The 70,444-nt window shown below is 50.4% G+C and overlaps 4 protein-coding genes across 7 annotated transcripts; 2 read left to right on the forward strand and 2 right to left on the reverse strand.

Annotated features, from left to right (window-relative positions):
* Positions 1-5,316: 5,316 nt before the first annotated feature.
* NDUFS6 (NADH:ubiquinone oxidoreductase subunit S6) lies at positions 5,317-13,335 on the reverse strand. Its single transcript, XM_078617663.1, has 4 exons — positions 12,886-13,335; positions 10,126-10,179; positions 7,829-7,951; positions 5,317-6,362 (listed from the first exon to the last, which is right to left on the reverse strand). Exons 1-4 carry the CDS (start codon positions 13,057-13,059, stop codon positions 6,288-6,290), a joined length of 426 nt encoding a protein of 141 aa, XP_078473789.1. The 5' UTR covers positions 13,060-13,335; the 3' UTR covers positions 5,317-6,287.
* A 115-nt stretch (positions 13,336-13,450) lies between these two features.
* On the forward strand, positions 13,451-17,511 carry MRPL36 (mitochondrial ribosomal protein L36). 2 transcript variants are annotated; one of them, XM_078617666.1, is made up of 2 exons: positions 13,451-13,833; positions 17,068-17,511. In XM_078617666.1, the coding sequence occupies exons 1-2, from the start codon at positions 13,788-13,790 to the stop codon at positions 17,367-17,369; spliced, it is 348 nt and encodes a 115-aa protein (XP_078473792.1). In that variant the 5' UTR covers positions 13,451-13,787; the 3' UTR covers positions 17,370-17,511. The 2 variants fall into 2 exon arrangements, with proteins under 2 accessions (XP_078473792.1, XP_078473790.1); XM_078617664.1 differs by having other exon boundaries at positions 13,512-13,854.
* A 2,436-nt stretch (positions 17,512-19,947) lies between these two features.
* TRIP13 (thyroid hormone receptor interactor 13) lies at positions 19,948-34,033 on the reverse strand. 3 transcript variants are annotated; one of them, XM_078617544.1, is made up of 14 exons: positions 33,909-34,033; positions 31,236-31,380; positions 30,709-30,874; positions 29,751-29,880; positions 28,749-28,804; positions 28,552-28,642; positions 27,180-27,252; positions 26,520-26,583; positions 26,034-26,120; positions 23,784-23,890; positions 23,212-23,365; positions 22,131-22,240; positions 21,129-21,198; positions 19,948-20,290 (listed from the first exon to the last, which is right to left on the reverse strand). In XM_078617544.1, exons 2-14 carry the CDS (start codon positions 31,319-31,321, stop codon positions 20,204-20,206), a joined length of 1,281 nt encoding a protein of 426 aa, XP_078473670.1. In that variant the 5' UTR covers positions 31,322-31,380; positions 33,909-34,033; the 3' UTR covers positions 19,948-20,203. The 3 variants fall into 3 exon arrangements, with proteins under 3 accessions (XP_078473670.1, XP_078473669.1, XP_078473671.1); XM_078617543.1 differs by having other exon boundaries at positions 33,867-34,013; XM_078617545.1 differs by lacking the exon at positions 33,909-34,033 and adding an exon at positions 33,229-33,344.
* Positions 34,034-42,357: 8,324 nt separating this feature from the next.
* LOC144735125 (bromodomain-containing protein 9-like) lies at positions 42,358-59,562 on the forward strand. Its single transcript, XM_078617542.1, has 11 exons — positions 42,358-42,843; positions 44,002-44,140; positions 44,961-45,018; positions 48,718-48,862; positions 49,488-49,598; positions 52,483-52,700; positions 53,471-53,588; positions 54,161-54,247; positions 55,500-55,785; positions 58,197-58,368; positions 59,095-59,562. The coding sequence occupies exons 1-11, from the start codon at positions 42,358-42,360 to the stop codon at positions 59,264-59,266; spliced, it is 1,992 nt and encodes a 663-aa protein (XP_078473668.1). The 3' UTR covers positions 59,267-59,562.
* Positions 59,563-70,444: the final 10,882 nt, after the last annotated feature.

The raw sequence follows: 70,444 nt of genomic DNA on the forward strand, positions 1-70,444 counted from the left end.
AATTGGTGGATGTTCGAGATGGGGATGGTGGTGGGAGCAGTGGTGGAACTTGTGGTGGTGGGGGCTGGTGGAATTCGTGACAGCGGGAGCGAGTCTGGTGATGGTGGTTATGTGTCTTACTGATGGCTGTGGATCTGATGATGGCAGTGGGGCAGGTGGTGGTCTGATGATGATGATGGTGGTGGTGGGGCAGTTGGTGGTGGGTCTGATGATGGTGGCAGTGGAGCAGGTAGTGGTGGTTCTGATGATGGTGGTGGTGGGTCAGTGGGTGGTGGTCTGATGATGGTGGTGGTGGGGTAGGTGGTGGTGGGACTGATGATGATGGTGGTGGTGTTGGTGGGACTGATGATGATGATGGTGGTGGTGTTGGTGGGACTGATGGTGGTGGTGGTGGGGCAGGTGGTGGTGGATCTGACGATCGTGGTGGTGGTGTTAGTGGGACTGATGATGGTGGTGGGGCAGTGGGTGGTCTGATGATGGTGGTGGGGCAGATGGTGGTTGATCTGACGATCGTGGTGGTAGTGGTGGTGTTAGTGGGACTGATAATGATGATGGTGGTGGTGGTGGTGGATCTGACGATCGTGGTGGTAGTGGTGGTGTTGGTGGGACTGATAATGATGATGGTGGTGGTAGGACTCCGGTTTTGTGGTGTATCTGTGATCAGTGCCGTCGGCCTTGTCCGGTGACACCGAATCCGTTATCGGTGTCGCCCACGCGGCTGACAGCGGCCGGTGGATGTGATGATGTCGTTAGGGTCTGGTTAGTGAGCTCCGGTGGTTGTTGGGATTTGACGTTGGGGGGGGAGGGGAGGGGGGGGTGTTGGTGTTTGGAACGGTGCGCTTGTGTGCATCATCCATCATTGTGTGACGGGGAGGCGGGCGCCCCCGTGGTATTAGACTATTCGCGCGTATTCATAAGAGCGAAATGTCAGCGCCTGCATAATGACGCATAATCGCCGTGTCTCCCTCCTTCCCAGCGACGCCTCCCACCCTCCATCCCCTCCCCTACCTCCCTATATCCCTTCCTCCACACGCGCGCGACCCTAATGTGGGGGGGGGGGGGGTAACCGCCACCTCCCCTCCCCCCGCCCGCCGCCACCTCAACATCTCCCTATCTCCCTGCATCCGTAACACCCCCCCGACGTCGGCATCTCCATATGCGGTGCGATTCTATCTCGCCTGAGCCGACACGCGTCCTCCCTCCGACATGCGAGCGGGCCACGCGGTGGCTGCCGTCTGTCCGCCGCGTCTGGGTGTGCATCTGTAACGATGATCTCCTGTTTGCCTGTACGGGGGGGGGGGGGCGTGTCAATGGGTAGAACACCTCTTGTGCCGCGACCCTGTTCGGCTTGGCCTGCACGCATGCACGCCGACTTCTCTTTCGCGCCGTACGTCGCCGAACAACGCTAATCGGGAGGTGCGGGTTTTGATTTCTTACCCGTACCCGGCCGCACCAGGGTCGCAAACGGGTACCCGTACCCGGCCGTACCCGTACCCTACCTGTACCCGGCCGGGTACGGGTAGGGTACGGGTATCGGGTACCTGATTGTGACCTCTGGGATGAAGCCACGTTGCGGGCGCGGGTGGGTTGATTCTAGGAACTTGAAGTGTGAGAAGAGACAAGACGTTGGGAAATGAGTGACAGTTACTCACCAGTGACTCACGGTCTAACCGTACCTGGCCGCACCAGTCGCAAACGGGTACCCGTACCCGTACCCGGCCGGGTATGGGTAGCCGGGTATCGGGTAGGGTACGGGTATCGGGTACCCGGTTGCGACCTCTGGCGGGTGGGAAGGACAGCAAACGGAACACAAGCAGCGCATTTTAAAGAAATGAATTATCTATCCAGATTGTTTAAATGCACAGCTTCCTAATGTCGGAAGAGCGTTCCAGACGGCCGCAGGAGCGCATCCGAAAGCGCGCGATGCAGCAGTGAACCGTCTTTGTTCGATGGCCGCTGCGAGGATGTTGGGAGTTCGCGCGATGCTTTCCGCTCCTTGACGAGGTCAGCGAGGTCCTGTGGTTCATTTGTGGCGAGCACTTTTGTGCGTGACGAGGGCGACCTCGTAACGATGTGTTCGTTCCGCAACCGGGAGCCAATGCAGCTCAGCGAGCACGGGATGGGCACGGTCAGATCTTGTGCGCTGAACTTCTTTCGCGCCGTACGTAGCCAAACCGTGCTCATCGGAGGTGCGGGGTGGGGGGGGAAGGACAACAAACTAACACCCGCAAACATCAGTTCTAGAGAAATTCGTTTTCAGTCTCGATTTAAAAGGCTTGGCATGAAGTGTGGGGGGCCATACAAAACCCGGGGGGAGGGGGAATGACATCGTCAACTTTAAACAAACTTAAAAAGCTAAACTACAGCGCGCTTGCCTATTGTTGCAGAGGTTCACAGTTCAAATCTAGCAGGCCGCCCTGGTTAATACTGCGGTGTGAGTATTAACCGTACCAGCGATAGCGCACTTGCCGCTTGTTACTGAGGTTCGCAGTTCGATTCTATCAGGCCGCCCTGGTTAATACTGCGGTGTATGAACCGTAAAAATACCACCCAACAATAGCGCGTTTGCCGTTTGTTACCTAGGTTCGCGGTTCGAATCTGGCCTCTTGTTGCAGAGGTGTGCAGTGCGGTTCTAGCAGGCCGCCCTGGTGAATACTGCAGTGCGAGTACGAACTGTATCAACACCACCGGGGCGCCGTCGGCGTCACTCACAGCGGGACGTCATTCACAAGATGAGCCCTGCTACTCTCACGATACCTCAAAATTGCTCAATTGGGATCACACATCGCAATGACCGCCCCATCCACCCCCTAACGGCCAAAAAAAAAACACGCGGCAGGACCCTCCTGAATAAGTCACGAGACTCAGTGACCTGGATAAACAAGCGGAATCATAACAATGACCAATTACCCGCAATTGCCAATCGTGCATTCTGCCCTGCCTTGGAGGAATTGCCAGACTGCCGACTCTCCGCAGAGTGGTACCTATTTTATTGACCCAAGAGGATGATGGCACCCGAGGTGACTGCCAACCACAGTTGAAACTCACGCCCCTCTCTCGACTTGTGTCGGGCACCCACTCGAAAACGCAGCGCCCACGCACGGCTGGAGGTTGGCGAGACAAAGATCGCCCTATAGCGGTTCGGACCGTTGGAGCAAGTGCTGTTAGCGAGCGCCTATTAAGGCCAACTGCATGGCCGAAGGTGGGTGGTGGTGTGAGCAGAACCACGCCCGGCCGCCTCTGCCTCCACAGCACCGACGGTTGCACACCGCACCAGGTGCTCGTTTCAGAGCTTAGCCGACCGAGCGGAGAACGAGCAACCGGTTCGGACAACAGTCACCAATGTTAGCCGAGAGCGAGAATTGAACTCGGCTCGCCGGGTTGGCACCAAAGCGCGCCAACCACCGCACCGCAGCTCCCCACGCTCACTCATACGCACGCACACGCACACACACGCACACACACGCACGCACGCACACACGCACGCACACACACACGCACACACGCAGCCGTTGTGTGCGGAGTGTAAAATATAATTCACGAACAACTCGAGCCCTTTGTGCTCGAGCCGCGGAGGTGAGCGAGGCACCAGGGGGGCGGGCGCCGACAATCGCACCCGGAGCGTGTCCGGGTTACAGGTGCGCGCGCGCGTCCACCTCGTGATTGACCCGTGATTGCTTCAAATTCCTCTTCTCATCTCTCATCGCCATTTCTCCCCCGTCCCGCACCCCCCCCCCCCACCCACCCCAGCTTGCCCCCCCCCCCCCACACGCCGCCCCACGTCTAAAGGCATTTGGCCAGGACGATATAATTTCTGGAGAGAGCGAGCCAGAGGATGGGGATGGGTCGGGGGTGGCGGGGTTGGCGGGTGACTTCACCGCGCATTTGTGTAATGTAATGAGTTGGCGGGGAGTGAATGCGCGCTCGGGAGGGGCGAGGGAAGCGGCTGCGAGGCGGGGGTGGTGGGGGGGGGGTGGGGTGGTGGGGTGGGAGTGGTGGGGGGGGTCGGTGGTGGGGGGGGTGGTGGGGGGGGTGGTGGGGGTGGTGGTGGGGTGGGTGGTGGTGGGGTGGTGGGGTGGTGGGGGGGGTGGTAAGGTGGGTGGTGGTGGGGTGGGTGGTGGTGGGGGGTGGTGGGGTGATGGTGGTGGTGGGGGGGGGGTGGTGGTGGGGTGGTGGTGGGGGTGGTGGGGGTGGGTGGTGGGGGGGGTGGTGGGGGGTGTGGGGGGGTGGGTGGTGGTGGGGGGTGGTAGTGGGGGGGTGGTGGTGGGGGGGGTGGTGGGGTGGGTGGTGGTGGGGGGTGTGGGGGGGTGGGTGGTGGTGGGGGGTGGTAGTGGGGGGGGGTGGTGGGGTGGGTGGGGTGGTGTGGGTGGTGGTGGGGGGTGGTGGGGGGGGGGTGGTGGGGTGGGTGGTGGTGGGGTGGGTGGTGGTGGGGGGTGGTGGGGGTGATGGTGGGGGTGGTGGTGGGGGGGTGGTGGTGGGGAAGTGGTGGGGTGGGTGGTGGTGGGGGTGGTGGGGTGGGTGGTGGGGGGGGGGTGGTGGTGGGGGGGGGGGTGGTGGGGGGGGTGGTGGGGGTGGGTGGTGGGGGGGGGGGTGGTGGTGGGGGGGGGGTGGTGGGGGGGGGGGTGGTGGGGGGGGGGGTGGTGAGGTGGTGGGGGGGGTGGTGGGGGGGGGTGGTGGGGGGGGTGGTGGAGTGGTGGGGGGGGTGGTGGGGGGTGGTGGTGGTGGTGGGGGGGGGGTGGTGGTGGGGGTGGGTGGTGGGGGGGGGTGGTGGGGTGGTGTGGGTGGTGGTGGGGGGGTGGTGGGGGGGGTGGTGGTGGGGGGGGGGGTGGTGGGGGGGTGGTGGGGAAGTGGTGGGGTGGGTGGTGGTGGGGGTGGTGGGGTGGGTGGTGGGGGGGGGGGTGGTGGTGGGGGGGGGGTGGGGGGGGTGGTGGGGTGGTGGGGGGGGGGGTGGTGGTGGGGGGGGGTGGTGGGGTGGGTGGTGGGGGGGGTGGGGGGGGGGAGTGGTGGGGGGGGGGGTGGTGGGGGAGTGGTGGGGGGGGTGGTGGGGGGTGGGGAAGACTGATTACTCCGGGAAGCCCATCGCAGTCGCTTTTGCAAAACAATGGCGCGCCAATCTCGGCGAGGGCTGACAGCTGCCATTACACTTGACAGCTCAAAATCACATTTTCACGCTCGCTTGAGCAACGGCGGCGTAAATAAAAAGAGAAGCCGGGGGAAGCGGGGCGCGCTCACGCGCACATTACCCCGCGCGCGCTTTCCGTCGCAAATACGATTAAAACCGCGGAATTAAAAAAACGGAGATCCCCCGAGGAGCAGTTCTGTTTTGTTTCCATCCGTCCGGGGGAAACGCGGAAATATTTATTGGGAATTGTACAGACCGCGGCGGTTCGTATTCCATGCGATAAAGGAGGCGCGTTCTAACGACGCGTGTTTCCCACCACCCGTCCCTGGCGGAGCTCCGTCCACGTTTGGCGATGTCTACGGAGGTTCGACAGCGCGGACCCGGGTAACGGGACTGCTGACGTCACCGCCACGAGCGACAAAAAAAATCCCACCGGCGAGTTCGTGATACAGGAGCGGCCTTGTCGAATGGGGCCAATGAGACTGTGAAGTCACATCCTGTCCGACAATACGCCCCCCCACACTTCTTAAGAAAATTGTGAAACAAGGAAGTGACGTCACAGGAAGTCGCATCACGCTGCGCGGCACGCTCAAGAATTGTCAGGATCGCGATTCGGTTTTAGGATGTATTGTTTGTGTTCGGATTTGTCTCGTCTGTACTGTTGTTGTCTGTACTGCCCGTCACATTTGTACTGCCCGCACTCCCCTGTTCCGTTTTGCCCGTTCCAACCATTCGGGTAAAAGTCAAGAGGCGCTCACGGCTGACACAACCGACACCATCTCCGACCACGAGCCATCTCCAATGTGTTTACGCATGTCTGTTGAACTTCTTTCGCACCGTATGCAGCCAACAGCGCCAATCGGAGGTGCGGAGTTAATTAGCCGTGTTGGGTGGTGGCGGGTTTAACGACACATTTATATCCCAACAAAAAACCTCTTTCGTGGACGACACTCTGTCGCGGAAGCCTGCCACTACATCCTCAACTCGTGCTGGGACGACAACTCAAGGGTGATGGCCGTGCCGCGCCCAGCCGGGCGACACTTTTGGCGAAACTCGCTCCGCCGAAAAATCGCCAACGAGGCCGAGCTGCTTCAGGGGACGGGGGAGGGGGACGCCGGCGGACACCACGGAGGCTCGCGAGCGCCGCCGGGAGGAGGGGGGGGGGTCAGTGGTGGTGGTGGTGAGCCTGCCGGAAACGGAGGCCGCAGTATCCGCAGACGCCCTCCTCGTCGTCGTTGTCCTGCGGGCGGGGCGGGCGGGGAGATGGCGCCAAAACCACGAGCGTCAAAGGACAAAACGATGCAACAACAGCAACGTCAGAGAGAGCACGGAACCAGATAGAGACACGGTTCAAGACGTGTCACAATGGCAGCTGCCATTCTGACGGCGCAAGGCTATTCCCGAAGGCGCGACGTTTTAGCGACGTTTGTCTGCAGTAGTGGGGGGGGGGGTGGTGACGATTGCTGTGCGTTTTCCCAATTCAGGAACGTGTGGGTAAGAATTGAGACATACACGGACTGTTCATTTTTCCCCAACAACGTCACGGGAACTTTCACGTCGGCTGTTCAGCAGGCGCCGCGTCGTATTTACGGTCAACGCATCCGCGGTATTAAACCTGGGCCGCCGTGGGGATCCATCCACTGACCTCCTGCAACGGAAGCACTCAAGGCACTACCGCTTGGCCATGTCATTCCACAGCTGGTGTGCGGAGACTCCCGGATAAACAAAGTGCATTATTCCTTTGGAACCTCATTTGCCAGTAAAAAATATGATAATTGTTTTTTTACCCTTCTATCTGGCAACAAAAGCGACACCTTTTTTTACAAGGAGTCATGTTTGCATAGACCACAATACCTGCAGCCATAATGCAAACAAAAAACATAACTCTGATAATGTATGCACTGTCCTTGAAGTTGATTGGTCCACACCCGAGACAGCTTTCCTTAAGAGCCTAGTCTCACATACTCTGATGGTGCATTGTCTTTGAGTTGTGCGCCTTTTGGCGTCATCTGGTCCAACCCATGTGTTCCTGGAGCTTTGTTCGTATATTGAAACTTCGTACATTGAACAACTTATAACATCGGTTCTATGAGGATGCGTTCCCAGCCTGCGTAACTTACCATTTCATACTACAAACACCTTATAACTTATTATTCATATTGTAAACAACGAAAATTTTGTCTTGAAAATCTTAGTATATTTATACTTTACAGTATTAAGATAAAAAAGTGCCGTAAATAAAACAGTGAGCGGGGCGAGTGGTGGGGTGAGTGGTGGGGCGAGTGAGCGGGGCAAGTGGTGGGGCGAGTGGTGGGGCGAGTGGTGGGGCGAGTGGCAGGGTGAGTGGTGGGGCGAGTGGTGGAGCAAGTGGTGGGGTGAGTGGTGGGGCGAGTGAGCGGGGCGAGTGGTGGGGCGAGTGGTGGGGGCGAGTGGCGGGGTGAGTGGTGGGACGAGTGAGCGGGGCGAGTGAGCGGGGCGAGTGGTGAGGTGAGTGAGCGGAGCGAGTGAGCGGGGCGAGTGGAGGGGCGAGTGAGCGGGCCGAGTTAGCGGGTCGAGTGAGCGGGGCGAGTGGCGGGGCGAGTGAGCGGGGCGAGTGAGCGGGACGAGTGAGCGGGGCGAGTGAGCGGGCCGAGTGAGCGGGGCGAGTGAGCGGGACGAGTGAGCGGGGCAAGTGAGCGGGCCGAGTGAGCGGCTGCGAGTGGGCACCAGGTTGATGTAGACACGCGGGTGGCCGAGGGCGCCGCCGCCACCGTCACAGTGCGTGACGCGCGTCGCCACCTCCCGCACCGGCTCCGCAGCGATCATGTCCACGGCAAACTGCTCGTTTATCTGCCCGCGCCGCGGGGTCAGGGAGGGGTCAGGGAGGGGTCAGGGGGGGGGGTCACGCCGCGTACACTTAGCGGGGGGTGGGGGGGTATCGCTCAACCAAGGTCACACTAATCCAGGTAACCCTTAACCAGCAGTACGCTTAACAGGGGTAACACTTAACATGTTACAACTCGCCAGGATTACGCTTAACAGGGGTAACACTTAACATGTTACAACTCGCCAGGATTACTCTTAACAGGGGTCACACTTAACATGTTACAACTCGCCAGGATTACTCTTAACAGGGGTCACACTTAACATGTTACAACTCGCCAGGATTACTCTTAACAGGGGTAACACTTAACATGTTACAACTCGCCAGGATTACTCTTAACAGGGGTAACACTTAACACGTTACAACTCGCCAGGATTACGCTTAACAGGGGTAACACTTAACACGTTACAACTCGCCAGGATTACGCTTAACAGGGGTAACACTTGACCGACGTGTAAAGGCGCAACCCTGAAACAACTCGCTCTCTTGCCACTGCTGGAGGACTGCCCTCCTCTCGAGGCAGCTACATAGACTCAGTGGGAATTACCTGGTGAAATCAAAATCGCTTAATTCTGAAAAAACAACGTTGTCCGCTTCGCCTATCCGCCTCCTGTTGTGCAATGCTGTGTGCTGCACGTGTTGCTTGTGGCAATCCACCAAATCCCGTGAGCTTTCATTCAAAATTCTGTTGGCGATTCCCAGCCTTGTCCGGATCGCCCACGCCACCCGCAGTCACCGTCAACTCGTTGACCACATCCGGCCGCGTCACTCAGTGGGCCAACGCGGCAGTGGAGATGAATCGGGGCTGGCGGAGAACAGAAGCTCGTGAAACTCGATTTAAAGCTTTCGTGACTGCAGGGATTCATCTTCTTGGTTCTTCCGGTAAAGTCACGTAGAAGGAAAATAATGAAATAAAATAAAAATTTTAAAAACATAATCAAATAATTCTCACGACGCTTCGGCCACAACGCAAGCAGCCGTCTTCAGGTGGAGAACAGGTCTGTCGAGAAGGTGGAGAACAGGTCTGTCGAGAAGGCAGACCTGTTCTCCACCTGAAGACGGCTGCTTGCGTTGTGGCCGAAGCGTCGTGAGAATTATTTTATTATGTTTTATTTTTTATTATTTTCCTTCTACGTGACTTTACCGAAAGAACCGAGAAGACTCGTGACACTCCCTCGCCATAGGAGTCGAGGTCGCCATCTCCTGGCTTGCCGGGGTATGATGGCGGTACGGCGAGTGGATTAATTTTCATCTGTGTTCTTGGTTCTTTCGGTAAAGTCACGCAGAAGGGAAATAATAAAATAATATAAATATGAAACAAAAAATTTATATTTCTATTATTATTTTATTGTTTCCCTTCTACGTGACTTTACCGAAAGAACCAAGAATATGAATCCCTGCCGTCACGAAAGCTTTGAATCAAAATTTAATTTTCATCTGTTGGGGGATTGATTGGAACTCGCCACCTTAACATCCGTGGGGCGTCCATGGGCACCGCTGTTTCCCAAATGCTCGTGAACGCAGTTGACCAAACATCCAAATATAGGACCACAGAACTTGGGAAATTGCTGGCGCCGGTCCTGGCTGCCTTCCCGGCTTCTCTGTGGTTTCCCACAACCGTGAATCATTCTCTACCTCTGCGAGTGAATGATTACACAATTGTAACATTTTTATTATTATTTTGGTTTAACGCGTACTCAGTTTGTAAATGTGGCTTGGCTCTACAACACACCGGTGATGCTGTACTAGTACACTACACTATACACTACACACTACACTATTATACACTATACTATACACTACACTACTATACAACACAGCTACTATACACATTATACACTACACTATACACTATACACTAAACTACACAATACACTACACTACAAAATACACTACACTACTATACACTACACTACAAACTACACACTAGTGCTGTACTAGTGACGAATTGGCCACGTTCTGTTTTACGTGACAACCCTCACTAGTTGGCCGTGTCGGGTAGTGGCGAGTTTAAACGACACATTTATACATTTACGCGATCTAACCCATAACACCTCTATTATGGATGTTTATTATTATTATTACGACCAGGTTGGGTTATCGTTTCAAGCTAGCGCGGGGGGGGGGGGCATCAGCTCACCTCCTTCTGTCGCCCCACGAAGCGCACGCGACGATAATCCTTCTCATCGTACACCTGCCGACAAGGGGAGCAACATCAGCGTGTCACATCACTGGGGGGCTTCATGGAGACACCAGTCCCCCCGCACCTCCACTTAGCACGGTCGGCTACGTACGGCGCGGAAAGACATTCAACATTCAAACATCGACACCCCTACATGTCTTTTTTAAATCCTTTATATTAAGTTCACTTGCTTGCTTGCTTGCGCGCTTACGACCGTGCAAATCTTTCGGTCGTTTTTTAACCCACTTCCCGTGATCCAATCGAGCTGACATTTTGCACACAGACTCGTTGTGCGTGACAATTAATTTTCGTGAAAAAAACATTTCCAAAATGTTACACTTTTTAGGAAAAAAACAATTATATTTAATTACCAATTGCTTAATGGTGGCAGGCAATCATCTGACCCATAGGTGGCAGCCATCTCAAGCCAGAGGACGAGAGGACTCTAGCCGCCACACATATAAAGGATTTATAGTGAAAAACTTAGTTTTTACGGGTTAATTTTTACTCTCGCCAAATGATCCTTAAGCGTCATTGTGAATGCCACATTAAATAACGCCCGTGCATATTTGTCTCTTCAAAAATTAATATCGAAGCATGTGTATGTTTTACACGACCCCATTGAACACACGACGAGGGTTGCCACCTCTCCCAATGTAGCGTTGCAGACCAAACCCATACGTGTATTTCTGGCGGCCTAGGGCAATCACAACTGTGTCAGTTCAGTTTTCATTTCATTTACAGCAAAACTTTGGATTGCGAGTAACTTGGTCTGCGAGTGTTTTGCAAGACGAGCAAAACATTTTCATTAATTTTAACTTGATAAACGAGTAGTACAGTATATGCTTCGTCTGCCCAGCGTCACGTGATCACAACTGAGCCGATGGTTCTTCTCTCTCTCGCTGCGGGATTGTGGGTAATCGTCTCCCATGCTCGGTCTCAGTCGGCGTGCCTCACTCGTATAGTCAACATCCGTGCGAGCGTAGACTGTTTACTATAGTGTTGTGACCACGTGTGTGTGCGTAAAAATGTTTTTTATTCTGTGTCCAAGTGTAGTGACTGTTCTTTAGTAACTGTAGTGCAAGTGAAAGTCGTCCTACACGATAACCCTCCTCTCCTCTCTCTCGTCTCCCTCACACCAGCCACGATTACATTTAATTAATTTATTTGATTACTTTATGTTAAATTGAAATAATTAAATATAAAGAGGTAATTTGTATTGATCATTTTTATATGAATACAGTATTGTTGGGTTGTGGAACGAATCATCTGAGTTTCCATGATTTCTTATGGGGAAATTCGCTTTGATATACGAGTGCTTTGGATTACGAGCACGTTTCCGGAACGACTTATGCTCGCAATCCAAGGTTTTACCGTATTTGGTATAGCCCTGTGAGCCATTCGGCTCTTGAATCGGCTGCAAACGCAACAAACAAAAATAAAATAATTCTCACGACGTTTCGGCCACAACGCAAGCAGCCGTCCTCTTCACCTGAAGACGGCTGCTTGCGTTGTGGCCGAAACGTATTATTTTATTACTTCCCTTCTACGTGACTTTACCGAAAGAACCAAGATGAATCCCTGCAGTCACGAAAGCTTTAAATCGAAAAAAAAAACTAAAACATGAACAAGAAAACATCTTAAAGTGACTATGCGCAAACAGAAAAATCCATGAAAAAACTGCAAAAAAAAATCTTCCACCAGAGATGACAGCCTTGTTGACGGCCCAAAGTCTCACCACCAGTGTCAGACGAGACGACGAACACATTGGGGGATTTGACATCAACAGCAGCACGATGATGATGGGGTGGTGGTGTGGTGGAAACGTCGTGATTTTTATTTTATTTTTATTAATTTAATTTGTTTTACCTACGTGGCTTTACCGAAAAAACCTAAGAATATGAATCCTTGCAGTCACGAAAGCTTCAAATCTAGAAGTGGTGTGGTGGCTTCACCATTGTGTGCATTGCCAGGGGGCCCACCAAGGGCCTTGCAGTGAAGATATCAGTACACGGCCACAACAGTGGAGATTGTCAAACCTGAGGCGGTCTTTTCATGGATTTTTCTGTTTGCGTGGTCACTTTGAGATGTTTTCTTTGTTTGTTGCGGTTGCACCTGATTCAAGAGCCCAATGGCTCACAGGGCCGTACCTAATTAATGAAACTGAAAACTGATCTTAAGGCTGCGGAGTTAAAATCGTGGGTTTGCTGGATGACTCGATCCATCATCGGTCCGGGGGGGAGTGGGGGGGGTCGATAAAGCGAGTACCGCTTTGTGGGGATGCCTACAGTTGGTTGTGTTTTATATATATGGGCTTGTCATAGGAATGTGGAATTTACACACACTGGCTCAGGGCTGTAAACCCGTTGCGCGCGCCACCAATGCCTCGATGTTTCCGACTTGAAACGACAACAACAACAAAAACAACAATTTCGATTTAAAGCTTTCGTGACTGCAGGGATTCATCTTCTTGGTTCTTTCGGTAAAGTCACGTAGAAGGGAAATAATAAAAATAAAACATAATAAAATACAATTCTCACGACGTTTCGGCCACAACGCAAGCAGCCGTCCTCAGGTGAAGAACAGGTCTGTCGAGAAGACAGATTCTTCACCTGAGGAAGGCTGCTTGCGTTGTGGCCGAAACGTCGTGAGAATTATTTTATTTTTATTATTTTATTATTTCCCTTATACGTGACTTTACAAAAACAACAATCTCACCTGTCCCGTGTGGGTCACCTTCTCCCCATCCTGAACCCCGGGCCCCGCCACAAGGCCTCTCAGAGCCCCCGCTCCGAGCAGGGGCCCGACCCCCCCGGGTCTCGAGGCCGAGGCCGCGGCCCTCGAAGCGGCGAGAGCGAAGCAGCTCGCGCGGGAGAGCGCGGAGGAGGCCATCGTTGACGTCTTCCTTCAAGAAGACGTCCGTGGACTTTTGCTTCGGTTACAAAGCACGAAGATTATCCCCACCCACCTTCACCCCACGTGTCGCAGCTGTTCAACGGTGGCTTGGTTGGGGCAAGTGCTGCGATTGGAGAGTAGCAGCACCAATGAAGGTCACACACACACAGACAGACACACACACAGACAGACACACACCAACACACACACGACACGACGCCGGGCTTGACTCAACTTCCTGAAGCCGAAACGTCGGCCATCTTACATGGGGGCGGGGGGGGGGTCTCCACGCGTGTCCCGGCGAGTGACGTCACCGCGACGTTTCGCGGAGTTGGTTTCGTCCACCTCAAGGCGAGGAGGTCCCAGCGAGTGACTCCCCCGCAACGTTTCGCGGAGTTGGTTTCGTCCACCTCAAGGCGAGGAGGTCCCAGCGAGTGACTCCCCCGCAACGTTTCGCGGAGTTGGTTTCGTCCACCTCAAGGCGAGGAGGTCCCAGCGAGTGACTCCCCCGCAACGTTTCGCGGAGTTGGTTTCGTCCACCGAAGACGAGGTGGTCCCGGCGAGTAACGCCCCCGTAACGTTTCGTGGAGTTGGTTTCGTCCATCACCTCTCCCCCCCCCCCTCAGTTCCGATTGAGTACTATTAACCCCCCTACCAAGATGGCCGTCGAGTAAGCGGCGAAGTCATCGACGAGCGGACATGACGTCATCTGCGATGGGGGGGACATGACGTCATCTGCGCACGCGGTTGCAACGAGCAGGACCCGTGCAGGTTTGTCGAGGTCATTGCCGGGTGGGTTGCGGCGCCATGTGTCACAATAACAACAATTATTACTATAATTGGCATAATTCGAGTCGTTGATTGAATGCTGTGAGATTAACGTCCCTAATGATGTGAACGCCACTCTATTGTTTGTGGCGAAGGCCGCTTTTGAACAATAAGTTCGTGCCTCGGTGTGGCCTTGCCTGGTGGGACGGGGATGACTTGTTTCCCTCTCTGTGTGTGTTTGGGTGATTCGTTTACCGTGGATGTCGCACGACCATCGTGTGTTGGTCGTCTTTGCCGTTGTGAACGTTCTTACCACCAAGGCCGGAGCCATGGAGTCAACATTGGGGGGGGGGGGGGCAAATCTTCCTGGGGTCCCCCCCCCAGAAAAAAATCTAAATTTGAAAACAAATTTTGTGCCTAACACATGGGATGGACTTTTTATTCATTTTTAACAATAATGTCTAATAGTGTATTGTATTACATTGCTCTGTTTTTACTTTTTACCTTTGCTTGTTTCATTGTATGTAATGGCAGAGATTAGGGATTAATAAAGTACAACCATAACCACAATCATATAAACATATATCCATTTTATAGCAATTTATTGGGGGGGGGGGGGGCATTTTGAGCATATTTGAATATTAGGAGGGGATGTGTCCCCCCCCCTAATATTTATTAAAATCACGGCTTTGGTCCTTACCCACCCGCAGAGCCGGCCCAGCCACTAAGCGACCTTTGCAATTGCAAAGGGCCCCGTGGCCAGCAGAGGGCCCCCCTAGAGTCACTGCTAGCTAGTGGGTGAAAAAAATCATACATCAAAGGGGCCTCCAACCAAATTTTGCTTAGGGCCCCCAAAGGTCTAGGGCCGGCTCTGCCCACCCGACGTGGACATCTGTGATGGAGGAGAGCTTCCTTAGCGCGTCGGATTCGCCCCGCAGTCTTAAACAAAGGTTGAGATTAAGTTTCGATTTAAAGCTTTCGTGACTGCAGGGATTCATATTCTTGGTTCTTTCGGTAAAGTCACTTAGAATGGAAATAATAAAAATATTAAACTAACAATTCTCACGACGTTTCGACTGCAACACAAGCAGCAATCATCATCAGGTGTGAAATCCACAGCAAGAACATTTGCCTTCTACGTGACTTTACCGAAAGAACCAAGAATACAAAGGCTGATATTGTTCACGCAGTGAGGAAGGGTCCTGAGCCCCACTTGCTGGCGATGCCTCTCGGTGATTCGAGTTGCGATTTGAAGTTGGGGCCTTGAACAGAGGTCGCAAACGGGTTTTGATCCCGTACCCGGCCGTATCCTACCCGTACCCTGCCAGGTACGGATAGGGTACGGGTATCGGGTACCTGATTGCGACCTCTGGGATGAAGCCATGTTGCAGGCGCGGGTGGGTTGATTCTAGGAACTTGAATTGTGAGAAGAGACAAGACGTTGGGAAATGAGTGACAAACGGTGACTCACCAGTGACTCACGGCCTACCCGTACCCGGCCGCACCAGGGTCGCAAACGGGTACCCGTACCTGGCCGGGTACGGATAGCCGGGTATCGGGTAGGGTACAGGTATCGGCTACCCGGTTGCGACCTCTGGCCTTGAATCGATTGAACTGAATTTCTTCTGTTTCTTCGGTGTTGCGACTCACCGACTCTTATGGGGTCCCCCCCCCCGCGTTTACAGCCCCCCAGAGGCTTGGAAGTGGTAGGAAGTAAAAACATCCACATTCCTATGACGGGGGCGAGCGTGTCCGTAGAAACAAAAACCCAACGTTGACTTCGCCACAAAGCGGTACTAATTTTATTCACCCCCGAAATGATGATGGGCTGAGTCAACCTCCCGACCAGTATATGAACCTGAGACGTTCCGATTGCTTCCTGATCGCTCCACCGCTGAGCTACCAGCCGCTCGGTCTCCTCAGATCTGGGAAGCTAAGCAGGTCCGGTGCCTGGTGTCTATGAAATGTTAACTACCTCGCCTGGTGTACAGGAAGTCTGCAGTTCGATCCCGACCCTGACGCCTGCTGCTGTATATTTGGAGTTTGTGTCTCTCATCATCATCACGGTGGTTATGAGATGTTAACTACCTCGCCTGGTTTGCAAGAGGCCGTGGGTTCGATCCCGACCCTGACGCCTGCTGTATATTTGGAGTTTGCGCGTCTCTCTCTCATCATCATCACGGTGGCGAAGAGATGTTGACTACCTCGCCTGGTATACAGGAGGTCTGCAGTTCGATCCCGACCCTGACGCCTGCTGCTGTATATTTGGAGTTTGCGTGTCTCTCTCTCATCACGGTGGCTATGAGATGTTAACTACCTCGCCTGGTGTACAGGAGGTCGTGGGTTCGATCCCAACCCTGACGCCTGCTGCTGTATATTTGGAGTTTGCGTGTCTATCCCCGTGGTTGCGTTTTTTTTTCATCGGGTCCTCCGGTTTTTCCCTCCACATTTAGAAACATTCCTTGAGTTTATTTGACTGCCATACATTTCCACGTGATAAGCCACTTCGTTGAGCTATCATTTGTGGCCAGGCCGCTTCTGAAAAACAAGCCAATAGCTCAGCGGGCCTTGGTAAAATATAAAAAATGTAGTTCATTGTTTACCTTTCCTATACTTTACGCTCTTCGCACTCCTATTGTACTAGACATGTGACGAGGAGCTTTACAGCTCATCGGATTCCTCCAACATAAATATTCTAAATCAGATACTTCGATGGTAGACTTCCCTGGTGTGCCAGGTGCTGTCAGCTTTGGCTGCAGTGGGTTGTGATCGCAGATCGCTGTTGGTGTTTCTGGGGGGGGAGGGGGGGATCAGCTTCCAGCTGAGAATCGGTTTCAAAATCCTGCTTTCATTCTAAGGTGTGACATTGTGGGTTGTAATCGCGGACGCCAGGCGGCGTAGGTGTGGATTTTCCGTGCCCAACGACTGCCAATGTCGGCACCTCCGATTAGCACGGTTGTGTCCACGTACGGTGTGAAAAAAGTTCAACATAACTACAAGTACAGTACGAGCCAATCTCAACTTTGCCTAGATTCCGCAATCAACAGACAGTAACGGTGTTTTGTCTGCTCCTGACCACAAAAGGCGAACTTCCACTCCCGAGTACTTTTGTACGTTTGTTGAACTTCTTTCGCGCAACGTACGTAGCCAAACCGTGCTTAGTCGGAGGTTGCGGGGGGAAGGATGAGCCTGTGTAGCTTTTAGAGATTTCATGAAAACGTTGTTTTGTTTCCGCAGACCACAGCCACATGGCATACGTGGGGATCTTCCGTTCCCTCCGGAGCTTCGTGCCCTCCCTCGGCATGGCCGCCAGCGCCGCGCTCCGCTCGCCAGCGCCGTGGGCTCCTTGGGCTCGATTTCCTCCGCCGCTGCTGGCGCCCCTGGCATGCTCCTCGCCCGCGTTCATGCAGCCGGTCGCCGGCTTCAAGATGCGCTGCGTGCTCCGCCTGCGCTGCAAAGACTGCTACTTCGTGCGGCGGCGCGGACACAAGTGCGTCATCTGCAAGACGCACCCGCGTCACAAGCAGCGCAAGTGGTGACGGAGCCACTGCCCGAGTCTTAACACCGCCGCCGCCGCGCCCGTGATCCGTGATCGCTGTACGGCAGCCTGCTTGTAAATAATCGCGAGGCCGTGCAAAGATGCTTTAACGCTTCAATTAAAATGTTTTACATTCGCATGTACGATTATCGTCTTTTCTCCTCACTTCTTCACCGAGTCAAGTTATCTTTCAGTTATGTGTCCAGTCCAATAAGGGTTCGTTTACCAGATAGTGTCCACGTGTTGTATGTGAGCAAACGTGAAATTTGGAAGGTTTTTTTTGTTCGTTGTACCCATCAATGGAAGGTGGTAAGTGATCATACTGGTACTCTTAGGTTTTTTCGGTAAAGTCACGTAGGGAATAACTAAATAAATAAGCATTTATTGAATTAATAAAATAATAAATCACGACGTTTCGGAGGCAACACAAGTCTCCGTCATCAGGTGGGACCGTCACAGCTAGATTTACTGTATCAAGTGAGGAAAAATCCAAGAGACAAGCTCTTAAATACAAGAGGCTTATCTGAATGTGGTAGCCAGGGAATGGCACGGTGGAGGGGGGGCTATTATTTCTATTATTTTTTACCTACGTGACTTTACCGAAAAAACCTAAGAGTATGAATCCTTGCAGTCACGAAAGCTTCAAATCTAGAATGACCATACAGGTGCAGTGGTTATCCCAATGTGCTGTGAGCATTGGGGTACATGTTACCTGCTGCTGCATAGCGCACAGGAGACCCATGGGCCACGTCTGGCCCGTCGAGCCCCATGGCCTTTCGAGAGATGTGGCTCACATACAGACGAGTGGGATGAAAGCGAAATAATGAAAAGACACCTGGAAATGAGGTACACGGTGGTCACATGACCTGCCATGTGATGGTGTCTGCATGCAACACGATCACATTAAGTAAATTGCTATAGTACAAGTCACAAAATGGAGCCACCATAAATAGTTGCATCTTGATATGTGTTATTTTCTGTGATGTGGACAACAAGGCAAATGTAACAAACTGGAAATTGTGCAAAGCAAGGCAACATGCTGGGAATTACACCAAGAAACAGAGGAACACGTGGGTAAGACAGTTGCAAATTACACATTCCTGCGGAGGGAGCTGGTAGGAACGTTGGGTTGCTCGGTCAATGGCCAGGGTCAACAGCGGCGTGGTGTATTCCGCAAATCTGACTGAGGGCGGGCACAAGCCGGCGTGAGTAGGTTAAACGTTGAGTTTTATAAGGGCACCACGGGATGACCAGCCGCTCCCCACCCAGCCCCACCCCTCCCACCCCCCACCCAGCCCCTCTCCACCCAGCCCGACCCCTCCCATTTTTGGATGCACGACGGACGGACACAATAATCCCCTGTGGGCTGGTGTAACCAGGAGGTTCCTACCAGTAATAGTTGCATCTTGATATGTATTATTTGCTATGACAACAAGGAAAATGTAACAAACTGAAAATTGTACAAAGCAAAACAAAATTGTGCAACATGTTGGGAATTACACCAAGAAACAGAGGAACACGTGGGTAAGACAGTTGCAAATTACACATTCCTGCGGAGGGAGCTGGTAGGAACGTTGGGTTGCTCGGTCAATGGCCAGGGTCAACAGCGGCGTGGTGTATTCCGCAAATCTGACTGAGGGCGGGCACAAGCCGGCGTGAGTAGGTTAAACGTTGAGTTTTATAAGGGCACCACGGGATGACCAGCCGCTCCCCACCCAGCCCCACCCCTCCCACCCCCCACCCAGCCCCTCTCCACCCAGCCCGACCCCTCCCATTTTTGGATGCACGACGGACGGACACAATAATCCCCTGTGGGCTGGTGTAACCAGGAGGTTCCTACCAGTAATAGTTGCATCTTGATATGTGTTATTTGCTATGACAACAAGGAAAATGTAACAAACTGAAAATTGTACAAAGCAAAACAAAATTGTGCAACATGTTGGGAATTACACCAAGAAACAGAGGAACACGTGGGTAAGACAGTTGCAAATTAAAGACTTATTTGGGTTGAAGACGTCATCATAAGGGGGGATGTTGGTTAGTGGACAACTGGTGCCAATGGCAGCAAGAGGAGTTGACGCACTCAAAGAAGGGAGACCACAGAATTGGAGTGAGTTTAGCTCGCGTGCAGGAGCACGATGATTTATGAAATCTTAACACCACAAGGGATGTTGATGTGGGGAGGCCTTCATCTCGCGGTGGATTGACGTGAATGATACCAATAAAGGACATCTCAAGTATAAAGTTGTGCAACCAATATCGCGAAGCTTGTCCATTACACAAGCCATCATCGTGAACACTGAAGGTAAACACATACTCTTTGGTTCTTTCGGTAAAGTCACATAGGTATAAAATAAAATAAATCACGTTTCGGGCGCAACACAAGCATCCATCATCAGGTGGGAAAGCGTGGCCTGCTGCCTCGGCATGATGGACGCTTGTGTTGCACCCGAAACGTCGTGATTTATTTTATACCTACGTGACTTTACCGAAAGAACCAAAGAGTATGGATTCCTCCGTTCACGAAGGCTTCAAATCAAGACTGAAGGTAGTAAACTTAAGCAATCGGACACCTAAACTTTGGTGCACAAGTTTTAATTGCATTTTATAAAAGCATTTAAACAAATGTCCATTATTGCACTGGACAAACCCTTGAAGAAAAAAAAGATTAAATTAATAACATTGTTACAGATTTTAAATGACAACACGAGAAAAAAACAAGACGACTTCGTCACGGTCGGCCACGTGGTAACTGGACACCCCCCGCAGCTACCTCCCAAATGCGGCAAGTGTCCTTCACGGTTCCCCTAATTTGTGGCCGGAATTCCGAATCCGCTAGGCGAGATTGGCGCGCTCGGTGAACTGACGATCGACGGCCTGCGACAACGCGTCCAGGAAGCATGACAGTGTCGTCGTGGATTCCTGCAGGGACAATCGAGTTGTTGTCAAGACATGTCAAGTGTTTCAGCGTTTTAACCCCCTTCAAACTGCAGTGCGCCCTCAAAGTACCAGGCCAGTTCGCATGGTGGGTTGCCCCCTTTTCTACGTGGATTTTTCTCCGGGTCCACCGGTTTTAATAACCTCCACATTTAGAAACACGCGCTTAGAGTATTCGCCTGCCGTCAAATTTCCACGTGATGACGAGCCACTTGGTTGGGCTACCGTTTGTGGTCAGGTCGCTCCTGAAAAAAGAGCCGAAGAGCTCGGTGGGCTTTACCTGGTTAAATAAATAAAAAGTTGTATTTTTCTGAACAAAATTGACACTTTACATTGACACTACTTACAAACCAAAGTCACCGAATTATTGCTTAGATGAGCATTGAGGTGGTGCTCATCACCTGAGGCAGTGGCGGATATTCCTCTCGCGGGGGGGAGGGGTGGGATACAAGTCTATCCATCATAGGACGACCACATCCCTAGAAAGTGTCATTCACCCCAATTACACTGCTTGTCGCGTTTTTAGATTATTTTTCGTATAAAATGCGATGAAGGTAAAACACACAAAAATTACTGAAATTCACAAGCGAAAACTTGAACGCGCAATCCTGTCCAGTACCAAACTGAGCTTCGCAATTACGACTTTCATCTCCCGAATATGTCCCACGAAACCTATTGTGCACGAGACGGTGCATCTGCCCGCGTTATTCTGAGGACACGCCGTATGAAGCGTGCCCGTTGGCGCGAGCTATAGCCAAAGGCGTGTGATGTCTCTGTGTGTGAAATTAGCGCAGAAGAAGATGTGTGCGATCCAGCTCCGAACCTTGACGTAGAGCGCGTGGGCGATGAAGGGGAGTTTCCGCAGGACCCTTCCACTCAGGCCCTGGCTCTTTCTTCATTTTGTCGTTTAACGAAGGAAAATAAAAACGCAAACAGTTTTATCACAGCGACATGGACTTTTCATTACATGTCTCTTTCCGTATCGAGACACCCTCCCCCTATCACGATCATCAGAACTGATTAATCGACGCATCGTTACATGCCTAATCAACGGACTTCAGTTCATCTAAATGAACCTCACGGCTGTGTGGTGGTGGTAGCGTGTTTAACGCGTACTGCAGAGGATCGTGTTTTGAGCCCAGCAGCCGTTCTGCTCATTACTGCCCGTCTATTAGCAAAAGATACGTAGCTGTCTTTCACAATCGATGTTAGACATCGCGTGATGTCATTTTTAAAAAGAATAGGCCATGTATACCTAGGTAATGCTCCAAATGTGCGAAATTTGACCTTATTTCGCCAAACGCCGAATTAGGAACCGCAAAATAAAACTGCTTCCTACTGAAAGACTAAAGTGTATTTACAGGCCAGTCCTGCGCACATGTTGTGCTACACAGGGCCAGCTGTCACTGCGGGGTGGGGCCTTGCTTACACTGCAGGCGGGTAGTGGAATTGATGAGATGTGATCCTGGATGCTTTGAGGTATTTGTGTGTCCTATGCATTCTAGATTTGAAGCTTTCGTGACTGCAAGGATTCATACTGTTAGTTCTTTCGGTAAAGTCACGTAGGTAAAAAATTAAATTAATAAAAAAGCAAAAACAAAAAAATCACGACGTTTCGGAGGCAACACAAGCTTCCGTCAGTTTCACCTGAAGACGGAAGCTTGTGTTGCCTCCGAAACGTCGTGATTTTATTGTTTTTATTTTTTATTAATTTAAATTTCATTTTTTACCTACGTGACTTTACCGAAAGAACTAAGAGTATGTCCTATGCATGCTTAGCCACCCCCAAATTGAGGACTTGGGAGGAGGTGCGAGGTGAACTCACTTAGCGATGGTGTGGAGGTGCAGGCTGGGCTGCGACATGTCTGTTTCGGCAAATTTCATCATCTCCAGCTGCCGGAAGCTCAGCAGTTGGTGTGTACGGATGATGCCCTTCTGCACTCGCACACATGCACGGCGATCAAGCCTCGATCCGGTCAGCTTATTCATCGACAGTCAACTCTCGATTATTCTAGGCAACATCAGACATCCGCTCATTTTGTGTCCATCACACCCAAGTTATGTCGCCGACAACTGCGTGTGGGTGGCGGCACAGGTCCACGCAAGGTGAGCAATGGGGCTTGAATCATCAACCGTGGCTCCTCTAGCAGACGACACTGCAGCAGATGGGCGAAGCATCGTCTGCATCGTCTGCTCTTTAGCACAGATGCAGGTCGTGTTCTGGGCTTGGTCGAGATGGCTGCCACGTTACCGAGGTGTGCTTTGTAGCAGCCGACACCCGCACGGAAGCGGTTCAGGCATCGCCAGATTTCCCGTAGTCCTTCTGACCCCGATGGAAGAGTCTACGCTAATCGCAGTTTCATCTGAGCAACTTGCTGATGATGCTTGCGGGCGTGCAAGGTAACGGCATTGAACTTAAATTACTCTACTGCACTGATGAGTCCTAATGGGTGCAAAACCAATTTTCAGTTCTGTATCACTGCTGCTTGAGACGGCCACACTTTCAACTCTTTCTGTGTTAGTGGTCTAAATAATAACCACGTTCTCAGCCATCTTTTCAGTTGGTGGTCTCGACAAGGCCAAGAGCATTGTACGTGCAATGTGATGGTCACATGACATGTATGCATGACATGTATGCATGGCATGATGGGAGTCGTGCTTTCTTGCTAGGCTGACCAACAATAGCAATATGTAAATGTTAAGTAGAACCACCAAGCAAAGAAAAATCAGAACACAAACCCGCGTGAATATCAACCGACGTTAAAGAAAATGCATCTCCTGTAACGGAAGTTTTTTTATCAGACAACTTTCAAAAAAAGCTTTCGATCGGACAATTCAGTTGCGGAAGCATTAAGCAGATTTAGGGTGACGATTGCACTCGGGTGCACGATGCTGGCTGCTCGTACCTTCATGAGCTCCACGAGGCAAGACAGGAAGATCTGGTAGATGGCCAAGACCGAGGGGGGCCCGATATACTGCTTGATGTCGGCACGATCGACGAAGGCTGCGTCGATTTTCCCCGTGATGTTTGACGTCGTCAGGATGATCACATTGGAGTACCTAGCCGCACACAAAACGCAAAAGATCCCTCGTGTAGCCTACACAGAATTCTTTGGGGCAAGTACAGTGAGCGCGCACCTATTAAGGCTGGCACGGCACACTTTGGCATACACACAAACTTAGACGATAAAATACAACCAAGACAAAAATCCCCCGTATAGCCTACACAGGCTGTTGGGTCAAGTGCACGCACTTAGACACACACCGAGACAGGCATATCCAAAGACGCACTTATGCTGCTGCAGTTCATCGTGAAAATTATGCTGCTGCTGCTGCTATTGTTGCCGATAATATTGGTGATGTTGATGTTGCTAATTGCACTGATAATGATGCTGCTGTTGCTGATGATTACGATTCTAAAGAAGCCATTTTCACCGTTGACTGTTCGCAGTGTGTGTTCCGCTTGACCCTGTCTCACCGTTTGATCTGGTCGATCTGGGTGAGGAGCGCGTTCACCACGCGGATTGCGTCCGACGGCTCCGTTCCCGAGTGCGACGCGGAGCGCGACGCCGTCAAGCTCTCCACCTTCAGCGCAAACACAGCGGGAAAGTTCGTTTAGGGGACTGAGAGTGCCTCTGGCACAGGGGTTCGGCAACACGCGGCTCCTTAAGAACTGCTTCGTGGCGTTAGTTATCAAGGACCACTGTCTCGTGTCCACGAGACGAGTAACTTGGTCTGCGAGTGTTTTGCAAGACGAGCAAAATTTTTTGGTTAGTTTTAACTTGATAAACGAGCGAGGTCTTGCAATACGAGTTGTACGTATACGCTTTGTCTGCCCAGCGTCACGTGATCACAACTGAGCCGATGGTTATTCTCTCTCTCGCTGCGGGATTGTGGGTAATCGTCTCCCATGCTCGGTCTCAGTCGGCGTGCCTCACTCGTATAGTCAACATCCGTGCGAGCGTACACTGTTTACTATAGTGTTGTGACCACGTGTGTGTGTGCGTAAAGCATTTTTTTATTCTGTGTCCAAGTGTAGTGACTGTTCTTTAGTAACTGTACTGCAAGTGAAAGTCGTCCTACACGATAACCCTCCTCTCCTCTCTCTCGTCTCCCTCACACCAGCCACGGTTACATTTAATTAATTTATTTGATTACTTTATGTTACATTTAAATAATAAAAATATAAAAAGGTATTTTGTATTAATCATTTTTATATGAATACAGTATTTTTGGGTTGTGGAACGAATCATCTGAGTTTCCATTATTTCCTATGGGGAAATTCGCTTTGATATACGAGTGCTTTGGATTACAAGCACGTTTCCGGAACGAATTATGCTCGCAATCCAAGGTTTTACTGTATTGAGTTTATTACAAAATTCGAAAGAAATTGCTCTCCTTGTTACTTTGGTTGCCAACCCCTGCTCGAATGGCTGTGGGGTTGACAAGAAACCATTAGGCATAACACATTTAAAAAAAAAAAATGTTTATATCAATTCTGCCAGGAGCTATTCGTGATGTTAAGAGGGGCAGTAATCGAGATGGCCGGAGTTTGCTTCATCTCGTGAATCTGCAATCCTCGTCAACAGCTCTCTCATCTCCATCTCCCATGTTTATCCTTCTCTTGCTACGAAGCCCCCACTCTCTCTGGCACTCCTTTCCCCGGGCAACTCTGCCTGGTCTTCTCTCTCCGCTTTCAAGTCTCCTGTAAAAACCTCCCATTTCAACCTTGTGCCTTCGAAACCCCTTCGTGGCTTCCTTTCTTTCCTTCCCTTGCTCGGTCCCTCCCGTTCCACCCTTTTTACTTGTGCTTTGTCGACGTTTCATTATACGTGTCAGAATCAGAATATTATACTGAAGGAATCCGATGAGCTATGAAGCTTTTTTTCACACATGTCCAGTAGGGGCAAAGTCAGAACGTTCAAACAACAAACAATACAAGAACACGATAGGAGTGCCGAGTACAGAAAAGGTAAAAAATCACTTAAAGATATACAAATAAAACGAAACTATTTTGTACCTTACCAGCTAAAGCCCACTGAAGTATTAACTTATTTTTCAGAAGCGACCTGGCCAAAAAATGACGGCTCAACCAAGTGGCTTATCACGTGGACATTTATAGCAGCAAACTAATCTGACCGCACGCAAATTGTTTATTTCTATAAACCATACCTTTTGGTGTGCCATAGCCTAGTGGGCCACTCAAAGGAGCCTTTGGGGCCCACAACTGGTGGCCAGCAGGCCACGAGTTGAAGAACCCTATTGCAGTTGATGTGCAATTGAATTGGGAGCCAACAGAGAGATCTGGGGATCGGGGTGACGTGATCTTGTCCATAAGCAAGTTAAATATCGATTTAAAGCTTTCATGACTGCAGGGATTCATCTTCTTAGTTCTTTCGGTAAAGTCACGTAGAAGGGAAATAATAAAATTAGAAAAATAAAAAAATAATTCTCACGTTTCGGCCACAACGCAAGCAGCCGTCCTCAGGTGAAGAACAGGTCTGTCAGAAAGACAGCGTCTCAATGACGCTGAAGAACAGGTCTGTCGGAAAGACAGCGTCAGATGCTGAAGGAATCCGATGTTGAGCTAAACGTCGTGAGAATTATTTTATTATGTTTTATTTTTATTATTTTATTATTTCCCTTCTATGTGACTTTACCGAAAGAACCAAGAAGACATAAGCAAGTTGCTACTGCAGCATAAATGTATCCTTTACTGCCAACAAACCTCATCAATGAGCACGCAGACAAGGGCCTCCTGGTCGTCGATGCTCTCCTGGATCTTCTGAAACATCTTCATCACCAACTTGCCACTCTGCGAAACGGCAACGCAGCAGTAACACACAATTACTCGCCCGCTAATGGTTAAAGACACACACAGGTGTTTACATTTTCAACCGAAGTTGTCTGTGACAGTGGGGCACCAACTCTTGTAAAGGTGATCCAATATGAATAAATTGCATCGCTACAAGGGACGTACCCAAGATAAAACTGGCCAAATGGAATGTACGGTTCAAAACTTTGGAGACAAAGAAACAGCGTTAAAAGGATTTGCTAACCCAACACTAAAGGGAAGCGAGGGTCTGCCCTCTTCTGCCAATGACATTACTACATGTGATGCCACCTCGCAGCATTTTACTAGAAAAAGAATACAGGGACGAGGAGAGACGTCCCAAAAAACAATGCATCGTGCAACAGGCGATGAAATGCTCACCTCCGAGAACCATTTAGAGAAGAGGCTGTGGCTGTTAATCTCAATCAGCTGCCCGTATCGATACCTGGAGGACAAAGCAGAGAATGAAAACGGATTCATACACTCGCAACACATGCAACAAAGCTCGCTAACGTTCAGAACAAATTAGACAATAAATAAGACGCAATGATATGTAGTGAGCGAGACAGAATGTGTAGTAACAACGAGACAAATCAAAACACGACAGGCGAGCTCGGTAGAATGAGATGTAACGAAGTAGACAGTAACAAATACAAATTGCAGACGAGACAGTACAAATGAGACAAAAAAAAACAATGCGATAATTGGATAAAGTTGCATCTAAAACTATTTACAGCTCTTTTCAATCCACTGCTAAACGAAGGCCACTTGTGCCCGCCATGTTGCTCGTAGTGGCGTCACCAGACGTGACCACGCTCGTCAGTACGTGTTGGTAAAACATTACATAGTGACCCTTAATTGTGGAATACATCGAAGTGTAGGGGGTGGAAGTGAATCACTGTTCATCTATGAACGAAGGTATGGTTGAACTTCTCACGCACGGTACATAGCCACCTATGCTAAGCGGAGGTGCGGAATAAGGATGACATAAAACAGATGCTCAGGTGAGATTAAGGGCACGGCCTTATGGGAGAATCTTACCTTTTCGACAGCCTTATACAGAGCTTCTGTGCCAGGGCTTTACACAGGGACGTCTTTCCCGTGCCCGGAGGTCCTGTAACAGCACAAGACGGGGCAAATCATTTTGCATCAAGTCCTCGCTCCTATTTACTATTTTTCACTATCACATCGCCAACGAATTATGGCACGCAATTTGATTTAAAATGCCCCCATTTACCACAAAGCTGTCTTGAAAATTTGAAAGGAAAGAACGCAATAGTTTGGGCTGTATACGTTACGACGCGCGACGCCATGGCGCCCCCGGGCGGGTGCTCACGCCTCAGTGTCTACAACTGCTTGGCACTGTAACTAAACTCCCCTTCAGTCTACGCCAGGCCTCTAAATGCAATCTCAGCCACCATCTCTGGTGAGTACTCTGTATTAACGTATATTATTAATTAAAACATTTGGGGTATCTCTTTGGTTATGTTTTTGCAAATTTTTCTGAAATTTTGACCAAAAAAGATAACCCCCAGGAACGAATCCTCAACTTACTTAATTAAGATAATTGTTTTTTTACCCTTCTATCTGGCAACAAAACTGACACCTTTTTACAAGGAGTCATGTTTGCATAGACCGCAATACCTGCAGTCATAATGCAAACAAAAAACATAACTCTGATAATGTGCACTGTCCTTGAAGTTGATTGGTCCACACCCGAGACAGCTTTCCTTAGAGCCTAGTCTCACATGGGGTTGGACCAGATGATGCGGTCTATGCAAACATGACTCCTTGTAAAAAGGTGTCAGTTTTGTTGCCAGATAGAAGGGTAAAAAAGCAATTATCATATTTTTACTGGCAAATGAGGTTCCCATAGTGTAGTTACTTAATTAAGTCAGTGGTAAAATAGGTTTCGATTTAGGTTGTTTCGCCTAAAGTCGGATTTTTCAGGGACGCATCCTAAAGGTAAATAGCGGACAGACAAGAAAACAAGATGTGTGACCTATCAGATCTCAGCATTAACATTCTTAGCTTCAATCAGTTTCAAATGTAAACATTTAAAGGTAAGGCCGAGAATGCTCTAGTAATAATATTGGGGCATCACACCGCTTTCCTGCATCGGGGGCACACAATTCCATGCCCGATCCTGATTTTAAAAAGACAAGGCTTGAATTCTGTAATGCTTTCCATAATCTGTCTGTCCCAGGAAGTATTTAATCGGTTATAACGTTACATTACAAACCGACGTCATAGGTAATTAGCAATAGCAACGTAACTTTATAATCAAATGTTGTTTATATTGGATCGTTACGAAAGCTATGCTGACCCTCCCCCCATTACAGACAGACGGACAGAGCTAATGAATTAACGCTTTCAACGTTGGTTAGAAAAAAAACGAATGCCAAAAACGAACCGTGCAGGAGGACCACGCGATTCCAGGAGATGACGTTGCTGTTCACGTTCTTGTCCGAGAACAGCAGTGTCGTCATCACGTAATTGAGCAGCTGTGACGAAAGGGCAAGTTGTGGTTTAACAATCACTTTTTTCGTAACTGTTTAAAAAAAAAAAAAGACTCTGCAATTTTGTGTCGAGAGTGCAACGTTCGCTCACCTGCAGTTTGATCTCGGAATCGTAGACCAGACTTTCCCAAAGTCCATGGAATTCGGCTACACAACAACAAAAACACGTGACCTTAACTTGTATTTAAGACCTGCCTCACTTGATGCAGCAAATCTGGCTGTGACGGTCCCACCTGATGACGGAGACTTGTGTTGCCTCCGAAACGTCGTGATTTTTATTTTATTTTTATTAATTTTAATTTCATTTCTTACCTATGTGACTTTACCGAAAGAACTAAGAGTATGAACCCACCTGCCTCGTACATGTGTTGAGGAGCTGGCGACGACTCACTCAGAGACGGAGGCGAGGTTAAAGGCTTTCGCCGTTAATTAAAGGGCTACACAAGACACGGGAGGGGTGAACCACTTCCCAGGGGTTGGGGGTCCCGGGCCAGGTCCCACTCAGTCCCGACACAGCCGGCTGCCCTGTGCCGTCTCCTCTGCGCCGGCCGTGGGATCAGCCAAAACGGCCGACCGAGGAGCACAGCCACGTCCAGCCCTGGCGCTGTGCTATCTCCACTATCCCTACCCTCTTGACCCTGGCTCCCCGTCTCACCCTCTCTCGACCCTTGACTCCAGCTACGACCCCGCTTACGTCACGGGGTCACCCCCTTTTAACCTCGAGGAGCTGTGACGTCATGTGCGCTGTCCAGCGCGCGTGACTCCACGTCCCGTGACGCCATCGCACCGGACAGCGCACACGACGCCACTACTCTCTTCTACTCCTCTACACATGTACAAGCACACCCTTGATTTGGAGCTTTCGTGACTGCAGGAATTGCTTTTTGGTTCTTTCTATGTGACTTTACTGAAAGAACCAAAAAGTAAGCACATCCTTCTTGGCAAAATCCACTGCTGATCAATGTTGGATTATCGTCCGTTTACATGTTAGTGCAATAATCACATGGCTAGTGTTGCGGTGTGGGTGTTAACCTTACAGTGTAAAGGTTAGTGCCTGGGCTAGTGTCACTGTGTTAGGGTCAGGGCTGTGTACTTGAAGGCAGGATCCAGTGGTGGGCTGCAGGGAGATTCTCGTCACCCTGGTTCAGCTCCTCCATGGATGGCCCCTCGTCATTCAGCTGGATCACGTGCACCTCCACAGGTGTTTGCAGTAGCTCCACCATCTGCATAGCGCGCACACGGGGGGGGGGGAGGAGGCGGGTAAACACACAGTGGACTCTATATGATCTGGGGGAGGCGGAGATAGGATGACCTAGGTAAAACAAAAACATTGATGAAGCAGAACATCTTCAGGAGCCAAGACAACTCCTGAAGATGCCCACGGTAGTGTGTGGCGAAAGCTTGAGAGGAGAAATGTCCAACCCAGGAAAGCGCATTTGGATTGCAAAGTGGATGCAAAAACGTACATAATGAATGTGAATTAGGTTTTAAAATCGTATTATGTACGTATGATGGTGGAGAAGACGTAGAAAGTGTTGTCTGTTATTTTTGTTTCTTAAAATCATCGGTCAACGAGTCACGAGTTAGAAGCAGCAAGTGATAGAAGCAGCACGTACATAAAATACACAAATGAACGTCGTACACACTTTTGTATTTATCTTCCTTTTGTAACAAGCCCGGTTTATCCATAACCCAGATAATCTGCACACAGATAACCCAAGTTAAGTGTATCCAGTAATTTGGTTAACAAACAATTATCAGCTGCATTCTGGGCGATTTGCCCCCCTTGTCACAAGAATGTGAAATTTCCACACAGGGGCTCAGGCCCGTAAATGGTTGCGCGCACCAATGCCTCAAAGTTCACTTGAGCAGAAAATCGCTCCGACTTGAAACAAACAAAAAAATACTCGGAGTGATGTGAAAACAGTGGCCCTGACCTGACCCCCGTGCGTCACCTTGTCCCCATCCCGAACCATGACTGGATCGTATATGACAAAAGATAAGAATAAAAAAACACAACAAGAAAGAAGACAGAAGGGAAAAAGTGTGACCTGTTGGTCATTGAACTCCAGGTCCAAGTCCGTGATGGACACCGACCGGACGTGGGTTTGGAGGAAGCTGTCTTCAAACGAGTCCCAAGACATGTCAGACAGCACCACCGGGTGCCTCTTCAGCAGCTCCATCACGTGCAACACCACGACCTCCATCTTTGCCGTGCTGTCGATATAATCGAGGCGTAAACATCAGCGGAGATACCAAGACCCAAAACCTCACGTCGAGTGCTTTATGTACGTGTGTGCGTGTGGTGTAGCAGTTTAGCGCGCTGCGCTACGAACCCGGCCACCCGAGTTCGATTACCGCTCATGGCCAACACCAGTGATGGACATCTGAACCGGTCACGGGCCTCCCCTAGGTCAACTCAACCTCAAATGAGTACCTGGTGCTGTGTGTAAACATCAACACTGGTGTTGGAAAGCCACCCCCTTCGTTGCTGTGCCGGCCGTTATAGGTGCTGGCTAAAATTACTTGCCCAACAGTCTGTTATGGCTATACGGGGAGTGGGTCTTTGTTTTTGTACCTGTCAGATTTCTGGATGACCTCCACGTGCACAATGGGATGGTGTCTTGGAAGAGCATCCTTCAAGTCCTTGGTTCCCACCTCCATTGCCGCGATTTGAGGGTCGACAGTTCCAGAAAAACGCAGGATGGCTCAACTCCCTTTTGCTGCAATTACAACCGTGATCAAAATACAATCATTATCAATATAACACATAGGCTTTCGCGACCAATGTTATGCATAATATAGGTTTTTGGGTCAGATCGCGTTATTTATAAATGTGTCGATTTTAATCTAAAGAAGTGAATTATTTTGTTCTTTGAAAACGTGACGCATTTTTTTACTGTTTGGCCGTGTCGGGTGGTGGAGGGTTACGACACATTTATAAATAACGCGATCTGACCCAAAAACCTATATTATGAACAATCATTCTCATCAACCACGGTCTTTTATCCACTGCTTAATGAAGTTGAAGTTAAGTGTATTTGTTTAACCAGTTAAGAACGCAAGAGACCAGGGATAGTCTCAATTTGCACGAGTGACGTGGGTCATCACAAAAGTAGAATAAATAAAAGGGGCAGCATTTCATGACAAAGCAAGGATTTACCACGATCTGCTGTAAACGCTGTACAGCTGTTAAGACTTTATATGGTTCTTTAGATAAAGTCACATAGGTAGAAAAATAATCACAACAAAATAATTAAAATAAAGTGAACAAAAAATCACGTTTCTATCGCAACACAAGCCGTCGTCATTGGTTGCTTGTTTTGCGATCAAAACGTCGTGATGTTTTTATTATGTTGTATTCACTTTATTTTCATTTTTATTATTTGATTATTGTTTTTCCCATCTACGTGACTTTACCGAAATGAATTCCTGCAGTCACGAAAGTTTCAAGTCAGCTGTTAAGATATTCAAATACCAAGTAGACACCAATTACAAGGTATCATATCTGTGCTACCGCACATACTTGTGGTAAAAAAACGCAAATATGCTTTGATAACGTCTGCGTTTGATTACTTGTTTAGCAAAAGGGTCCCATTACTAAAAGTACAGCATGAAACAGGTCTCCCAATGTCGTCCTTCCTTCATGATCAGTCAGTAAACGTCTCACTCCGGCATATGTCCGCATCTCATTACTCCACACTATACAATACAACCGCTGTATATGGCGGAGACGTCACACCAGGGCCTCTTGTGCCAGGCTAGGTGCCCTTTGACATATACAATTCCCCCGTATAGCCTGAACAGACTGTTGGAGCAAACGCTGTTAGCGAGCACCTATGAAGGCCGGCACGGCACACGAGGGGGTGGGTAGCCAGCACCACGCCATGCCGCCTTTGTCTCCCCAGTGGCGATGTGTACACACCGCACCGGGTACTCAATTGAGGCCGAGTCGACCTGGGGGATGCCCAGGACCGGTTCAGATAATCGTCACCGGTGTTGTCCGTGAGCGGAAATCGAACTCGGGTGGCCGGGTTCGTAACGCAACGCGCTAACCACTACACCACCGCTCCTCACACACGCCGCCTATACGAAGCATCATCATCACGAGTCTGAATTTTATCTACTGCTGGATGAAGACATCTCCACGCTGTTTGCCATTGCTCAGCCCTGCCATGCCGTAACCCACTCGTTCGTGCACATCAACGAATCCCTCGTTGCTCCAAATCCGCGGCGGTCAAATCGCTCCAAGCGAATTATCTACATATGCTGCCGATTTTAATCTATACAATTGACACATTACTCTTAGGTTTTTTCGCTGTGACGGTCCCACCTGATGACGGAGACTTGTGTTGCCTCCGAAACGTCGTGATTTATTATTTTATTTTTATTTCTATTATTATTTATATTATTTTTATTCTTTATTTTTACCCACGTGACTTTACCGAAAAAACCTAAGAGTATGAATCCTTGCAGTCACGAAAGCTTCAAATCTAGAATTGACACATTACAACACAAAGTTTAGCTGGGGTTGTGGGGGGGGGTGATGTCGTTCACCAACCCGCACTTACCAGCGTGGTGAAGTATGGCCAAATAGCCCCCAACGACCGACACGACGCGGAGAGGCCTTCGTCCAACGATGGATTGTAAATTAAGTGGCATAATAAATTACTTGTGTCGTGTAAAGAACATCGCTTTATGAAATAAATCGAATGGTGACAAACACAATTCGCGTTGAATAAAATAACTTAAACTGCTTGCTTCAATCAGCCACTTGGCTATAACCCTGTACGGTACTTAAAGACTAAACAGTACTTAAACACTGAAGCAACACACATCGCGTTAGCGGTATAAACACCAGCTGCTGTGTGTATGTTCATACATTTATTAAACGTTATTGCCGCAACTCTGCTATCCCGTTTAAAAGCCCTCGCTATCGCCCGACATACTAAAAACTAACGTTTATCAACGCGGAAGCATTCATTAGTTTTAACACAAGCTGCTGTGGCATCGACTGGTCTGCATACGTACAATAAACAACGACAACATGTAAGCAATGAACACGTTTAAAGAGTGTTTACGCTGTAATCAGCGGTGCCTTCGCTAGGCCCAAACCAAGGCCTAGGGCGGCGTTGTTTTTACTTTACCAGCGATCAGAACGCATTACAAGTTTACACACCGCACTTAATCAACGCAGCGAATAAAATACCTCTAGCAATGTTGTTGTTATAATTGAGCGCTTGATTCTCACCGAGTTCCCAGTGTTTGTGCGTTTTGTCTCCGTTGAAACTTTTCACTTTTAACTTTATTTTACTTTTCAACTTTGCCGCCAAATTCGACCGTTACCATGGCAACTGCGGCGCGCGAGTTACCGACGGGAAACTCTGTGATTGGTCACCGTTCCAGTCGCTATTTACGTCATAATATTAATACAATGTTTCATACGTTCATTAATATTAACTATTTAACTTGTTTAATGGGAAACTTTAGTTAACTTTACGCATTAAAATAATTCACCTGCAAAAACAATCCCCTTCAGAAGTTGAATAGTCACAGGTGCAGCCGCTATTTAACTACTATAATAAGAAACGTCGTGATTTATTTAAATTTATTGAAATTTTATTTTATTTCTACATACGTGACTTTACCGAAAAAACAATGAGCCAAGAATGTGTCCCGCGCGTGACGTCACTCCACATGAGGGCCCACCCCCACGTGACGTCACTCCACATGAGGCCCACCCCTGCGTGACGTCACTCTACACAAGTACTCCCCGCGTGACGTCACTCCACATGAGGCCCCCCCACGTGACGTCACTCCACATGAGTCCCCTCCCGCGTGACGTCACTCCACATGAGTCCCCCCCGCGTGACGTCACTCCACATGGGTCCTCCCCACGTGACGTCACTCCACATGAGTCCTCCCCGCATGACGTCACTCCACATGAGTCCCTCCACGTGACGTCACTCCACATGAGTCCCCCACCGCGTAACGTCACTCCACATGAACCCCCCCCACGTGACGTCACTCCACATGAGTCCCCCCCACGTGACGTCACTCCACATTAGTCCCCCCCGCGTGACGTCACTCCACATGAGTCCTCCCCGCGTGACGTCACTCCACATGAGTCCCACCCCCCACGTGACGTCATTCCATGAGTCCCCCCCGCCTGACGTCCTCCGCATGAGGCACCCCACCCCCCTCATTAATATTCATGAGTGGGTGGATTTTTACACGAACGTACAAGAAGGTCGCGCACTCCACATGCCGCACCCCTCTCCAATAACCATTAGCGGGTGTGACGTCACTCAACATGGTGCAACCCCTCTCATTAATAATCATGACCTGAAACACATTCCTGCGGAGGGAGCTGGTAGGAACGTTGGGTTGCTCGGTCAATGGCCAGGGTCAACGGCGGCGTGGTGTATTCCGCAAATATGGCCGATAGTGAGGGCGGGCACAAGCCGGCGTGAGTAGGTTAAACGTTGAGTTTTATAAGGGCACCACGGGGTGACCAGCCCCTCCCCACCCAGCCCCACCCCTCCCACCCCCCACCCAGCCCCTCCCCACCCTCCCCACCCAGCCCCTCCCTGCACGACGGAAGGACGGACACAATACATACCCTGCACACACGGCGTGGCTTCGTGCAGACGCGTGTCTTGCGGAGACAACGAAAGTTGTGATGCACGTGACGCGTTCGAAACGCTCGCACGTTTGGGGCCGTCGATAAATGACGTCACGCGATTTTGGACGAATTTTGACCCCCCCCCCCCCTTCGTCACACGACGTCACAAAAAGTCAGAGCCCCCCTCAAATATGACGTCACAAAGCTCTGCCCCCCCCCCCCCCCCCAAAATAAAACATGCTTCAAATCGCTTGAAACTATTGTCATTGTAGTGCGTATTTAATGTGGCGCTGCACTCTGATGTTGTAGGAGAAAACATTTATCAAAAAGTCTATTTAATTAAGTGGAACGTGTTGTCTATATCAAAGGTTTGTACACGAAGCCATACAAATATACAAACACAGACATAATTTCAACCGTGATGATGGGTACAAACTTAGTAATCATTGGAAAGATGTTATCAACCACGCAAAAAAGACTTAATTACACTTTTTTGGACCATCTTATCTGACAGGCACTATTTTACTGAACTTTACCGAGTGTTAACATCCCCAGTTATTTTTTGGCAGTGCTCTTTTCATTGTTCAGCCAGCATTGGTATAAACATGGCCATTTTCGTTCTTTTGTCTATCATGTGTATCAGACCTCCCCTCCCCCCTCTCTGTCCATTGTGTTGGCGTGTGTAGCAGCAGCCGCGTCCAGGTCGTCGTCCATTGTTTTGGCCCCGCTCCCTCCCCCTCCCGATGCGTTGTGCTTAGCACTCCGTGCTGTCTTTGAGCCCCCCCCCTCCCGATGCGTTCCATTCATTGGCTACCACATTCTGATGAGCCCCCCCCCTCTCCTCCCCCCTTCAACTTGCTTATAAGGGATTACTTCTTGAATCATTGCCTCACTTGATGCAGCTAATTCGGCTGTGACGGTCCCACCTGATGACGGAGACTTGTGTTGCCTCCGAAACGTCGTGATTTTAGTTTTTATTTTATTTTATTTTCATTAATTTTGATGTTTTACCTACGTGACTTTACCGAAAAAACCTAAGAATATGATGCCTTGCAGTCACGAAAGCTTCAAATCTAGAATTGTCTATATTTATTTAAAGTTGCGCATTTTGATGTGACGTCAGATTTCTCACCCTTCCCCTCGTCACAAATGTCTGACCCCCCCTGGGTGCGTGACGTCATTTATGGACGGCCCCTTTGACATTCACAAACACATGTTTGGTGATGCTCATCTTTACTGCTGCGTTGGCAGTGGTGTACAAGCACAATTAACAGCGCTTTATAGCTCATCGGATTACTCGAGTATTAAAATACATATTCTGATACTCTTAGATTTTTTTCGGTAAAAGTCACGTAGGTGAAACTAAAAATAAATATTAAAAATAATCGAAATAATAATAGAGCTAAATAACTGTAGGTATTTTGCTGTGCCTTTTTACACCTGATGAAGGAAGCTTGTGTTGCCTCCGAAACGTCGTGATTTATTCTTTTATTTCTATCATTATATATATTATTTTTATTTTTTATTTTTACCTACGTGACTTTACCGAAAAAACCTAAGAGCATGAATTATTGCAGTCACGAAAGCTTGAGATCTAGAACATATTCTGATATTTGGCCGGTTATTTCTACGCGGATCAACGTCATGTGCTCCATGCGCGTGTTCGCTCCTCATCCAAAATACATCTATGACTTCATTGCACTACTTGTGCGCTAAAGAATGACGTCATATCTAATGTGCAAGATTGCATTTGTAAACAGATCGGTTTGCACACGTGTTCTTGCATGACGTCACATCTCAAGTACAGATTATATGTAAACAATGGGACCAGACAATGTTGCTGACATGACATCACCATCTCACTTTTCTTTGAAACTGATGACGTCTCCTTAGATACGCGTGTGTTCGCACGACGTCACATCTCAGTTACATTAATCTGTTAAATTAATGACGTAATCAAACGAGAAACGTACGATGACGTAACAGTCACAGAACACGCGCACGCATGACGTCACGGCAATAACACTGCAACCTTAAAAGGGGGAGGAGGGGGGGAAACAATAATCGACGTTTCGGGCAGTGTCCCATCTTCAAAGGACTTCTTAATGTGGCGCGAGTTTGAAGGGACATTGGTGGTGTTCATTCAGACGCTGTCTTTCCAACAGACCTGTTCTTCACCTGAGGACGGCTGCTTGCGTTGTGGCCGAAACGTCGTGAGAATGATTTTATTATGGTTTATTTTTATTATTTTATTATTTCCCTTCTACGTGAATTTACCGAAAGAACCAATAAGATGAATCCCTGCAGTCACGAAAGCTTTAAATCGAAATTTGAAGGGACATTGTTTAAAACGTTGTTTAAAACGCAGCGCTATTATTGACGCGTGTGTTGAGTAACTCGTTTTGCTAATTGTCAATTGTGCTTGTGCATGCACCGCCAACAACGCAGCGCGTGACGCAATCACCCAAGTTCGTTTTTAAACTTCTCAAATCACTTTTGCTGTTTGTTGTTGTTGCAGCTGATTGCGTCATTTCTCCCCCCTTTAAAAAAAGACTCGGGTTATGACGTCACCCGCGCTGCCCCTTGTCGGACAATTGCCCCCTGCTGCCCCTCCCCCTATTGTTATTGTCGACTGCTGCCCCCCCCCTACTGCTGCCCCCCCCCCGCCCCTATTGCAATGCCTACTCCTGCCGCCCCTATTGTTATTGCCTATTGCTGCCCCCCCTATTGCTTTGTCTATTGCTGTCCCCCCTATTGCCTACTGCCCCCCCCCCCCTATTGCTATAGCCTACTGCTGCCCCCCCCCCCCCATTGCTATTGCCTACTGCTGCCCCCCCCCATTGCTATTGCCTACTGCTGCCCCCCCACATTGCTATTGCCTACTGCTGCCCCCCCCCCCATTGCTATTGCCTACTGCTGCCCCCCCCCCCATTGCCATTGCCTACTGCTGCCCCCCCCATTGCTATTGCCTACTGCTGCCCCCCCCATTGCTATTGCCTACTGCTGCCCCCCCCGATTATTGCTAACTGCCCTCCCCCCCCCCCATTGCTATTGCCTACTGCTGCCCCCCCCCCCCCCCATTTCTATTGCCTACTGCTGCCCCCCCCCCTATTATTGCTTACTGCCCTTCCCCCCCCATTGCTATTGCCTACTGCTGCCCCCCCCCTATTATTGCTAACTGCCCTTCCCCCCCCCCCATTGCTATTGCCTACTGCTGCCCCCCCCCGATTATTGCTAACTGCCCTTCCCCCCCCCCCCCCCATTGCTATTGCCTACTGCTGCCCCCCCCCCCCATTTCTATTGCCTACTGCTGCCCCCCCCCCCTATTATTGCTTACTGCCCTTCCCCCCCCCCCCATTGCTATTGCCTTCTGCCCCCCCCTATTATTGCTTACTGCCCTTCCCCCCCCCCCCCATTGCTATTGCCTACTGCTGCCCCCCCCCTATTATTACTTACTGCCCTTCCCCCCCCCCCCCATTGCTGTTGCCTACTGCTGCCCCCCCCCTATTATTGCTTACTGCCCTTCCCCCCCCATTGCTGTTGCCTACTGCTGCCCCCCCTATTATTTCTTACTGCCCTTCCCCCCCCCCTATTGCTATTGCCTTCTGCCCCCCCCCCCCATTGCTGTCGCCTACTGCTGCCCTCTGGCGGAGAGACCCGACTCTGCCTTCGCGGGGCGCACGATGGCCCATGCGCAATTGGCGCGCCGCAAAAGAATTCGCTTCGCAGGCACGCCGCGCATCGCATACACGGCACACACATCGCCGAGTGTTATTGTCAAACAATGCCGCGGGTGGGATGAGAGAGGAGGAGAGCTCCTTCCCTCAAGGCCCACGCGGCTCCCCCTCCGTCTCGATAGTCACCCGACGCGCCGGAGAAAACCTTTGCCCCGTTCACCGGAGCCCGGAGGCAATTCGGAGCGGGGTTTTCGAGCGGGAGGAGATGTGAATTTTAATGGCAGTGAGTGCGGTGGTGGTGGTGGTGGCGGTGGTGATGATGACAATAATAGCAGCAGTAGCAGCAGCAGCAAAGCGAAGACATTGACAATAGCAGCAGCAGCATCGGCAGTTATGGGTAAAAAACACAAGAAGCACAAATCGGAAAAACGCGACTACAAAGGTATGGATTGTGATGATTTCATCTCTTTGTGGGTTCACGTGTTTGGTGGTGGTGGTGGTGGTGATGATGATGTGATGGTGTCATCATCATCAATAGCATGCCATCAGTAGTAGCACGATCACGTGGATGATTGTCAACATGACAGCGGTGATGAGGGTAATCAATAATCATTGGGATTGAGGTGGTGATTGTTGTAATATTTCTTATCTGATCATCAGCGCGATGAGGTTCTAAGCATCACCATCACGTGGGTTATTGTCAACATGACGGTGGTGATGAATCAGTGTGATGGAGATAAGTGTTTGAGATGATTTTGATTCGAAAGGTTATTACGATCCATCATCAGCACGACATCGTCAAGCATAGGGAATGATGGTCATCGTATATGGATGGTTGTCAGCGGAATGATTATTGCGATTTTGATCATAGTGGATGTTGTGATGATGATGAAGACAATGCTGGTGATGGCATGATTTGTCAACAGAGTTATCAAAGTTATCAATATGTGATGATTGAAATCATGGTGATGGTTTTCATAATGATGACAATTATTTGTGATTGGAACTGGCATGATGATGATGATGATACTCGCCATTATAGTGGGCATTTTAAAACACAGCTCTCTACTGAATTACATTGTACTGCAAGCAATCCTTTGCATATCCATATACAGTCTATAATAACGCGGAATGGAAGAGAAAACCCGCCGTGGACATGAAGCAATGAATTCAGCTGGCGTGCCGCTGGTGTTACATGGATTGTTACATCACAGCACCACGGGACAGCTGTCGATTGATCTTCCCATGAGACACGTGTAGCCAGTGTCGGCTCACCTGGCGTGAATTCCCACTTCGTTGAGCTATCGTTTGTGGCGAGGTCGCTTCTGAAAAAGAAGCTAGTAAGCTCAGTGGGGGCCTTTACCTGGTAAGATTTAAAAGCAATAGTTTAGTTTTATTTGTATATTTTTGTTATGTAAAGTTATTTCTTTTACCTTTCCTATACTTTGCACTCCTATTGTGTTTTTTTATTATTATTTAAAATTAATAAAAATAAAACAATAAAATCACGACGTTTCGGAGGCAACACAAGTCTCCGTCATCAGGTGGGACCGTCACAGCCAGATTTGCTGCATCTGGCTGTGACGGTCCCACCTGATGACGGAGACTTGTGTTGCCTCCGAAACGTCGTGATTTTATTGTTTTATTTTCATTAATTTTAATTTCATTTTTTACCTACGTGACTTTACCGAAAGAATAAGAGTATGAATCCTTGCAGTCACGAAAGCTTCAAATCTAGAATTTGTTTTAATTGTTTGTTGTTGGAACGTTCTGACCCCGTGCGTCTACTAGAAACCCGTGGGAAAAGAGCTTCATAGCTCATCGGATTCCTCATCCAGTATATGTAAAGACTCAGACTCAGAGTCGCACCCATGATTGTGCAAGCCCCACCGGTTTGCAGTCCAGAGAATCCCAGTACTGTAGAAGTCTTGTACCGTATCTTGCCGTGTGCGTAACTGCCGAAATGTTGCGGTGAAAATTTCCAAGGTGGAGTGGAGCTATGGGGCCCACCACGTGATTCAACAGTGAACCGGGGATTGAAGTCTTAAGCTGGCGAGATGTTAACTATCTCGCCTGGTATGTAGGAGGTCGTCGGTTCGATCCTTGACCCTGACGCCTGCTGCTGTATATTTGGAGTTTGCATTTTATCCCCGTGGTTACGTGGATTTTTCTCCAGGTCCTCCAGTTTTTTCCCTCCACAATTAGAAACGTGCGTTAAGAGTATTCGGCTGCTGCTATACATGTCCACCTGATAAGCCACTTAGTTGAGCTGTAACTTGTTGATAGCCAGGTCGCTTCTGTAAAATAGCTACATAGCTCAATGGGCCTTATACCTGGTCAAATCAAAATAGTTTAGTTGTTTTATACTCGTTGGTTCTTTCGGTAAAGTCACGTGGGTATAACATAAAATAAATCACGACGTTTCGATCGCAACACAAGCGGCCGTCATCAGGTGGAACAGATACAGCAGGAGTGAACTGCTGACTATGTCAAAAGTTCTCCTGCTGACTATGTCGCTTGTGTTGCGATCGAAACGTCGTGATTTATTTTTATTTTATACCCACGTGACTTTACCTAAAGAACCAATGAGTATGGATTCCTGCAGTCACGAAAGCTTCAAATCAAGATTTTAGTTGTTTTAGTTTAGAGGAATAATATACTTTTGTTTGTTCGATTCCATCTATAGGGGCATTGAACAGGGTGGTGTGGGCTGCTGGTGTGGGCTGATGGTCAATGTTGTAGAGGTACAACCTCTACCCAGAAGTACCACTTTTGAATCAAGCCAGTTTGACACGTAGGCTTTCGCGACCATTATATTCACAATTACAATTTGAGTAAAAATTGTGAATGTTGTGGGTTTACTCTCCAACACACCGGTGTGCTGAAGTGCTGTAGTCACTAATTGACACGTTTTGTTTACGTGGCTAACATTAAATCTTGACTTAAAGCTTTCGTGACTGCAGGAATTCATATTCTTTGGGTCTTTCGGTAAAGTCGCGTAGATAGGTTAAAATTTTTATTTTTATTTTCTTTTTTGTTATTTTATTTGAACCTATCTACGTGACTTTACCGAAAGACCCAAAGAACGTGACAAACATTACTAATTGGTTGTGCCCGGTGGTGGCGGATTTAAGGACACATTTATATTTCCGTGATCTAACCCAAAAACAAAACAAACATTATTCGAATAAATTGTTGCCGTCGCGTGAACCAGTCGCGTTCCCTCTCTGCGATGTTGCCCAGTCATCTCGACCGGCCTCGTGATGCGATCGGGTTACCAGAACACAACGCAGAATAGCATCGATCTTCCCCGAATCTGGACGGGCCGTTGGGCTTCGCGTTGGGCCAACGGCAACCAACGTTGGGCAACCCTGACGTATTTAGCGGGACGGCCGATGATGACGACCCCATTGAGAGCGAGCGCCGTGTTTCTGTCGCCAGCCGGTCTGTGTGAGGCCGCAGAGCGGACGGACAAACCGCTCCGCCTCGTGCTCAAGGTGGTGGGCGCCACGGTGGCATCTCTGACCACCAGCTCGCCGGCCGCACCCGCCACCGCCTCCACCACCGCCACAACCACAACAGCCTCGAGCGTGACCACCGCCGCGAACACCGACGCCGCCAACACAACCGCCACCGCCGCCACGGCGCACGAGCCGCCGGTGCGCCCGCCCCCAGTCTCCGCCGCCGTAACCGTCGCAGCCGTCGCCAAGACCGGGCCCTCGCCTTCGCTTGGCACGACTGACGGGCCGCAACCGGAGCCGGACGCCGAGCCGGATCGGAACGCAGACTCGGAACGGCACCGCGAGCGCCGGAAAAAAAAGAAGAAGAAATCGGAGAAGGAGAGGGAGCGCCGGCCCGGCGATGAGGAGCGCCGGCGCAGGAAGGTGTGGGGGGGGCGCAAGCCGTGACGGTGGAACGGCCGCGCGGTAGCAGCCCTGTCGGCCGCCCCGGTTAATGCTGCGGGGCCTTCACCTGGCAGCGGATTTAGAGAGGGTTTTAACATCTAAAACAAAGACATTGGAGACTGATTACTTTTACAATCACCAAGCAAGCACGATCGCCGACCATGTACCCCCCACTTGACCCCTCCTCTGACCCCGTGTGCCCACGAGTGTGACCTCACATGGCCCCGTCTGTGACCCCGCGTGTGACCCCGCGTGTGAGCGGTAGTGTAGCGGTTAGTGCGCTGTGCTACATACTCAGCAACCCAAGTTTGATTCCCGCTTACGCCCAACACCAGTGACGATTAGCTGCATTGGTCCTGAGCCTCCCGTAGGTCGACTCGGCCTCAATCTAGAAGTCTATAGGAGCCTTTAACACTTAAGTATATGTATGTATGTTGAACTTCTTTCTCACCGTACGTAGCCAACCACGCTAATTGGAGGTATGGGCTAAGGACAACAAACTAAACACAAAAAGCCTCAAATGAGTACCTGGTGCAGTGTGTCAACATAACCACTAGGGAGACGAAGCGTGGTGCTGGCCACCCATCCCTTCGTGTGCCGTGCCGGCCTTCGTAGTTGCTCACTAACAGCACTTGCCCCAACAGCCTGGTGAGGCTACACATGGGGGATCTTTGTCTTTTGAAACCGACTTGTGACCCCACCTGTGACCCTGCATGTGACCCGCGTGTGACCCTGCCTGTGACCCCATCTGTGACCCCGCCTGTGACCCCGCGTGTGACCCCGTCTGTGACCCCGCATGTGACCCCGTCTGTGACCCCGCCTGTGACCCCACCTGTGACCCCGCCTGTGACCCCGCCTGTGACCCCTGCCTGTGACCCCGTCTGTGACCCCACCTGTGACCCTGCATGTGACTCCACGTGTGACCCCGCGTGACCCCGTCTGTGACCCCGCCTTTGACCCCGCCTGTGACCCTGCCTGTGACTCCGCGTGTGACCCTGCCTGTGACCCCGCCTGTGACCCCGCCTGTGACCCCGTCTGTGACCCCGCCTGTGACCCCGCCTGTGACCCCGCCTGTGACCCCACGCATGACCCCGCCGCGCGCGACCCCGCCGCGCGTGACCCCGCCGCGTCGTCTAGGTAGAGAAGAAGAAGCATCGCGAGAAGGAGCAGAGCGGCAGCGACGCGGACGAGGAGTTCTCTCCGCCAAAGAAGGTGGAGGTGAAGGCTCCGCCGGTGCCGGAGCGACCCCTGCGAGCCTGCCGCAACAAGGACCAAGGCACCGCCGCGTCCACCCGCTCGCCCACTCGCCCACTCGCTCACCCGCCACCGTGGCCCCCATAATTTAAAAAAATCGATTGCGGATAATTATCGCTTCAATTACTCGATTATCAACTTGAATGCTCGACGAGTCGGACAAGGGGGCCACAGCCGGGATGTCCGATGATTATTGAAGCGATTATCCCGATTATCGGTTTGATTAGCCCACTGTCGGTTTGATTACTCGGTAAAACCGATTATCAGTTCCATCACTTAATAACATGAAAAGAGTCGTAAAAAATAGCCTCACCTCTTAAGAAAGTGACTTTGTTTTCTCAGTTAACCTGATGCACCGGACTTAACCTCAAGTACAGTGAGGGGATGTTATTCTTTCGTGTCAAAATTATTGCCATTTTTTTATTGGGTTGTGATTTATTTTTTTGTTTTGCGTTGCGGTTGTGGATTAGAGACCACTTCCATATTTCCTATCGTTGAATATTTTAAGGACAACTTCGGAACTTTTTCTGGCGGGAGACTTCCTGAACGTTTCCATAGTGTGCTCGTGTGGTGCGAAATGTCTCCGTGCTGACAATCGTCGCCTCACCCGATACCACGTGGACACTACTTTGTGAGGGGGGCCGGGGGGGGGGGGTTGGGAGGAGGGAAGTGACGTCACTTTCTTTTTCGGACCAATCAGAAACAACCAAACGATTTGGGCCGTCCAAACAAATTTCCTCCGGCCTGAATTTAGAAGTATTGTTTCTTTTTATGAATCTATTGGATTTGAATTGCTGGCAGGCAGCTCTACGTTATCATTCCGCTCTCAATGCCTCCCCCAGGCCAGGAGCTCACGCCGCTGCAGCTGTTACTTGAGCACCTTCTGCAACAGCTTCAAAGGTGACTTCATCGCCGTCATCGTTGTCAGCGCGGTCACAATAATCGTTACTTCTTCTTGGTTCTTTCGGTAAAGTCACGTAGAATGGAAATAATAAAATAAAAAAAATAAAACATCAAATAATTCTCACGACGTTTCGGCCACAACGCAAGCAGCCGTCATCAGGTGGAGAGCAGGTCTGTCGAGTAGACAGAGTCTGAATGACACACTCCAGGCTTGGAGCGACTATTTACGCTGAGATGGAGGGGGGAAGGGCGCCTTGACAAAATAATTTGCATATTAAAAGGAATTTAGCATATTTATGTTTTATTTTTATTATTTTATTATTTCCTTTCTACGTGACTTTACCGAAAGAACCAAGAAGATGAATCCCTGCAGTCACGAAAGCTTTAAATCGAAATTTAATCATTACTTTTTTTTGGTATGGCGCACCTATACGCTGGGGCGTCTCAGAGCGGCTCGCATTACATTTCATATCAAACACCTTTGAAAGGGCACCCCCAGTGGCAGCTGTCCCTGTGGGTACAAAGTGGCATCCTTAATCTAATCTAGTATACAATTACAATAATTACTAATCTAGTATACATTTACAATAATTACTAATCTAGTATACAATTACAATAATTACTAATCTAGTATACAATTACAATAATCCCCCCCCCCCCCGCCTCAAATCGTTGCACCTGATGAGTTAATGATGATGTCACCCTGCTGCTGCTGCTCTATATAAGAACGGGAGACAGAGCAGAGCCTCACCATTCTGGCGAATTGCCCGATGATGCTGGATGCAATTACCAGCGAAACGTCGTGCTACTCAAAAATTGTAAATGTTGTGGTTTCACGCTTCAACACACCGGTGGGATAAAGCAGTGAACTATTTGTCTTTTGTCAGCGTGACACTTTTTTTTCTGATTGGCCGTGTCGGGTGGTGGAGGGTTACGACACATTTATAAATAACGCGATCTAAACCCAACAACGTTGATTGTGAATGGCATCCTTAAGTCGGCTCAAAGTGGGCCGCCCTGCTGGAAACTTATTCAGAAAGTGAATTTATAAACCCGAAGAAGCTTCCAGCACGATGTCTGACGTTCCGCGCCATGTTAGGGTGCCACTCAATGTGCGTATGGAAGAGTGAACTGTCAGTTTTCTGGGATTGCAGCTGAGAATCTCGTTCAAGTTACAGGCTGCTCAGGATCCCCCACCCCCCCTCATCTTCTCCACGCCTGTCCGTCTACGATATGACTCTGATTGGTATCGACTGGAATACATTTTCACGACTCCGTTGAGCCACCGGTAAATGTCGAAAGATCCTTTGTTATGAGCCACCGAACGGAGAGGGTCACTGCATCGCGAGCTTTCAGATGCGCTTCTGCGGCCGTCTGGAACGCTCTTCCCTTCCGATATTAGGAAGCCACTGGAGCTATGCACTTTTAAATCGTCCAGATTGACAAAATCATTCCTTTAGAACAGATTTTTTATGTTTAGTTGTCTATCCCCCGCAACGCCGATTAGCAGCGCTGGCTGCGTACAGTGCGAAATAAGTTCAACATCCAGAGACTCACGCAGAGACCCATAGACTCACACAGAGACACATAGACTCACACAGAGACCCATAGACTCACACAGAGACCCATAGACTCACACAGAGACACATAGACTCACACAGAGACACATAGACTCACACAGAGACCCATAGACTCACACAGAGACACATAGACTCACACAGAGACCCATAGACTCACACAGAGACCCATAGACTCACACAGAGACACATAGACTCACACAGAGACCCATAGACTCACACAGAGACCCATAGACTCACACAGAGACACATAGACTCACACAGAGACACATAGACTCACACAGAGACCCATAGACTCACACAGAGACACATAGACTCACACAGAGACACATAGACTCACACAGAGACCCATAGACTCACACAGAGACACATAGACTCACACAGAGACACATAGACTCACACAGAGACCCATAGACTCACACAGAGACACATAGACTCACACAGAGACACATAGACTCACGCAGAGACCCATAGACTCACATAGAGACCCATAGACTCACACAGAGACCCATAGACTCACACAGAGACCCATAGACTCACACAGAGACCCATAGACTCACACAGAGACACATAGACTCACACAGAGACACATAGACTCACACAGAGACACATAGACTCACACAGAGACCCATAGACTCACACAGAGACACATAGACTCACACAGAGACACATAGACTCACACAGAGACCCATAGACTCACACAGAGACACATAGACTCACACAGAGACCCATAGACTCACACAGAGACACATAGACTCACACAGAGACCCATAGACTCACACAGAGACCCATAGACTCACACAGAGACACATAGACTCACACAGAGACCCATAGACTCACACAGAGACACATAGACTCACACAGAGACCCATAGGCTCACACAGAGACCCATAGACTCACACAGAGACCCATAGACTCACACAGAGACACATAGACTCACGCAGAGACCCATAGACTCACGCAGAGACCCATAGACTCACATAGAGACCCATAGGCTCACACAGAGACCCATAGACTCACACAGAGACACATAGACTCACACAGAGACAAATAGACTCACACAGAGACCCATAGACTCACACAGAGACCCATAGACTCACACAGAGACCCATAGACTCACACAGAGACCCATAGGCTCACACAGAGACCCATAGATTCACACAGAGACCCATAGACTCACACAGAGACACATAGACTCACACAGAGACCCATAGATTCACACAGAACCATAGACTCACACAGAGACCCATAGATTCACACAGAACCATAGACTCACACAGAGACACATAGACTCACACAGAGACCCATAGGCTCACACAGAGACCCATAGTTTGTTGTCCTTCCCCTGCACCTCTGATTAGCACGTGCAGTGCTTCAATCTCACAGGCAGACAAATACAACACAGGCGTGGACCTTGAAAATTATAAACGTTAAGGATGAGCGGCGCGTGATTCCACGTGTAATGGGTTCCGGAGACACTTTTCAGAGGTAACTTCTTTATTACAACACACCACTCAGTACTGACACAGCCAAGGGACACAACCTACTCCTAGCGTGCCTGACACTGGCTACGCTCTCGGGTCCTCCGGCTACGATTACCCTAGGGGAGGCTACCTGACCAGACCCAGCCAAGGTGCGGGTCTAGACTCTGGCTTCCTCGGACCTCGCCCTTACAAGGACGTAGAGCCGGGAGTCCCAGAGTCCCACCACTGGCCCGCACAGCGTCCCGGCCCTTACAAGGACAAGCGGGACGAAGGGGTCCAGGGTCCTAAGCTGGCCGGTCTTGGGTCTTCAGCTGCGACTGGCCCCGATCAGCTGGGGAGGTGCCCTTTCATCCCCCTTGCCCATCGAGGGGTGGGGTTGCGTGGGATCATAGATCCCTCGCAACCCCCCGTTGGTGGCGCCAAGGGGCTCCGCTGTCTGGGATCCTGAGCCCCCAGCAGCTCCCCCCCCTCTTGGGCTTGCACAGTGGCCCCTCCCCTGGGGGTCCGAGGTACCTGCAGATGGACCCCGTCCACCACTGCCGGTAAGTGTGGCCCATCTACGGCGCTACACGCGTGCTGGGAGCCATTCTCCAAATGGGAGTGCGACGTTCTCGTGGTTTGCCTTCCTTCCCCAGGAGGGACCCGCACGGATTTTTTGCGCTGCCTGTGACGGACATGATCGCTCCGGGCTACTCCATGATCATCAAGCACCCGATGGACTTCAGCAGCATGAAGGACAAGATCGAACGCAACGCCTACCAGTCGCTCACCGAGTTTAAGGTCCGTGCCACCGTCACGTTGTGCCCACAGGGACAGCTGCCGCTGGGGGTGCTCTTGAAAATAAAAATAAAAAATGTGCTGAGATGAGATGCCCTGACGTTGAAGACAAATGTTTTGGGTCTTCAGATCTGCTTGGTTCTTTCGGTAAAGTCACGTAGAAGGGACAGCTCCGTTTCTTCACCTGAGGACGGCTGCTTGCGTTGTGGCCGAAACGTCGTGAGAATTTTATTATGTTTTATTTTTATTATTTTATTATTTCCCTTCTACGTGACTTTACCGAAAGAACCAATAGGATGAATCCCTGCAGTCACGAAAGCTTTAAGTCGAAAAAATATCTTCACATCATTTACGTTACTAAATGTAACGTCTGCGTGCGGACAAAAGTGACTTCAGCTTCGGTGGAGGAAGCGCGGAAGTGGAGCGATGCAAGTTACGTCACCGTTTCTCGTGACGTCGCACTCCCGCGGTCGATCCGAAGCAAATTTCATTTCTGGATCGCCCCAACCGTCGCATCTCGGTCCGATCTTTTTTTTCTTCGACTTTTGCTCCGGATAATCCGAAAGTCGTAAACACACGTCCGTCCCTACCACCCGCCGTGCTTCACCGCAGCTCTTTTACACCACAGGGGGACTTCAAGCTGATGTGTGACAATGCGATGACCTACAACCGCCCGGAGACCGTGTACTACAAGGCAGCCAGAAAGCTCCTGCACACGGGATTCAAGATGATGTGCAAGGTTTGTAAAAAAATATTTATTAAAATAAATGTTCGCCTTGTTTTTCCCCAATTATAAATCGGTGTCATGTGACGTTGCCCTGTGTTAGAGAACGGTCCACAGAAGTGGATATCACAGAGTTGCCTCTTAGATACCTTCAGGTGCCATTTAAACACACAGCCTCTGCTATAAACCCATCGCCAACCCCAACCATTTTCCCAACTTGATCTCCATCTATAACCCCAAGACTATCCCTCGCTCCCTGTGTCCATCCCGAATCCTAACCCAGCCTTATCTCCTTGTCTCCATTCTGAACCCTAACTTCTAGCCCAACTCTATCCACATCTCCACTCCTAACCATCACCTCTAACCTCTAACCCAAACCTATCTCCACTCCTAACCCCTAACCTCTAACCTCTAACCCAACTCTATCTCCACTTGTAACCCCTAACCTTTAACCTCTAACCCAACTCTATCTCCACTCCTAACTCCTAACCTCTAACCCAAATCTATCTCCACTCCTAACCCCTAACATCTAACCTCTAACCCAAACCTATCTCCACTCCTAACCTCTAACCTCTAACCCAACTCTATTTCCGCTCCTAACCCCTAACCCCTAACCTCTAACCCAAACCTATCTCCACTCCTAACCCCTAACCTATAACCCAAACCTATCTCCTCTCCTAACCCCTAACCTCTAACCGAAACCTATCTCCACTCCTAACCCCTAACCTCTAACCCAAACCAATCTACACTCCTAACCCCTAACCTCTAACCTCTAACCCAACTCTATCTCCACTCCTAACCCCTAACCTTTAACCCAAATCTATCTCCACTCCTAACCTCTAACCTATAACCTCTAACCCAAATCTATCTCCACTCCTAACCCCTAACCTCTAATCTCTAACCCAACTCTATCTCCACTCCTAACCCCTAACCTCTAACCCAAACCTATCTCCACTCCTAACCCCTAACCTCTAACCCAAACCAATCTATACTCCTAACCCCTAACCTCTAACCTCTAACCCAACTCTATCTCCACTCCTAACCCCTAACCTCTAACCCAAATCTATCTCCACTCCTAACCTCTAACCTATAACCTCTAACCCAAATCTATCTCCACTCCTAACCCCTAGCCTCTAACCTCTAACCCAAACCTATCTCCACTCCTAACCCCTAACACCTAACCTCTAACCCAAACCTATCTCCACTCCTAACCCCTAACCTCTAACCTCTAACCTATCTCCACTCCTAACCCCTAACCTCTAACCCAAACCTATCTCCTCTCCTAACCCCTAACCTCTAACCGAAACCTATCTCCACTCCTAACCCCTAACCTCTAACCCAAACCAATCTACACTCCTAACCCCTAACCTCTAACCTCTAACCCAACTCTATCTCCACTCCTAACCCCTAACCTCTAACCCAAATCTATTTCCACTCCTAACCTCTAACCTATAACCTCTAACCCAAATCTATCTCCACTCCTAACCCCTAACCTCTAACCCAACTCTATCTCCACTCCTAACCCCTAACCTCTAACCCAACTCTATCTCCACTCCTAACCCCTAACCTCTAACCCAACCCTATCTCCACTCCTAACCCCTAGCCTCTAACCTCTAACCCAAACCTATCTCCACTCCTAACCCCTAACCTCTAACCCAAACCTATCTCCACTCCTAACCTCTAACCTCTAATCCAAACCTATCTCCACTCCTAACCCCTAACCTCTAACCCAAACCTATCTCCACTCCTAACCCCTAACCTCTAACCCAAATCTATCTCCACTCCTAACCCCTAACCTCTAACCCAACTTTATCTCCACTCCTAACCCCTAACCTCTAACCCAAACCTATCTCCACTCCTAACCCATAACCTCTAACCCAAACCTATCTCCACTCCTAACCCCTAACCTTTAACATCTAACCCAAACCTATCTCCACTCTTAACCCCTAACCTCTAACCTCTAACCCAAACCTATCTCCACTCCTAACCCCTAACCCCTAACCTCTAACCCAAACCTATCTCCACTCCTAACCCCTAACCTTTAACATCTAACCCAAACCTATCTCCACTCCTAACCCCTAACCTCTAACCTCTAACCAAACTCTATCTCCACTCCTAACCCCTAACCTCTAACCCAAACCAATCTCCACTCCTAACACCTAACCTCTAACCCAAACCTATCTCCACTCCTAACCCCTAACCTCTAACCTCTAACCTATCTCTACTGCTAACCCTTAACCTCTAACCAAACTCTATCTCCACTCCTAACCTCTAACCCCTAACCTCTAACCAAACTATATCTCCACTCCTAACCTCTAACCTCTAACCCAAACCTATCTCCACTCCTAACCCCTAACCTCTAACCAAACTCTATCTCCACTCCTAACCTCTAACCTCTAACCCAAACCTATCTCCACTCCTAACCCCTAACCTCTAACCAAACTCTATCTCCACTCCTAACCTCTAACCTCTAACCCAAACCTATCTCCACTCCTAACCCCTAACCTCTAACCCAAACCTATCTCCACTCCTAACCCCTAACCTCTAACCCAAACCTATCTCCACTCCTAACCCCTAACCTCTAACCCAAACCTATCTCCACTCCTAACCCCTAACCTCTAACCCAAACTTATCTCCACTCCTAACCCCTAACCCCTAACCTCTAACCCAAACCTATCTCCACTCCTAACCCCTAACCTCTAACCCAAACCTATCTCCACTCCTAACCCCTAACCTCTAACCTCTAACCCAAACCTATCTCCACTCCTAACCCCTAACCTTTAACCCAAACCTATCTCCACTCCTAACCCCTAACCTCTAACATCTAACCCAAACCTCTCCCTATCACCACTCCTAGCACGTCGCCCCTAACCCCTAACCCCATCTGTGGGCACCACAGGAGAAGCTGCTGCTGCTCAAGCGGAGCATGGTGTTCATGCACAGCATGGACCGCTCGCAGGAGGCCGCCATCTACGGCGAGGGTGGCTGCTGCTCCTCATCCTCTCCGCTGCTGTTGCTGCTGCCCGGCGGTGCCAACAGCGACCACGGCTCCCTCTCGCCTGCCGAGCGCACCGAGGCCGGCCGGCGAGCACGCAAGTCCGGCAGGGACGCACTGAGGTGCCGGGGGCAGGGAGGCGGTGGTGGTTATGATGGTGGTGGTGGTGGCGGTGGTGGCGGTGGTGGTGGTGGTAATTGTGATGGCAATGGTCGTGATGGTGATGATAACGGTGGTGGCGGTGATGGCAATGGTGGCAGCGGTGCTGGTGATGGCAATGGTGGTGTTAGTGGTGGTGGCAATGGTGGTGTTAGTGGTGGTGGCAATGGTGGTGTTAGTGGTGGTGGCAATGGTGGTTAATGGTGGTGGTCGGGAGCGGTAGTGTAGCGGTTAGCACGTTGCGCTACGAACCCGGCAACCCGGGTTCAACTCCCGCTCACGGTTATTTGAACTGGTCCTGGGCCTCCCCTGCGTCGACTCGTACGAGTAGCACTAGGGAGACAAAGGCAGCTGGGCGTGGTGCTAGCCTACCATCCCCTCGTGTGCCGTGCCGGCCTTCATAGCTGCTCGCTCACAGCACTTGCCCCAACAATCTATTAAGGCTACACAGGGGAACTTTGTCTGTACCTTTGGCAGTGGGGTGGTGGCAATGATGGTGCTCCCTCCACCACCGCCACTGACCCGCACAATCTCATTTGAGAGCACGCGCGCGTATCACGGCGCGTGCGTGTGTCGCGCGAGCGTATCGCGCCGTTTGTGTTGTCGTGCCCCCCGCCGCCCGCCGCCCCCCCACCCCCCACCACTCCTCCCCCCGCCCCGCACGTCCCAGCTTCCCCGCGGCGGCGGCGGCGGCCTACACGCCGGAGTCGAGTGCGTGCAGCCTCGCGGGCAGCAGCACGGGGGGCAGCACGGGGGGCAGCAGCACGGGCGAGGAGGACGTCACCGCGCTGGCCGAGCACGCGGCCGACGAGGCGCGCGAGCGCCTGCAGCACGGCCGCCCCCGCAGCAAGGTGCGTCCACCCAGCCCGCTCGTCCCTGGGTGGCCACCCAGCCCGCTCGTCCCACCCAGCCCGCTCGTCCCACTCAGCCCGCTCGTCCCACCCAGCCCGCTCGTCCCTGTGTGTCCACCCACCCAGCCCGCTCGTCCCACCCAGCCCGCTCATCCCTGTGTGTCCACCCAGCCCACTCGGACCTTCCATGCAGTTGCTCTTCAATGCCCCCTGTGCCACCCCAAGACATCAATCTCTGCCTCCTCTCTCGACACTCTCTCCCATCCACACCCCAATCTCCTCTCCATTCTACATTCTCCCCTCTGCTCTCTCTCTCTCTCTCCTTTCCCTCCACTCTCCCCTTCTCCCCTTACGTCTCTCCTCTCTTCCCAGACACAGATAGTGTCAGCGTCAGCGTCATCGGCGGCGTCCTATCCCACTCCACTCTCTGCACCGTCCCCTCCTGCTCACTCTCCCTTTTCTCGCTCTGTTCCCACTCCTCCCTGTGGCCCGGAATCTATCCCGATCTCTCCCGATCTGCCCGGGTTTGCCCGAACCTGCCCGGATCTGCGCCCGGGGTCTGCGGGTGCCAGATCGGGTTCCTCCGGCGGGACTGCGGTGGCTCCACGTCGCTTGCGGTCGTCAACCCTTCGGACCCGGACACCGAGGGTAACGTCATCGCACGGAGACCTCGTGGGGGGCCCTTGTCCCCCCCTGCCCCCCCCCCCCCCCCACCGAGCCTCGCGGCCAGGCCACAGTGCTACCGCCACCGTGCCGTGAAGTGGTTATCGCACGGGCTTCCAAACCAGTGGTGGCCGGTCCGATTCCGTCTCCCGGAGCGCCGGTGCCAAACGATGCACCTTTCAATTGGCGCAGTTGGCTGCCTACGGTGCGAAAGAAGTTCAACATACATACGGACGTACAATGGGCTCGCGTCTGTCTACACCCCCTAGCCCAGGCGGTGATGGTCGTGAAGCCAGCGGTGGTCCTGGTGGTTGGAGTGGTGTTGGCGGCAGTGGTGGTGGTGCTGGTGGTAGTTGCCGTGGGTGTTGTAGTAATGGTGGTGGTTGTAGTAGCAGTGGTGGTGGTCACGGTGATGGTCATGGTGGTTGTGGTAGAAGTGGTGTTGGTTATAGTGATGGTTATGGTGGTTGTGGTAGAAGTGGTGTTGGTTATAGTGATGGTCATGGTGGTTGTGGTAGAAGTGGTGTTGGTTATAGTGATGGTTATGGTGGTTGTAGTAGCAGTGGCGGCCTGTCCCGTGTTGTAATTTGCCGTGCGTGCGTGTGTACGTGCGTATGTACGTGTGTGTGTGTGCGTGTGTGTACGTGTGTGTGTACGTGCGTGTGTACGTGTGTGTGTACGTGCGTGTGTGTACGTGTGTACGTGCGTGTGTACGTGTACGTGTGTGTGTGTACGTGTGTGTGTGTGCGTGTGTACGTGTGTGTACGTGTGTGTGTGTGTACGTGTGTGTGTACGTGCGTGTGTACGTGCGTGTGTACATGTGTGTGTTTCCATGTGTGTGTGTACATGTGTGTGTGTACATGTGTGTGTGTACATGTGTGTGTTTCCATGTGTGTGTGTACATGTGTGTGTGTACGTGTGTGTGTGTACATGTGTGTGTGTGTGTGTGTACGTGCGTGTGTACGTGCGTGTGTACGTGTGTGTGTATGTGTGTGTGTACGTGCGTGTGTACGTGTGTGTACGTGTGTACGTGTGCGTGTGTACGTGTGCGTGTGTACGTGCGTGTGTACGTGCGTGTGTGCGTACGTGTGTGTGCGTACGTGTGTGTGTGTACGTGTGTGTGTGTGTGTGTACGTGTGTGTGTACGTGTGTGTGTGTGTGTACGTGTGTGTGTACGTGCGTGTATACGTGTGTGTGTACGTGTGTGTGTACGTGTGCGTGTGTACGTGTGTGTGTACGTGTGTGCGTGTGTGCGTGTGTGCGTGTGTACGTGTGCGTGTGTGCGTGTGCGTGTGTACGTGTGTGTGTACGTGTGTGTGTACGTGTGCGTGTGTACGTGTGTGTGTATGTGTGTGTGCGTGTGTGTGTGTACGTGTGCGTGTGTACGTGTGTGTGTACGTGTGTGCGTGCGTGTTTGGCTGTGAAGAGGAGGAGATGTATCCGGTGAACATGGGCGTCCTCGTCGGAAAGATTCATCCCGGAATCCCGGTGCCTCCCGGCTTCAGGGACGACCGACGGGGAAAGTTGAGGCCAGGTGTGGAACATGACTCTGCGATGATGATGATGATGATGGTGGCGGTGGCGGTGGTAACAACTTTCGAATGTAGAACTTGTAAAGTGGACAGTTTTCGTTGAGCCCCTTACAGAGAATGAACCAGAGGCGTGGAAAACCACAGACAAGCAGAAAGGCGCCACCAATTGCCCAAGTTCTGCTGTCCTATGTTGGAATGTTTGGCCAACAATGATGATGCTCATAATACAGGTTATTGGGTTAGATCGCGCAAGATTAAATGTGTCGTAACCCTCCACCGCCCGCCACAGCCAATAGGGTTTGCAACGTAAACAATACGCCAATTATAGTAGTAGGTTTTTACCCTTTTAAACTGGTACAAAACTGACACCTTTATTCAAGGCATCATGTTTGCAATCACCACAACACAAGTAGTTGAAAAAGCAAGCAAAAAGAAGCTTATTTTTGTTTGCTTTTTTGACTACTTGTGTTGTGGTTATTGCAAAAATGATGCCTTGAATAAAGGTGTCAGTTTTGTACCAGTTTAAAAGGGTAAAAACCTACTACTATATTTTGCCACTGGTAAAAGAGATCTCATAGAATGCGCCAATTAGTTACGACTTTAGCCCACCGGTGTGTTGGAGAGCAAATCCACAACATTGACAAGTTGAATGCGGCGTTTCGCTGGTAATTACACATCCAGCATCATCGGGCGATTTGCCAGATTAGTGAAGCCATCCATCTGCTTCTGGTCTTAAATCGAGCAGCAGCAAGACGACGCCATCACGGAACCCAATCAGTTGCAGAAATCAGAGGCGGAGGAGGGGGGGGGGGTATTATAATTATATAATATGTTAGTAAGCAGTTAATTACTATGCGTTTCCTCTATAAGGAATTGTAGTTGCATAATGTACGCTGCCTCAGTAACCCCCCCCCCCCCCCATCATTGTGCAAGAGCGCAGAAGGGTGGTCAACACATCTACGCCTCTATATCAGGAACGAAGCAGGTGCACTTCTCCACAAATCTGGCTGTCGCCTGATGAAGCTGGTTGTAATTACTGGCGAAACGTCGAACTCGGATTGTAAATGTTGTGGCTTTGCTCTGCAACACACCGGCGTGCTGTACTAGTACACTACACTATACACAACATAATACACTACACTATACACTACACTACTATACACTACACTATACACTACACTACTATACACTACACTAGACACTACACACTAGTGCTGTACTAGTACACTACACTATACACTACACTATACACTACACTATACACTACTATACACTACACCATACACTACACTATACACTACACTACACACTATACACTACTATACACTACACTATACACTACACACTACACTATACACTACACTACACCATACACTACACTATACACTACACACTATGCTACACACTGCACTATACACTACACTATACACTACACCATACACTACACTATACACTACACTACACTACTATACACTACACTACTATACACTACACTACTATACACTACACTACTATACACTACACTACTATACACTACACTATACACTACACTACACTATACACTACACTATACACTATACACTACACTATACACTACACTATACACTACACTATACATATACACTACACTATACACTACATTATACACTACACTATACACTACACTATACACTACACTATACACTACACTATACACTACACTATACACTACACTATACATATACACTACACTATACACTATACACTGCACTATACACTGCACTATACACTACACTATACACTACACTATACACTACACTATACACTATATAACCTCGTGCCACGGCAGATCTCTCGCCTACTTCAGCAGCTGTTTCTTGCCGTGGTTGTCCCACCTGATGACGATTGCTCGCGTTGCGATCGAAACGTCGCGATCTATTGTTTTCCACCTGCGTGACTTTACCGAAAGAACCAAAGAGTTTAGTTTTAGGGATGTTGGCTATCGCAGCGTGATGGGCAAATCGCCCGGCCGCTTCACCGCCACGTCGCCGCCGCCAGGTTCAACCCAGATTTGAATTCCGCACTCCTCGCGATCATCGTCGCCTTCATCGCCAGCCGTGATCCATCCACTGCTGCCTGACGAAGGCCTTCCACAAGCCACCGCCGTCTCTCTCACGCTAAGGTCCCCCCATGCACACGGCTGCCTCGGCGGTTTAAAATAGCTGTCATCTATCCGGCGGGGAGGCACTTGCCAACCCCAGCGGTGGCGCGAGCGAGCAATTGCAGGGCCGTGCCTTTACCTCGACCTTTTTTTATTCGCCTAACTCCCCCCCCCCCCTCTGTGTCCACCTAACTCGCCTACCCGGCGGGAGCCACTCAACCCCCTTCCTCTCCGTTCCCCCGCGCCCCCCCCCCCCCGTGCCCGCCGCGACAGTGACGTACCTGAACTACGGCCCCTACAGCGGGCAGCCGCCGGTGCCGCCGCCGCCACCGCCGCCGCCCTACGAAGGCCCCCTCGCCGGCCTGCTCGACGGCGCCGCCTCCTCCTCCCAGCTGCTCTGCTCCACCTACGGGGGGGACGACGCCGCCGTGCAGTACGCGCTCAGGTGAGGCCTCTCCCAGGCCGGCGGCCGCCGGGGTCCCGCGTTGGAGTACCGCGCGGTTAAAGGTGAGCCGGGTTCGTGGTCGGATGAGCACGCCCGCGTGCCAGTCGACGGTTGACGTTCCAGGTGGACTGCGAACGTCAAAGGAATGGTGCCGCCCCCATAGTCGCCCCCATAGTCGCCCACATAGTCGCCCACATAGTCGCCCACATAGTCGCCCACATAGTCGCCCACATAGTCGCCCCCCCCCCGGTGATCCGTGGATCAAACAAATCGCTCGAGACGTCGGTGTACGGCCACGAAGAGCAATCAACGCGAATGCTGTCGCAAGAGGTCACGCGGTTTGACGTGACGGTCCTTCGCTGACTGTGCGCAATCAACTAATGAATGTGTGGCACGTGTGCGTGTGTGCGTGCGTGCACCTGTGTACAACCTACGGGTGTAGAGTGGGGAGCGGCAGCGTGGTGGTTAGCGCACTGCGCTACGAACCGCGAACCGGGCAAGCCGAATCCCGGTCACTGCCGAGATCGGTGACGGATGTCTGCACCGGTGCTGGGGCCGCTTCTGGGTCGACTCAGCCTTAAAATGATTACCCGGTGCGATGTGTGTAAACATCAGCATCGGGGAGACGAATGTGGCCAGGCGTGGTGCTGGCCCATTAGGTGCAGTAGCTGCACTTGCCCCAACAGTCTGTCCAAGGCTATACGGTGGATCTTTGTCTTTGTGCAGTCTGCAGGAGTTCGCCAAGGGCTGCGGGGAGTGCGCGGCGCGTGTGGTGGATGATCTTCTCGACGCCCTCACCAGCGGGGAGCACTCGCGCACGCTGCGCCTGCTACACGAGGTCACGACCCCGCCCCAAGGGATTGTGGGACAACGGGGAGTAGCAAATTTGTTTTTTTAAATGAACACGCGCGGTCATTTCGCCAGTCCACTCCGCATACGGAAACATGACGTAAAGTATTCTTGACAAAACCTGTGAAGAACTTTACCGTCGTCAAATCAACAAGCGGATAATATAGCTCCTTCACAGCATCTCTCTCTCTCTCTACACATCTCATCAGTCCCACGGCCTCCTGGGAGCGAATAATTCTAGGAGCTTAAATTTCGATTTAAAGCTTTCGTGACTGCAGGGATTGATCTTCTTGGTTCTTTCGGTAAAGTCACGTAGAAGGAAAATAATAAAATAATAAAAATAAAACATAATAAAATAATTCTCACGACGTTTCGGCCACAACGAAACGTCGTGAGAATTATTTTATTATGTTTTATTTTATTATTTTATTATTTTCCTTCTACGTCACTTTACCGAAAGAACCAAGAAGATGAATTCTAGGAGCATTAAATCGGCACAAGAAAACTGAGGACCGGCTTTGACGTCCACTGCCTTGTCAGCAGGCTCAGGCTCCTTTGAAGCAATGCCGCTGAACTGCCAGTTTATTGGTTTAGAGTATTTGGTTGCTATAAATGTCCACGTGATAAGCCACTTCGTTGAGCTATCACTCGTGATAGCCAGGTCGCTTCTGAAGAATAAATATACATTTCGATTTCAAGCTTTCGTGACTGTCTTCCCGACAGACCTGTTCTTCACCTGAGGACGGCTGCTTGCGTTGTGGCCGAAACGTCGTGAGAATTGTATTTTATTATGTTTTACTTTTATTATTTTGTTATTTCCCTTCTACGTGACTTTACCGAAAGAACCAAGAAGAATAAATATACAGCTCAGTGGGCCTTACCTGGTAAAATAAAATAAAATAGTTTATAGTTATAGGCAAGGACCCTCCCTGTCTGATATGGGCGCTCCCACTCCATGTACTGGTCAGCACTGATGCCCTCTGCTGACAATGTAGCCCCACAGTAACCTACCACACCTGTGTATGCATGGCCTTCGCCAGTCCAAGCGCTCAAAACCTGCTTTGCTTCCGAGATGTATCGAGTATGGGATTGGCCGTAGGCAGTAAGTGTCGGTGAGACTTACACGATTTTATTTTGACCCTTGTAGTTTCATTTTGTCCGTCTCTTCAAGCACATTCCGATTGTGCGTCCAATCGGATCCCTCGCAGGGCAGTGCACCCACCCCGTGTCTTCGCGAATGGCTCACAGAACGAGAGATCCCAGAACTACTTCTGAGCTCCCATGCTAGAGGCACTGCGCTTTCCCATGTCCCTGGCACAGGTTTCCCTCGCTCTACGCGGGTTCGGTTTGTGCGATTTCACGTATAACAGGTAGTCCTCTACTTATGATGGAGATGCGTTACGACGACCCCGATCGTAAGTCAAAAATATCGTAAGTCGAAGATGGCATCGCCTACCCAGGAGTCTTAAAGAATGGTGATAATTGAGCAAAACAGAGCAATTTACAGTACCGTACTGTATAAACTATATGCTGTATGTATTTATTAATTACAATACTGTATTGCACAGTAAAATGTAAAGTAAAAAAAACAAGGTAAATTCTTAGCCTACCTATATGAACTGCAATTTCATTGAAAGTTTTTTCAGGAAACAATCCTATCTGCATCACACAAGGCGGGAGATGCGTTCAGTACATCCCGGCAGCGTCCGAACGTGCAGCATCGTACCTCGTACGCTGCTGCGTTTGCCTGCCGCGCGAAATGTAAAATATCTTACAATTTTGTCTATCGCCATCGTAAGATCGAAATATCGTAAGTCGGACCATCACTCGGGGACGATGTGTGTTTGTGTGTGTTTGTGTGTGGCTAACTTATTTCTGTGCAAAATCCACCATGTTACGCGCCTTGAATTCACTTCACATGCGGCTGCATGGTCGGACGTGGGGACAGCGTTGGGTGCTGTGTGTGTACTGTGTGTGGGTGTACTGTGTGCGTACTGTGTGCACTGTGTGTGTACTCTGTGAGCTGTGCGCGTACTGTGTACTGTGTGTGTGCTGTGTGTGTACTGTGTGTGTACTGTGTGCACTGTGTGTGTACTCTGTGAGCTGTGCGCGTACTGTGTGTGCTGTGTGTACTGTGTGTGTGCTGTGTGTGTAATGTGTGTACCTTGTGTACCGTGCACATACTGTGTACTGTGTGTGGGTGTACTGTGTGTACTGTGTGCATGCTGTTTGTACTGTGTGTGTACTCTGTGAGCTCTGCGTGTACTGTGTGCGTACTGTTACTGTGTGTGCTGTGTGTATTTAATGTGTGTACCGTGTGCATACTGTTTGTACTGTGTGTGTACTGTGTGCGTGTACTGTGTGTACTGTGTGTGTAATGTGTGTACTGTGTCTGTGTGTACTGTGTGTGTACTGTATGTGTGCTGTGTGTGTAATGTGTGTACCGTGTGTGTACTGTTTGTGTACTGTGTGTGTACTGTGTGTACTGTGTGTGTGTGCTGTGTGTGTGTAATGTGTGTACCGTGTGTGTACTGTTTGTACTGTATGTGTGCTGTGTGTGTAATGTGTGTACCGTGTGTGTACTGTTTGTACTGTGTGTGTGCTGTGTGTGTAATGTGTGTACCGTGTGTGTACTGTTTGTACTGTATGTGTGCTGTGTGTGTAATGTGTGTACCGTGTGTGTACTGTTTGTACTGTGTGTGTGCTGTGTGTGTAATGTGTGTACCGTGTGTGTACTGTTTGTACTGTATGTGTGCTGTGTGTGTAATGTGTGTACCGTGTGTGTACTGTTTGTACTGTGTGTGTGCTGTGTGTGTAATGTGTGTACCGTGTGTGTACTGTTTGTACTGTGTGTGTGCTGTGTGTGTAATGTGTGTACCGTGTGTGTACTGTTTGTACTGTGTGTGTGCTGTGTGTGTGTAATGTGTGTACCGTGTGTGTACTGTTTGTACTGTATGTGTGCTGTGTGTGTAATGTGTGTACCGTGTGTGTACTGTTTGTACTGTATGTGTGCTGTGTGTGTAATGTGTGTACCGTGTGTGTACTGTTTGTACTGTGTGTGTGCTGTGTGTAATGTGTGTACCGTGTGTGTACTGTTTGTACTGTGTGTGTGCTGTGTGTGTAATGTGTGTACCGTGTGTGTACTGTTTGTACTGTATGTGTGCTGTGTGTGTAATGTGTGTACCGTGTGTGTACTGTTTGTACTGTGTGTGTGCTGTGTGTGTAATGTGTGTACCGTGTGTGTACTGTTTGTACTGTGTGTGTGCTGTGTGTGTGTAATGTGTGTACCGTGTGTGTACTGTTTGTACTGTGTGTGTGCTGTGTGTGTGTAATGTGTGTACCGTGTGTGTACTGTTTGTACTGTGTGTGTGCTGTGTGTGTACTGTGTGTGTGTACTGTGTGTGTGTACTGTGTGTGTGTACTGTGTGTGTGCTGTGTGTGTAATGACATGATTCCTTGCAAAAGGTTTCAGTTTGGTGTTTTAACATCTTCACACAACTGTTTCATTGCCAGAGAGGGGAAAACCTATTCTTATATTTTGATGCTGGCAAAGGCGATCCCATAATGTAAACTCAGGTGTCTTTATTTTACCAGGTGAGGCCCAGTGAGCAATATAGCTCTTTTTTCAGAAGCGAACTGGCCGTCACAAATGATAGCTGAACGAAGTGGCTTGTCATCACGTGGAAATTTATAGCAGCCAAATACTCGAGACGCGTGACGTTGGTTTTAAATGTGGAGGGAAAAACTGGAGGGTCCCGCGTGCAAAAATCCAACGACCACGGGGAGAGAGAGACACGCAAACTCCGAAGATACAGCAGCAGGCGTCAGGGTCAGGATTGAACCCACGACTTTCTGCGTACCAGGCAAGGTAGTTAACATCTCCTAGCCACCGTGATGATGATGAGAGAGAGACACACAAACTCAAAATTTACAGCAGGCGTCAGGGTCAGGATCGAACCCACAACTTCCTGCGTACCAGGCAAGGTAGTTAACATCTCCTAGCCACCGTGATGATGATGAGAGAGAGACACGCAAACTCCGAATATACAGCAGCAGGCGTCAGGGTCAGGATCGAACCCACGACTTCCTGCATACCAGGCGAGGTAGTTAACATCTAGCCACCGTGATGATGATGAGAGAGAGACACGCAAACTCCGAATATACAGCAGCAGGTGTCAGGGTCAGGATCGAACCCACGACTTTCTGCGTACCAGGCGAGGTAGTTAACATCTCCTAGCCACCGTGGCAAACCCCGTGACCGCCCGACTCGGCCCGCGTCACCACCGCCCCGTTAATCTGAATTAGACGTAATTGCAAGAATGACCTCAGTTTAGTTCAACCCTCATCACCTAATGGGGCGACGGCACACATTGGCCGTCGTTCGTCATCCGCTCGCTGTCGGGGACGTTCTAATTAACCGCGTAAGTGCCCTTCAGTTGTTTCGGAACGTAAAACCGCGCCTAATTGTCAGCTGTGGGTATGTTGACTGAGAAGGTGGCACTCTCAATTTGTCCGCCCCCTTGACAAAGCGTTCCCTTCGGAATGTTTCGATACGGCACACGATGCTCGCTCGTGTTTGGAGTTACGTTGGCGGACAGACGGGGGCAGGGGGGGTGGGGGGAGCAGCGCATGCGTGAGAGAACTTGCGCAGGTTGACACGGACAGAGTTCAAACCGTGACGAAAAGTCAAGTGGCAGCCAAGGGAATGGAATGTGGCCGAAGGGGAGGGGGACGTCCGGCGGAGGAGATGGAGCAATTGAAATCAGCTCGCTAAGTTCAGCCGGCACTGGACGGCTTGCCACATCGCAGAATCGTGGGGAGGCCTTCATCCAGCAGTGGATTGAGCATGGCTGATGATGATGATGGTGGCGCGTCCCATTTAAAACATGTGGCATGTTTTTAGATAGAAAACTGATTTCTTTAGAGCTGCTTTGTGTGTTTGATTTGGTGTCTCTTACCCTGCATCTCCGATTAGCACAGTTGGCTACGCACGGTGCGAAAGAAGTTCAAGAAATATGTAAATATTTGTTACAAAAGAAGTTCAACAAATATTTACATATTTGTAAATATTTGTTGAACTTCTTTTTTTTACAAATATTTACAAATATGTAAATATTTGTTGAATTTTTTTTTTACAAATATTTACAAATATGTTATTATTTGTTGAACTTCTTTTTGACAGCAGACGATGCCTCCTCGCTCATCTGCCCGCCACCCCCCCCCCCCCCCTAGCGTCGTCTGTCGTCTGTCAAGGCAGCCACGCACAGCTGACGACTTAAGCGCCAGTGCCGGCTACGATGGGAACGAAAATGAATGCAAATTTTTTTTAGTTAAGAGATAATTAAAAACAAAAGGCACCGCGTGCAGTAAAGTTTTACACCGCAATGATCATTTCTGAACAAACTCGGTTGGGTGATTTCTCCGCAGAGAGGGAGGGAGCGATACGTGGCTGTGGTTTCACGTTCACTCACTGTTTGGGTCGGTATTCTTCGCCCATTTTCAGAGGCGGGGGGGGGGGGGGTCACTTTTGCCGATAAGGACATCATAAGTGTGAAGGCCGCCACACATTTGAAACCGCTGGGGTTTGGCAACACGATGATGATAATGATGGGGGGTGTTTTATATTTTGTGTATCGTCGGAGGCCGCAGATCAGAGGCCCGCAGTAAAGGCCACCAGGGGCCGCCAGGGCCTTGCGATGAAGAACGGTGCTTTATATGAATGAAACGCTCACGTAGCGCCCATTTGAAAAATGTTCACAACAGGAAGTCATCGCGGCACACACGTGGGAAATTCCCGACACCCGGCTCGGTTAACGCTGCAACGTCCGGCCAACGTTTGACAACCGAACCGGTCACCCTCCCCCTCACCACCGCTGCAGGCTGCGGTTGTCAAAACAGCTGTGAAAGGGGTCACTTGGGTGAGGTCAGAGGTCAGCACCGCTAAGGCCCGGAGTTGGAATCCGGGCTTCAGTCACCGGTCCGTGATGTAATATGTAGGCATGGGATCTCAAGTGCGACGAGTTGATGGTCTCAGCCGATTACTGCGCAGCAACAACAACAAACACTTTAATTAAATGAAGTTCTTCCCATAGTTTGGCAAAATTTCTGCTCCGTGAGTAAAGAAAAAATCGGATTCTTTGTCACGCGACGAAAGTTACCCTCGGTGGGAAAGTGCTGCCCTTCGCCGAGTGGAGAGGTCACTTGAAGGGGTTTCAGAGGTAGCTCTGCAGTGTCCACTTCCGCGGGCACCGTGGGTTTTGCTGCTCTGTAACAAAAGCTGATGGATTTTTTTTCCCGGCCCATGACATAACGCGGATGGCGGGATCGTGATAAGAAATTTGAGAAAATATTAAAATGTGAATGTTTACAACTAACAAAAATTATTTTAACAGTTGAAACAGTCAAATAAAGACACCTATTAAATGACGCCCCATTGGCTGGCGCAGTCAACAGAACGCTGAGCCGTCAAGCTGCATTGGCATGTAAATAATTCCCGAACAAATTCGAATTTTAAATTTCGATTTAAAGCTTTCGTGACTGCAGGGATTTATCTTCTGTCTTCCCGACAAACTTGTTCTTCACCTGAGGATGGCTGCTTGCGTTGTGGCCGAAACGTCGTGAGAATTACTTTATTATTTCCATTCTACGTGACTTTACCGAAAGAACCAGGAAAATTAGAATTTGTAACGAGCACAGGTTTCATATTCTTAGGTTTTTTCGGTAAAGTCACGTAGGTAAAACATCAAAATTAATGAAAATAAAATAAAATAAAAACAAAAATCACGACGTTTCGGAGGCAACACAAGTCTCCGTCATCACTTGATGCAGCTAATTCGGCTGTGACGGTCCCACCTGATGACGGAGACTTGTGTTGCCTCCGAAACGTCGTGATTTTTGTTTTTATTTTATTTTATTTTCATTAATTTTGATGTTTTACCTACGTGACTTTACCGAAAAAACCTAAGAATATGATTCCTTGCAGTCACGAAAGCTTCAAATCTAGAATGAGCACAGGTTTCATTCCCTCCCAGAGCGAGAGAAAATCACGTGCTGGGTTACTCCAGTGACACCTTCACCCGCAGATTCCCACGCTGCCGTTACAGAAGCAGCAGCAGCAGAAGGAGAAAGTGGAACAGGTCATCGTCGCTGCCCTGGCAGAAGAAACGCAGGTAAGACGCCACCGCTGTCACCACCAAAGACAAAAACACGCATACCCCCCCTCCCCCCCCCCCGTATGGCCCACACAGACTGCTGGGGCAAGTGCTGTTAGCGAGCAGCACCTATGAAGGCCAGCACGGCACACGAGGGGTTGGGTGGCTGGCACCACACCCGGCTGCCTTTGTCTCCCCAGTGGTGATGTTTACACACCGCACCAGCTACTAAGTTGAGTCCCCGTCAAACCAGGAGGGGATTGCTTCAGATGTTGATGCCAGCCATGGCCGGGAATCTAACCCGGGGTCAGTTGAGGCTCCGTGTTAATCGACTCGGGGGAGCTGCCTTGGGGCAGCGGTCGGCTTACTGGACCTGCGATCCGGAGGTGTCGCCCGGCTCGACACGATCTCCCGGTGCCTGCTGGGTGAAACAAAGTAGGACGGGCAACGTTTCTTAAAATCCCCCCAGCAACGGAACTCTGTCCACCCAGCAGCAGCAGCAGCACGAATGGGGTCACCGCCACTACCACCACAGTCAGGTCCCGTGTGGTGGGGGTCAAGTGCGGCTACGCCCACCGGCTGGCTGGCAGAATGCACCGCGTCGCCGTGGGAGAGTAGCACCGAAAACAATCTGTAGAGCTCCGCTGTGGTGGGCAAGGGCCCCTTCCGTCAGCGGTGGCACGAGCGAGCAATTGCCCGGGGCTGCTCTTTTTTTCCTTTCATCGGATGGTGGGCCTGCCGGCTTGGGTACAGGAGCGGGGCGCTGCACTAACCCCGGGTTATTTGCTCTGACTACTTTCGTGCAGATAAAGGCCGACCCGGGCGTCAGGAAAGTCTGCCAGCCGAGCGCCATTGATTTTGCGTCGTTTGAACTCTCGCTGCTTGAGCCGTTTGGTAAGAGGACGTTGCGCGCACTGTCACGCTTCCGATTAGCACCGCTGGCTATGTACGGTGCGAAAGAAGTTCAACACGCGTACATAGTGGAATCGCATCCACGGCAGGTGTCAGAGTGGCAGAACGTAACAATTTTGTTTCATAATCAGCCATGATAAATCTACTGCTGGCTAGATGTCACAGTGGTGAGATGTTAACTACCTCGCCTGGTATACAGGTCGTGGGTTTGATCCCAACCCTGACGCCTGCTGTATATTAACCTCAGAGTATGAATCCTTGCAGTCACGAAAGCTTCAAATCTAGAATCAAATCTAGAATGTATATTTGGAGTTTGCATGTCTCTCTCCCCGTGGTCGCCTGGATTTTTCTCTGGGTCCTCCGTCCTTTCCCTCCGCATTTCGAAAAGTGCGTTTCGAGTATGGCTGCTATACATTTCCACGCGATGATAAGCTGTACATTTCCAAGTGGTAAAGCCACTTCGTTGAGCTATCATTCGTGGCCAGGTCGCTTCTGAGAAAGAGCGATATAGCTCAGTGGGCCTTGGCAAAATATAAAATAGTTGAGATTTCGGATGAAGGTTTCAGGATATTGGCCATCACAGCGAAAAAAACAAATCACTGGGTCACTTCACCGCCACGTGGCCACCGTCGGGTCCAACCCAGATTTGAATTCCGCATTCCAGCTCCGACCGCGGCGGAGGGGCGGCCGCCCTCCTCGCAATCTTCGTCATCTTCATCGTCAGCCATGATCTATCCACTGCTGCCTGAAGAAGGCCTCCTACAAATCGCCGCCACCGTGTGTCATGTAACGGTCCACCTACCCGCCTGCACGCGATCATCTGAAACAGGTCCTGGGCCTCCCCTAGGTCGACTCAGCCTCAAATGAGTACCTGGTGTGGTGTACAAACATCGCCACTGGGACAATAAAGGCTGCCGGGCATGGCGCTGACCACCCACCCCCTCGTGTGCCAGGGCAGCCTTCCTTCATATGTGCTCACAAACAGCACTTTCCCTAAAAGTCTGTTAAGGCTATATGGGAAATCTTTGGTATGTTAGACGTGTGTGTGTGTGTGTGTTTGCTGGGCCGCGTGATTATGTTCACGATTGCGTGCGTTGGAGCCCCGCTATGTCACCGCGCATTTTGACACTTCTTTCTTCAGGCAAGGAGAAGGCTGAAGGGAGCCAACAGGCCAGGCCAACGTCCGCCATCTTGCAGGAGGCGCAGGTGCCTGGGGCCAACCACGGTGAGGCCTTGTCACCACATTTATCATCGGCCATGATCAATCCACTGCTGGATGAAGGACTGTTCAAGCCATCGCCGTCTCTCACAGTCGCACGATATCATATTCAATCCGTCCAGCACCTGCGAACGAGCTGATTTAATCGCTCCATCTCCACGGCGGACACGCTCTCGAGAAATCCTCCCTTCTTTGGCTGCCACTCTATCGCCAGTCTTCACCACCGGCAAATCATCCCTCCTTGCCACGTGTCCCAGTCCAAGTCCGCTTACTTTTCTAACGGCTCGTATGTTGTCTCGTAGCGGTCAGTTTGATGCGTACGTCCTGCGAACCATTGTGTTCCTCTCTTTCTGTCTGTTGGTGTAATTTCCAAGCGTGCACCTCTCGTGTAAATTCCCTCCTTTGCCAACTAAACATTTTTTAATTCATGACTGTGGGAAGCCACCCAGAGTGTCTGGAGAATGCAGAATCTTTGTCCATCTCTCTGTCCATCCGATTCTTAAAATATGTGCTCGTTAAACATAGTGTTTTATTCCTAATATCTGCCTGCAACATGGAGTCGTGATATCTTTTGGAAATACGACCCGATGTGAACCCAATTTTGGTGTGAAGTTGGCAGTTGCTATTCGGGACTCGCCCGAAAAGGAAACCCAAAACACCTTCGCGTCCGAGGCCGTGACATCGTTACGCGTGATGCCATCCCGTCGTGCAGCTTCAAACGTGATGTCATTGTCGCTCATTCAGCGGCAAACGCACGTTGGAACGCGGCCGCATAACGTTCCTTCCTTGTTCCGCCGGTTGTTGCCTTTATTTCTTTACCGATCGTTTTCTCTCGGAAGCGGTCGATCGCTTCATTCGTCGCGTTAATCATTTCACCGAGCGTTTCGCTCGCTCGATTTGACCGGGTTAGTGGTGGCCTCCCCTCGCCCGCCCGCCAGGCGACGGCCCGGCCGCGGGCCTCGCCGCCGCCCCCGCCGCGGTGGCCGCGGGCGACGTGGCTCCCAAGACGACGACGACGACGACGATGATGATGGTCGCCATGTCGGCTGCCGGCACCGGGGCCCGGCCGTGCCCCGAGGAGGTGCCACCCCCGAGCCTCGTGCCCCAACCACCACCACCGCCGCCGCCGCCGCCACCTCTCACTCCCTCGCTCGGTGGGTGGGTGTGGGTGGGTATAGGTGGGTGCATATGGGAGTAGGTGGGTATGGTTGGGCATGTATGGATTGAAGTCAGTGACTGCAACGACGACGCGGCAGTGAAGCGGCCGAGTGATTTGCCTGTCGCGTTGTGACAGCCAACGCAGGGGGAAGCCCTCACGACGTCGAGGGCTTCAGGGCCAAGTTCCGCTACCCCTCCCGTGCGTGTGAGCCTGAGCGCGTGAGCCTGAGCGCGTGAGCCTGAGCGCGTGAGCCTGAGCGCGTGAGCCTGAGCGCGTGAGCCTGAGCGCGTGAGCCTGAGCGCGTGAGCCTGAGCGCGTGAGCCTGAGCGCGTGAGCCTGAGCGCGTGAGCCTGAGCGCGTGAGCCTGAGCGCGTGAGCCTGAGCGCGTGAGTCTGAGTGCGTGAGCATTCGTGCCTGGCCGCTGAATCGCTGCCCCTTGCTGCTCTCTGACAGCTCATTCTGCCTGCTCCACTGCCTTGAAACCCCTGACCTCTGAGTTTGGGTGGATCGGTGGGTATGGGTAGTGGGTGGGTATGGGTGTGGGTGGGTGTGGGTGTGGGTGGGTATGGGTGGCTATGGGTATGGGTGAGTATGGGTGTGGGTGGGTGGCTATGGGTATGGGTGAGTATGTTTGGGTGGGTGGGTGGGTATGGGTGGGTGGGTGGATGGGTATGAGTGTGAAGGCTGTAACACTAAATTCCCGTACAGATAAACGTATTGATCAACGTGCCGTGCCCTGGCCATAAGCCAAGGGTGGATAGGGATCGCCAACCTTCGCCTCCAAAG

Source organism: Lampetra planeri, chromosome 54 (genome assembly GCF_965212315.1).
Source record: "Lampetra planeri chromosome 54, kcLamPlan1.2.h2, whole genome shotgun sequence".
Taxonomy (NCBI): domain Eukaryota; kingdom Metazoa; phylum Chordata; class Hyperoartia; order Petromyzontiformes; family Petromyzontidae; genus Lampetra; species Lampetra planeri.

What these genes read in the sequence shown, in the direction of transcription:
- NDUFS6 (XM_078617663.1), bottom strand. Translation starts at nt 13,059, where the DNA reads ATGGCCTCCTCCGCGCTCTCCCGCGCGAGCTGCTTCGCTCTCGCCGCT. An exon ending in AGGTGACCCACACGGGACAG is followed by an intron (nt 10,180 to 12,885) that starts GTGAGATTGTTG and finishes CCTTGTCGGCAG; the next exon opens with GTGTACGATGAGAAGGATTA. An exon ending in CGCGTGTCTACATCAACCTG is followed by an intron (nt 6,363 to 7,828) that starts GTGCCCACTCGC and finishes CCCCGCCCGCAG; the next exon opens with GACAACGACGACGAGGAGGG.
- MRPL36 (XM_078617664.1), top strand. Translation starts at nt 13,788, where the DNA reads ATGACGTCATCTGCGCACGCGGTTGCAACGAGCAGGACCCGTGCAGGT. An exon ending in TTTGTCGAGGTCATTGCCGG is followed by an intron (nt 13,855 to 17,067) that starts GTGGGTTGCGGC and finishes TTGTTTCCGCAG; the next exon opens with ACCACAGCCACATGGCATAC.
- TRIP13 (XM_078617544.1), bottom strand. Translation starts at nt 31,321, where the DNA reads ATGGAGGTGGGAACCAAGGACTTGAAGGATGCTCTTCCAAGACACCAT. An exon ending in TGGAGTTCAATGACCAACAG is followed by an intron (nt 29,881 to 30,708) that starts GTCACACTTTTT and finishes CGCGCTATGCAG; the next exon opens with ATGGTGGAGCTACTGCAAAC. An exon ending in TCTCTAAATGGTTCTCGGAG is followed by an intron (nt 26,121 to 26,519) that starts GTGAGCATTTCA and finishes GCCGTTTCGCAG; the next exon opens with AGTGGCAAGTTGGTGATGAA.
- LOC144735125 (XM_078617542.1), top strand. Translation starts at nt 42,358, where the DNA reads ATGACGACCCCATTGAGAGCGAGCGCCGTGTTTCTGTCGCCAGCCGGT. An exon ending in ACGGCCGCCCCCGCAGCAAG is followed by an intron (nt 53,589 to 54,160) that starts GTGCGTCCACCC and finishes TGCGGGTGCCAG; the next exon opens with ATCGGGTTCCTCCGGCGGGA. An exon ending in ACACCGAGGGTAACGTCATC is followed by an intron (nt 54,248 to 55,499) that starts GCACGGAGACCT and finishes ACGTGTGTGCGT; the next exon opens with GTGTGCGTGTGTGCGTGTGT.